Here is a 72,089-nt window from a genome sequence, read left to right on the forward strand (position 1 = left end):
GCCAGAAAATCATTGAGTTTTTCTTCTGAACCTAAGTTACAACAATGGGTTGACTTTGTGAATTATGATGAATTTGGTATTATATCCAACTCTAGTAAGTAAGTAATTAGATTGATATATATGAAATGTATTATATCATATCCAAATATGAAATGAATGTATGAGAATAAGTAAAAGTAGATGAGTGCAAGTTGAAGAAGGCTACAAGCATTATATGGTAAAGTAGAGACTTATCTATCATACTCAGGAGATCATTACAATCCAAGGAACCTCATTCAAAAAATCAAAGTTTTAGATAAGGGATTAACCATTGATTCATCCTAACAGGTGTATCAGTCTAATCCTATAACCGGGTGGACTTCACTATCTTTTTCCAAATCTCCTACCAAAGTGCATACTTCAGTATATGTTTGTAAATCCTTTAACAAGGTGGATCTAATAGTCCTTATTGTTCCAAATAGGGCATATCACCAGAAGTGGTCAATTGTAAGCCTTAACAAGCCAACTTTATACTATAGTACTAAAGCTTGTGGGTGTCATCCCCACCCCAATTTTACTTTCTAATTGGAAAATTTATGGCTCACCATATCTTGTGTCAATGTGTTATGAATATTTTATTGCTTTCATTCTTTCATGCATGCAATTAGATCAAATAATATATGAAGGATTAAATTGGTGAAGTAAGTTAAAGTTTTATTGATTCTTGATTCACCCTCCTCTCTCAGTAACCTAGACTACCTTATATTTCCAATAATTGGTATCAAAGCATTTGGTTCTCACATCAAAATATTAACATCTTGAGATAAGATCAAAGACAATTGAGGTATACAGGAAATAAATGGTTAGTAAGAATGAAATATTGGATCTAGAGTTAGCCATTGGACAACACAAGAAAGAAAAGCAGCAACTCTCTAAATCATTACAAAGAAGGAAAGATCTTGCAACACAAAATGATGACAATCTTTAGTTTGAAGAAAGAATTGAAGACTTATGCCCATAAAGAAATTCAAATGAAGTTGATGCATTAATCAAAGACCTAATTGAGAATAATTCCAATCTTTAAGAAGAAGTCAAAAAGTTGAAAAGAGAGCAAGAAATCCAATCAGTCAAAGTATGCGAAGTCATGAAACAAAAGGAAAAAGCCACATAAGAGATATAAGAAAAGGACAATGAAACTCAACAACTATCGCTTCAGCAAATAGATTTTATTGATCAACTTAATGATGCAAATCAAGAGCTTATGATCTAAGGACAGAGAATGAAAGACTACATAATGATCTCAGCATGGAAAAACAAACCAATGAGAGAATGATGAAATATCAAGAAAGCATGAATCAATTGAATGAGGAAACTCAATATAGACACAAAGGCAAAGTTGGATTAGGATATACAAAAGCAGGTGAATCATTTCAGCAAGGAACTCAAAATAACAAAAGACCTACTTGCAATCATTGTAGTAAGATAGGTCATACATCAAATAAGTGTTGGAGAAACGGTAAAGAAAAATTCAATGGAAAATGTTATAATTGTAATAAGCATGGTCATAGAGAAAGTGAATGCACAAATAAAACTAAGTTTGGAGGAAAGTGTCATAATTGGAACAAACAAGGACACAATTCTTCAGAGTGCAAAACCAAGAGGTGGAACCCATTAGAACAAATTGTGAAAGCAATAATTGGTTGGAATAACAACACATGGTGTAGATGTCACTACTATGGTGAGTTTGGGCACATTGGAGAAAATTGTGTAAAACATCACATGAGGAAAAGAGACACTACAAAGAGATGTTTTAGCTGTACAAAACTTGGACATCTTACTAAGAACTATATGAATAGAGGCATAATAGAAGATGGAAAGAAATCCAAAGCTGACAATATTAGAAAACAAATGAGGCAACAATGGGTACAAAAATTGCTAGAGAATGCAAGCGAAAGTCATGAAGTTGTTGACACCCAAGTCAATGAGTTGGGTGAATCAACCATTTCAATTTAGTTCCCTATGGAGATCACTAGAACTATGATTCAAAAGAAGTCATCTAACATTAGTTTCATCCAATAAGTAGAAAGATCTATTTTTGCATTTAAGATACACAAGGATCATCGAGTGATGATGGAAGTTCAAGACCATACTGAAAAAGGTCAATTGCAAGATCTTACTGAACAAGATTGGGTTGCAAATATTTTTTAGGATGTAGATACAAAGTTGGTGACTCTACCAAGTACCAAGTTTAGACTAAGTTGCAGTAATCTTACTAAGTTGGAAGTTGTCTTTAAGTTGGTAGTTCCTACCGAGTCAAGAGTGTTGGAAACAATTCATTAATTGTATATTGTCTTTGATATTACACAAAATGTGATATCATTTCCAATTAGTGTATGAAGAGCTCACTCGGGCATTAAAGATAGTTTCTTGAGTCTGTCAAGCATTCCAAAGTTTTCCCAATTCAGAAGATAGTGTCTATCAAGTTCACTCAGGCGACAAAGGAAAGCTTACAAAAGTTGAGTGTTAACCAATCTCACTTAGTTAGTGAAGGGAATGTTGGATGGAACCAGTGTTAACCAAGCTCACTCAGTTACCAAAGGAACTTTCTGAATATGTAGTGTTAACCAAGCTCACTTGGTTAACATAGGAAAACCATTTTGAGTTAGTATCTACCAAGTAGGGTTAGCTAATGACTTGAATTTTCTTGTTTTGGCATATTGAGTTCAATTGAATTGTCTGTTGGTTCTAGCCAATTGAGAAGATGAATATTAATTATTCTAAGATGTATTCAAGCCAACTTGACAATGTGTAAGATATAAATATAAGGTCAAGTTGAGGATTGAAAGTGTGGAACATATTTTGAAGATTTGATGATGCTTAGAGGAAGAAAATTAGTAGGATAAGCAGAGTATCCTTGTTGAGATGCAAAGATACATTCAATCAAGAAGGATCAAGTATACAAGCCAAGATCAAGATCTATAATAAGAAATTTAGTTGCATTAGGAATCAGGTCATCTGATTGTTACTATCTAACCATTGTAGTAGTGATCTAAATCTCTTAGCAGAGTTGGCTTAACAACTATTTGTAAATCCTCTAACAAGGTGGCATTTATATTGAATTTTCTAAAGACCTCTAACAAGGACACTCCTAACAGGGTGATTAAATCCTCTAATAGGGTTACACCTAACAGTGTGTTTCATAACCTTTAACAAGGTTGGCTCCTAATAGGGCTCAATTCAGAAGAGTCAAAATCAGTAACTAGTTGCAATTGGTGGTCTTTCCCAAATTGGGTTTCCGCATTAAAATCTTGGTGTCAATTGTGTTCATGCTATTTCCCTTATGTGTTTGCAACTAAGTTAATTACAAATAATATCTTAATTTTTTCATGATAAACATTTGTTGAGTTATTTCAATGTTTACCAAGATTCAACATTTGTTAGTGTAAATCAAGTGCCTATGTATTTGTTGAGTTACAACAGAGTTCTATTTTCATTGAGTTTTGATTTGTATTGACATCTAAGGGATTTGGAAATATTTTTGTGGCAACTAATTCACCCCTCCCCTCTCAATTACTCCTCTTATATTTTGAATAATTGGTATCAGAGCTTTTGGTGCTTGTAAGAAAGGTTTTAAGGACCAAAGCTAAAGATTGAAATGTCTTACAGAAGAGAGATTCCCAAGTTGAACTGAGACAACTTTGTAGCATGGAAAGGACTTATGAGGTTACATTTGGAAACTATCAATGATTCAGGTTGTAAATATCTTGATAATGAATACAAGACTCTCACTGGAACATTATTAGTTGAAGATATTACTGAAAAGAAAAATCATAACATCATGATGATTGACATTACTTCTGCTCTTAATTATGTTGAATTTGATGAATTCAAAAGTTGCACTACAACTTATTATATGTGGACCAAACTAAAAGCCATCTATGAAGGAGATGATAATATAAGAAGGGTTAAAGCCAAAAGTCTAAGAGGATAGTTTGATCAGATGAAGATGAGAGAAGATGAAAACATTACACAATATGTTGAGTGAATTAAAGCAAGTGTGAGCACAATCAAAGAATTTGAGGAGACATTGATGACAAAAAGAAAGGTACTCAGAACCCTTCTTCCTATCCATGCAATTAGATTATTTTCTATTCAAGAGATGAGATGTGATCCAAATAAAAATATAACTTTGGATGCTCTAGTTGGAAGATTGACAACTTTTGAGTTAGATAACTATGATGACTATGTCCTTAGTTCCAATGGCATTGAGTTTGCATTTGAAGCCAAGCTTTAATCACTCAAAGAAAAGGGTAAAAAGTTGAAAGCCAAACAATCAAAAAGTGAAGAAGAAGAAGAAAGCTTAGATAGTGATTTTGAAGTTGTTGAAGCCCTACTTCCAAGGAAATATTCCAAAGACAAAGGAAAGTATAAAGGTAAGATTCCTCTAATTTGTTTTTCTTGAGAAGAAGTTGGTCACATTGTTGCAAGGTGCCAAAACAAAGAAGACAATAATGAAAATAAAAATAATAAATGCAAAGGCAAGAAGGAATTCAAAAACTACAAGGACTACAAGGACAAAGGTAAGAAATTGTGTTTTATGGCTAAAGATTCTGATAACAATGAAGATGAAATGGTATATATTACTATAAAAGATGAATTTGATGATGAAGGAGATAAAATGACACTTGTCTCTCATGTTAGAAAAAATTATACATGGATTACTGATAGTGGCTACTCACATTATATGACTAGAGAGAAAAAAAGTTTGAGCACATGGAACATTATGATGGTGGTAGTGTGAGATTTGGAAACAATTAACCTTGTTGCATAAAGGCAAGAGGATGTATCTCATCAACCAATGAACTTAGATGTGACAATGCTTATTGGGTTGAAGACTAAAGCATAATCTACTGAGTGTGGCACAATTGAATAACATTGGATTTAGGGTAGAATTCATGAATGAGAAGGCGAAACTACTGGATGGAAAAGGAAATTTGGTTAGATCTGACAAACAAACAAAAGGTAATCTATTCTATCTAGATCTTAGTGAAAGTTCATGTTTTATTGCTCAAGTAGAAGAAAGTTGGTTATGACACAAAATATTAAATCATGTAAACTTTGATAACTTGGTCAAGATATGCAAAAACATAAAAGTAAGAGGTATTCCTAGCTTGAGAAAACTTGATATGGTTCTATGCAAAAATTGTCAAATTGGTAAGATGGTAAAAACTAGTTTCAAAAGAAAAAATTATCATTTTAAAGAACTCTTAGAGCTTGTACATACAAATTTATGTGGATCTATTGGAATAGAGAGTTACAATGGAGATAAGTTCTTCATTCTTTTTGTTGATGATTATTCTAGAATGATAATCATAATGTATTTAAAAGAAAAATCTAAAGCTTTTCAAAAATGTAAGTGGTATCTAGCAAGAGTAGAAAATAAAAACTAGAAAGAAGCTAAAATGTTTGAGACCAGACAGAGGTAGTGAATTCATTGAAGAAATAATTAAGTGACATTTATCAGCCCCTAGTACACCTCAGTAGAATGGTATAACTAAAAGAAGGAACAGATCCATCATCGATTGTGCAAGAACCTTGATGATAGAAAAGAATGTTGCAATCAAATACTAGAAGGAAGCAATCAGTATTGCAATGCATACCTTGAATAGAGTATAGTTGAAGAAAGACTCAAATAAAACTCCTTATGAACTATGGTATGGCTACAAACCTAATGTACTTTACTTGAAAGTATTTGGTAGAAAATGTTATATTTTGAAAGAATCTAGGAAAGGTAAGTTTGATGTCAAAGGTGATGAAGGTATATTCCTATGATACTCTTGCAGAAGTAAAGCATACAAATGTTTGAATCTATCTACTTATAAAATCATAGAAAGTGCACATGTGAGAATTGATGAGTTTGCAGAAAAGAGTGAAGAACAAAGCAACAAAGAACCTAAGGATTACATAAGATTTGTTTACTATGAACCTGCTACTTTTCCAATTCTATTTGAAAGATAAGAGGCCTCTCCTCTCGAGTCCCCAAAATCTCTAAAAATTATCGAGTGAGTTCAATTAATTATGCATTGAAGAAAGAATTAAGTGACATTTATTAGCCCCTAGTACACCTCAGTAGAATGGTATAACTAAAAGAAGGAACATATCCATCATGGATTGTGCAAGAACCTTGATGATAGAAAAGAATGTTGCAATCAAATACTAGAAGGAAGCGATCAGTATTGCAATGCATACCTTGAATAGAGTATAGTTGAAGAAAGACTCAAATAAAACTCCTTATGAACTATGGTATGGCTACAAACCTAATGTACTTTACTTGAAAGTATTTGGTAGAAAATGTTATATTTTGAAAGAATCTAGGAAAGGTAAGTTTGATGTCAAAGGTTATGAAGGTATATTTATATGATACTCTTGCAGAAGTAAAGCATACAAATGTTTGAATCTATCTACTTATAAAATCATAGAAAGTGCACATGTGAGAATTGATGAGTTTGCAGAAAAGAGTGAAGAAGAAAGAAACAAAGAATCTAAGGATTACATAAGATTTGTTTACTATGAACCTAATACTTTTCCAATTCTATTTGAAAGATAAGAGGCCTCTCCTCTCGAGTCCCCAAAATCTCTAAAAGAGTTGCAATTAGTTCAACTCAACTCATAGTTTGAAGGACCCAAGTCATAGTCTAAAGTACCTGAGTCATAGTCTAAAGGACCTGAGTTGCAGTCAGACACTACAAAGCTATTGTGATGCAGGAGAATCCTAAGTGTAAGAGAAATCTTGCATTACCCAAAAATAAATTTCTTTTTAGTCTTTTCTATTTTAATAAGGACTAGTAGAGAAGGTGGTTACTATATACGGGAACTTACTATTTTTAGTAAGTTTTTCATATGAGCTTGAAATGTTCTCATTTTTTATATGAAGGTTCATTTTAGAGTTATAAGCCTACCATAGAAATCTCATTGCTCCAACTTAAGTATCAGAGAAGTTATTGCGAATTTCCTGTGAAAATATTTGTAGAAAAATCTTTAGGCTCACTGTTGGAGGCCTTAGAGTGCCTAGATGAGGTTCAAAAACTCAATGGAAGGGCACTAGTGCCATTTTGATCCTATAGATTAAGAGCTAGCATTTTTGAAAAGTGGTTATAATAGCCAATTAGAGAAATGGTTCAAGAGTTATGGCCTTCTAAATTTGGGCTACTCAAAATATCTAAAATAATTGTCAAAGATGTATTTGGCCGACTCTATATGTATTGTTAGGGTTTGTCGGCCCTAGGTATTAAGTTTCAATGTCTAGAACCTTCCTAGGTGGCATAAAATTACCTATTTAAGAAAGGCTCAAACATTGTCTAGAACAAATCTGGGTGATAGTTCGCAGCTTGTCTTGCAGATGATTATTATGAAGGCGCCCATGTGGGTTAGCATATTGTACTTGTGAATTTTGCAACTTCACATTTGTGGCATAAATAATAAGTCCATATTTTGTTCTTTCATTTTTTGTTTCTATTATGTGCTTATGGTATTAAGGGGAGCACCCTTCATCATGTTGTTAGAACAAACCGTGTCTGATGGACCCGAGTCATAGACAATGGGATCCTGAGCTTGATATGGAAGATCATGAAGAAATCAATGAAAAAAACTCCAAATCCAAAGTACTTATGTTATCAAGAAATGTTAGAAGGCATCATGCAACTGATCAAATCATTGGAGACGAGTTTGATGGAACAATGACAAGAAACAAATTAAAAGGTACATATTTTCTTGCTTCCAAGTGAAATAGATTAGATTCATCTTGAGTCATGTTTATAACATGCAGTTATGGTTGGATCATCCTATTTTGATAACCAAGAGGATGACACATAGGATTACTAGATTTCCCATGTTGAACAAAGAAAAGACCACAAAAACCCTAGGTCAGATTGAATTGACAAAATCCTTGCTAAATGGGATGGAAGAGGGATGAAAATAAGTGGTGTAATTGATATGGAATTGAAGTTTGACACCCATGTGATAGCTCACAAAATCTACAACTCAAGCCAGTTGAACAACTTATCATGTGAAGCAGTTGACTTGGCATACAAGGTGGTAAAGAATAATTTATTTGTTAACCTTGCTAAACTACTATTAAATCAATTAAGAAAGAACATGGACAACATCTAAGTACCAAAGAACAATCCATGTAATTTTGGTTCTCTCTTGAAATATTTATGTTCAAAATTTTTTCCCTTCTAAAGGAGCTATAGTATGGAAGAAAGATACTCCAATATTGTATCAAATCAATGAGTTTATAGTAGAGATGGGAGAAAACTTTGATAGTTTATGGATAATTACTTTGAGAGATTCAAGGAGAAAATGCAAAGAAAATTTAGGATTCCAAGGAAAATAGTAGAATATTATGAGAAGGATATTTGTCTTATGGTTGACTGTGACAAGGTTTACATTCAAGTAGTCAAGCCTAGAGTGGAATGGCTTAAACCTCTGGAATATGAGGTAACATAGATGACACCAAAGATATTGTTGAAGATCTATTAAATGAGTCAATGGATCCTAAGGTAACATATTTTGGAACATATGGTGAGGCTAAGGCAATAATTGAGCTTCAGATTAAGTCACCCCAGGAAGTGATAAGAGGAAGAAAAAGGATAGAGAAAATAATGAAGAACACTAAGCAATCAAGCTCACTTCTCATGCTCACTGAAGGTAAAGGAGATGACCTAGTTCAAGAGGAAGATGAAGAGGAAAATGTAGAGGATGTAGAACCTAAGGAAGAGAAACCTCCCAAGAAGAAAGGGAAGGTTATAATAACCAAACCTGCCAAGTCTTCCCCTGACGTGTTCATAAGAAGATCTGCCAAATCCAAGAGGAAACTAAAGTTGGGTGAAGAGGATGAAGTAGAAAAAATTATATTTCAGAGGTCTACCCCTATCATTCAAGAAAAATTGAAGAAAATGGAATAGGGAACATGTATGACATGTTTTAAGTCTCTTAAGTATGAGATTAGGATCCAAGAGGAGAAAAAGAAAATTGAGGATGCCCTTGTGGAAAAATTGGGTAAGTGGAAGTACTCACCTAATGAATTAACACAGAAAGTTCCTAATGTACTTTTGAAACCAGTTAAACCTCAATGGGATAATGCAATAAAAGTTGCTAAAAATAGTAGTGAACAAACCTTGAGACAACTAATGTCGAGTCTTACTGAGAAAGAGGTGAAGGCATTATTGAAAATGAATGAAAAGAAGCTAACACCCAAATTCAATACATGTCTAATATTGCTAAAGGACATTGAATCTATGGTGAAGTCCATTACTAGCAAATGGAAAAATATCTATGGGTTGCATAAGCCTAGTACTTTATTGTGCAAGTAGATGATAAAGATGCAAAGAAGATGATGTAGAAGAAGAAGTAGAAATCCGAGATGATGAAATAGTCAATGTTGATATTGATGATGAGGAAGAAGAACAAGAAGCCACTAGAGGAAGTCTTCTAGAAATACAAAGTTTGAGGAATCTAAGGTAGAAAAGATTGTAGTAGAAGTTATGACTTCTTTTCCTCATTCTTTGAGCAAAGCCTTAGTGTAATCAGGCTCAAAGAAGGTTTATACTAAGTTGGTTATAGTTACAACTGAAGTACCCAGCACCCAACCAATCTCTGAAACTACTCTGTTGAATGTTTCAATGACTAAAGTGTCTAACACTTCATCTATCGTACAACAAGTCTTTCCAACACTAGGCTTAACTGAGCAACAACAAGGTATTCCTTTGTCAATGTTATTTCTATTGTTAGTACATTTGGTGCTATTCCTACTTTTTCAACTATTGTTTCCACCATGGTGAGTGCAATGGTAGTTGAGACTCAATTTCAATTGAGCATTGAAGTTCTGAATAAGAAAAAAGAAAATTTTCATTCTGCTATTTCAATAGAAAATGGTAAAGAGGAAGAAATTGATGTGGAAGAGGACATTGTTATTCCAAATTGGGATACTTCTAAGCTCACTCTTGATCAAATGGATACCTTGGAGAACTTTGGAAGAAGAGGGCTAAGTAACAAAAGCTTAGAGAAGAGAGGAAGAAGAAAAACCAAGTCCTTGAATATGTAAAGAGCATATGTGTTGATGCTTTGAACATCAAGGTTGATGAGAAATAACCTATTTTGGATCATTTAGTTGAAATTGTGCACAAATATAATGAAGAATTAAATGGACAACAAAAACTATTGCACATAATTGAGAGAAAATTTGGAAATAAAGTTTTGGAGCACATAGTACAGAAGATTGATATTGATCGAGTAGAGTTGTCTACTATTCTTACTACATTAGAAACATCTATCAATAACGTTGTTTATTTATTTATCAAATTGAGTGACACATCTATCTTTACAGAGGAAATCAAGGATAAATTATCCTAGATAGATGAGGATATGAAGTAAAGTACACATCAGTTGTCACTTGATCCCAGTTGTAGCTCTACACACTTTATAAAGATCAGACATTAAATAGATCTATAAGAAGAATTGTTAAGGGAAGAAGCTAGAATTAGGGCTAAACTTACAAAAATTTAGGGCATGATTCTTCCAAATATGGATGCATTGCAAAAGAACATTGCACATGCAAAGACACTCATTCATGATAATAACTTCTCCATAGCTGACCACATGATGGAAATTTTAGTAAAGGTATAGATAGCCTTGCATGCATCTAAGGTATTGCAAGAGAATTGGGAGAAGACCATGACAATAATTTTGGAGGTACATATTGATTTCTTGTCACATTTTGGTATTAACTTATAAATATTATGCACCTTTTCCATTTATGTCAAAAAGGGGAAGAAGATATATTATTGGTAAAGGGGGAGGAGAAGATTATTTTTATGAAGTAGATTATCATACTCTAGATATATGTATATAGGATGGATATATGTATGGGTGAGTAGTAATATGCAGCTATATGTATAGTTTGGCAAAAAATATGTTTACAAAAGCAATTTTGAAAAATTAGAAAAATAGAGTAATTTACTGAGCTACAATAGCAGTAAGCCAAAGCAGGAGATTGTTGACATTAAGGTCAATTTGTCTATTAGTGACTTAACACTTAGTTAGCTAGTTACATAGTTGTTACCGAGCTTATTATTCATCTAGTAGTTTTAAACAAGTGTTTCAATTGCTACTGAGCTAAATAGTCAGATTGCAGTTCATTCCAAGCTTCATAGTGTCTACTGGGCATCTGAGATAGTTTACTATATCACTTGAGCGTAGCAGAGTCTATTGAGCTCTCTAGTAGACATAATGAAATTCTTAGTGTTAATTGAGATCTATAGTGTTAACCAAGTTCTATAGTGTCTATCGAGCTCACGATGTTAATGGAGAGAATCTAGTGTTGACCAAATCATGCAATGTCAAATGAGTGATTTAGTATCTACCAAGTTTCTTAGTATTCATTGAGTCATACAGATTTGATCAATTTCCAACTACTTGATGTGATCTGTATGGACCAAGCTTCAACATCAACCAAGATCTAGAGTATGTTGAGTGTTGATAGTGTTTATCGAGTGTCAGAACATCATCGAGTTTGTCTTATGAACTCAAGTTACAACAATGGGCCGAATTTGTGAATTATGATAAATTTGGTGTTGTAGCTAACTCTAGTAAGTAATTAATTGGATTGATATATATGTAATATATTGTATCATATCCAAATATGAATATGAATGTATGAGAATAAGTAAAAGAAAATGAGTGCAAGTTGAAGAAGGCTACAAGTAGTATATGGTAAAGCAAAGACTTATCTATCATAGTCAGGTGATCATTGTAATCCAAGAAATCTCATTCAGAAAATCAAAGTTGCAAATCAAAGATCAATGACCGATTCATCCTAACAGGTGCATCAGTCTAATCCTTTAATTGAGTGGACTAAGAAATATTTTGCCAAATCCCCTAATAGTGTGCATACTTCACTATATGTTTATAAATTCTTTAACAAGGTGAACCTAACAGTCCTTATTGCTCCTAATAGGGTAGATCACCAGAAGTGGTCAATTGTAAGCCTTAACAGACCAACTTTATACTATAGTACTAAAGCTTGTGGGTATCATCCCCACCCTAGTCTTACTTCCTATTTGGAAGGTTTTTGGGTCACCATATTTTGTGTCAAAGTTTTATCAGTATTTTATTTCTTTCATTCTTTTATGCATGCAATTAGATCAGAATAATATATGAAGGATTAAATTGGTGAAGTGAGTTAAAGTTTTATTAGTTCCTAATACACCCCTCCTCTCTCAGTAACCTAGACTACCTTATATTTCCAACAACAACCTCATCCCTTAACTCCATGTAAAGGATAACCTTATTCGTTAGCATAGGGTAATTATGTGACGTGGGACCCTCAAGATCTCAAATATGTAGTTTTCAATAGGTTTTATTAGATAGACAAGCAATAAACAATAATTTGATGACAAAAATGAGGTTGGAATAAGAGAGGAGAGGAAGAACCATAGAGGTTAAAGATCCTACCTTGAGTTTGTGCTAGGAAGAAAAGAGAAATCAAGGAGAATGTGTTTGATCCTACCCAAATTCACCTAGGAAAGAGAGAGGAAAATTGACACAAGTGTGTGCAAAGTGCAAGTCTATAATGCAAACACACTAAAGATGAGCTAAAATATCAATAAATTGAAGTGCTTTTAATTTAGGGTAGGAAATTTATTCCCCACTTTAGTACAATATGACACTACATGCATATGCAAGCTAAAGTAAGAAAATGTAAAAAAGTTCATTACAGAAAGATCCTACAAGGAACTGTTAGTAATCACATCCTACAAAATAACAATTTATTGATAATCATAAATCACCTAGGAATTACTAAGGGATATTTTTAGACAACTACATGCCCCCTATTTTGGCTTACTAATTTAGAAAGGTGAAAAAGAGAATCATGTTTACCTCAACAAATTGTCATGCAAAATTATGAAAAATGACTTTTTGTAACATTGAAAATGACTTCAAAACATTTAAAAAGCTATAGGGAGAGATAGGTTACTGAATCACAATTCTAAGGATTTTGATTTTATGCAAATTAGAGTTCCTAAGCTTGAGTTATGATGAAATGAATGATCATGAGTATTTACACAAATGAATGAAAATTATCATCTATTAAAAAAGTAACCCAATTTCAAGTATATCAAGGAGATTTACCTTTTGAAAATCTCATTTAAAAACCTTTTACCTTTCGAATTAATGTTGACAAAGAGGGCGATACAAAGAATATGTTAAAGAGAGAGCCCCTACTATCGACCCAATTGGAGGTCCTATGGAATAGAGTAGGGGAGGGAGTGCCACTAAGAGAGGTATTTCTTGATCTTTGGGCCCATGTCCATACTTTCTCACCATTTATGTGATTTCATTTGTTGATGTTGGTGTGCATATTAAGAATCTTTATATACTGGGAACCTAGGAAGTCATCTTGTACTATCCATCTAGTTGACTTAGATCGGGGATGTTAACTTGGACCCGAGAAGTTGACCTGGAATAAGGATTTTGATCTAGACCCAAGAAGTCAATCTAGACCAAGGACCTGGAACGAGACATAGGAAGTTGATCTAGATTAGGGATCTCAACCTAGACCAAATTTTTGTGGAATGCTTGCTTTTTTATTTGATTGACCTTTTGGAGATTGATGAATGATGGAAAGCATATTTTATGTCTAATTGAAGGACCTACCAATGTTGCACTAGTAGTATTTGACAAAGACAATAAAATACATCTAAAAGCCACTAGATATTTAATTGATGAGAGACATAGGGTTTCATTATTTATAGCACCCACCACATCTAAGATTTCACATAGTGGTGTTGCTAGAATTGATGGAGAGATGAGATGAGGATAAATGGACATTTTGACTTCCATCAGGGGAGATGACATTGACACTGAAGAATATCTACAGGGTCTTGCAACTATCAATTCATTGATTAACCATGAGACCACATATAGGTAGGAGTATAGATGAGGTTGAGGAGGATCAAATATATTGCACTAGCTATAGAGGATGTGCCCATGCACATAGGGATCATATGGACCTCATAGTTGTTCTGCAAGGTGAGATTCCCCTTTAGGAAGATCATGCTATGTACAATTGCTAGTGTAGTGAGCCCATACATACAGGGCATAGTATATCCACACAACTAATACTTATAGTGTGGAGGATGGAGGTGTGGAAAATGATATACTCATGGAGTCAAAGCCTGCTAGCCCATGTATACCTAGAGCTAAGTAGGTATAGGAGATACCTGAGGTAGAGCTTGGTAGTGTCCATACTTTTGTAGGTGTGGATGTTTGAGAACATCACTTGCACAAGATTGGTAGGATATCTAGTTGAGACATATGTAGTGACATTGAGAGTGTATACCAATCCATTAGGAGAGATTTTTTTGGTAGTTTAGAGACACATTGTATTGGAGGATCACTCTCGATCATCTACTGAGCACCACCATGGTATGTGGTATGGTACATGTTTACTATGAGCTTAACTTTATGTTGAACTAATTTTATGTCTACTTGTATTGATTATGTGTTTATTTGGGACTAATATTTCTTATGTGAGTATTGCTGAAAAAATCCACTTTTTCATACTATTAAATTGTCGTGCTCATATTTTAATGTAGGGTATTGAGGGACATGTTACAAAAAAAACAAGAACAAAGACATCAACAACCTTCCCATTTCATGCTACTACTTCAACCACATTCTACTTGACTCAAACAATCATAAAGTGCATTACAAAAAACATATTTCACTCTTAATTGTAGAAGTAAATCCTTTGTGCTTATTTGCATCCTAACTCTTTCATTTAGATAGTGTAGTTACTATGCATATCACCACACATAAGTTACATAATTTGAAAACTCTTTTCATAACTACCTGTCAAATACTTCTATGAGTTCATAGGTGGTCTTCAAACTCTCACTAAGTGAAAAATCAAAAGGCCATTTCCTACAATCGCCTTGATTTCCATCCTCCCGTAAACTTCATTGCCTATATTTAAAATAAAAAAAATGCAAAGTTTGAAGAGAAATAATTTTGTAGACAACTTTGACAGGGTTATGAATGTTTGACTAGCAATAGAGCTATGCCTAGTGGACACCAATACGATATCCATGTTGGGGCTATAGATGTTAGACTGATTGCCAGGGTCTATTTGATTGACTATGGGAAATGGGCTGCCTATGTAGCTTAGTATGAAAATGAATTTCACCTCACACAATCTCAATAAATAAAATTATTAAATGCATTCACACAACACAATGAATGTAGCATTCACCTCATCTGATGGTACAACATATGCATGCCATATTAGTTTATGAGTTGGAATCCAAAAACATACGTTTTCAAACTTTTGCACTAAAATTAAGAATTTCATACATTCTCTTTACTCCTTCACCACCACTACTTCCCTCTACCATTCACATTCAATCTTCGCGTCAACTTGTTATTTCTTTTCCAAAAGTCCCTTCCTTCCTATCTACTTGTACCATTCTACACCTCATCATCTAGAACATCACAATATTCGAAATTACAAATGTCAAGACAAGTAGATAATTAACTTCATTACTCATTAAGTTAAGCAACCTATTGTAATTTATTTCCTTTAAAACAAACACTCTATGTACACCTTGTTTTAATGCTTATAGACAAACAAAGTACTTGAGAGACACAAAAAAAAGTTCCTTACATTATACTTTATTGGAGTCTCTAGTATGCACTAGATACACCTCTATGATTTCAAATTGTTACAAATTAATTGCCTTATATTTCCTCAATTACCTAAAGAGAATTTTTTTTCCCTATTCGCTATAATTTTAACTTTTGCCTTCTAAAATTATGACAAAGTTCAAATGAAATGTAAGAGACAAAAAATAAAAACAAAACAATAAAAAGGTGTTGTCTTTCCGACTGAACTTGGCTTCTCCCTTGCATCTTAGTTATTAGTTAGGGACGCAAATTTGTTAAGATGGTAGGAGCAAATGAAAGTTTGGTATTAAATATGGAGGAAATGGCAGTTGGGCCTGTACTGCTGCAGGCTACTCTATGATTTATTTGGTTTTATATTTTAAATACGGTGCAGTGTCTAGTCTAGTAGGAAAAATTAAACGTTTTCCTCAGTCACGTCGTTGTAGTATAGTGGTGAGTATTCCCGCCTGTCACGCGGGTGACCCGGGTTCGATCCCCGGCAACGGCGTCAACTATGGTGAATTTTATAACAAAACCCATATCGTTTTACCCCAACTCCATCTTCGGAAACCCCTTAACAATTCTACAATTCTTTACGGTGGTTACTTTGGAATTTATTCTTACCTCTATAATCGGATCTATTTTGTTTACCTCCAAGTTTATGTTAAAAGAGCTCTCAGTTTTGCCTAAGCATAAGAATTTGCACGAAGATTGCATAATCCTCTCTGCTTGTAAAACATGGCTGCTGTTCTCAGTTTACCATTGTTGAAGGAAGAAGAGCAAGACGAGCAAGACGGTGGCAACGGTAACCACGGTATATCTACCAGAGTATGTCAATATCCACTGTTAGTAATCACATCAGTTCAAGGCTCTGTTATAACTTACTGGAGGCCTAGCTTTTGGACTTTTGCCTGCCCTGTCTTTTCTTTTCTCTATCTTTGTCTTTTTTTTTATTGGTACTTTAGGCTAACTCAGTAGAATATTGCGTGTTTTAAATTTGTGTTGGGTCACAGTGTTGTTTTTGGATTGCATAATTTTTGAATCAAATTTAATATATATGAATTTGCATATACTAAGAATGAATGATCTATTTAACATTTAATTGTATCTGTGAAATTGAATCTCAATAACATTACAGTACACTTACAGGGCTTTTGAATTATGCTCTGTAGTTTAATTCTATTTAACATTTAATTGTATCTGTACAGTTGAATCTCAATAATAATACAGTACACTTACAGGGCATTTGGATTATGCTGTGTGTAGTTTAATTCTATTTAACCTTTAATTGTATGTGTACAATTGAATCTCAATAACAATACAGTACACTTACAGGGCTTTTGGATTATGCTGTGTGTAGTTTAATCGGAAGTGTTAGATGCAAATTAACCATACATCACTGAGGTTAATCTAAAATATTGATGTCAATAAACTACACACTGCATAATCTGGAAGCTCTGCACTATAATATTATGGACCATACAAAATCTTATGTCTCAAACTCAATAATGACAGTGTAATCTAATCTGCTGTAGAAAATACTTCCCACTTATATTAAATTTTTAAATTTAAACGAGTAAAGAAATAGAATAAAACAATAATGAAGAAGACAAAATACAATGACACAAAGTTTATCGTAGTTCACAACTGTGACTACACCCAGACTCTAGCAATGAATAATTATATTAATGAAATATCCAATACAATTTACATAGACTGCACAAGTTATTTATAGAAAGCTCATGACTTACGAAGAGACAAGAGGAAATGAACAGTCATCTGTCTATTGGACTTCATACCCCAACAAAATGTTTTATAATCATGATGTAAGAGGAACGAAAAATGTAAGAAAATTGAGATATTTCTATTGAAAACATAGAAGATAAATCAAACACAAAGCAATAAGCCTATTCTCAAAACAAAAGTTTTGAGTCTGGTTCAAATTTGATATAGACCTGCAACAAAATGAAAACACAACGACTACCACCCTAAACGTCTTTCTGCAGGCTTCCCCCGTCGACTCTCCAAATGCTCCTTTCAACCAGCACCTACCACTGACCAAGAAAGAATCCCCTGCCTAGCACACCACCATTAGTCTTTTTACATGGGATAAAATGAGTCCCTATGGAAAACCAATCTTGCACGACAAATATAAAATTATGAGCTCTGAATCCCAGGAAATTTAAAAAGTTTTCATTATAATCTCCTCCCATGGCGTCTCAGGTATAGATAGTGGTTGCCTAATACCCTTTTGCCACTTGACGTGTCCAACAACTTTGAACATATTTCCTCACATCTTGTTTCTATTGACGCCAATGATAATTTCCACCAAAAAGTGTTGCAGTTTTATCAAAATGAATGAATAAATTGATTACCTATGAATAACATATGATCCTAAATGAGATAATCTAACCACTTTGTCCTTTCAATAGTAATAGGTTCTACGCAAGCTTTCCATGCCTCTTCCAAATCAAGTTTTTTTTCATACAATTCCTTGATCTCATCAAAACCAACAACTTCAACCTGCATTTCAATCAATAAATTCTACCTCCTACTCAAATCAACCTGCATTTCAATCAATGAGTTCTACCTCCTACTCAAATCATCTACACCTTGTGAGAATTCTCATTTTAATGTTTCAAATAAATGTATAATTTTTTAAGTCCTATATCCATTTCATATGCCTTCAATTCAGTTTCCCTTGACCATTCAAATATTGATGTGGATGATGATTAGTAAACAAAACAAACTCCTTGGGCAAGAGATAATGTGTCCCTTTCTTAAGTGATTGAACAATGCAATGAAACTCTTGATCATAAACTGAATAATTTTTCTTAGCCATGGATTTGCCTTCTCGACTTAAAACAATCCAGATAGCATTACCATTTGTACCAATCAACTTGAAATACCTTGTTGAAAGTTGGGAGTGCTAACACATGTTTTTCTATCACTTCATGTTTTTCTATCACTTTGGTCTTCAATAAATCAAAACAATCCACTGCCCTTGTAGTCCACTTGAACTCTTTTATCTCCTCTTATAGTCTTAGTGGTGCACATATACTACTGAAAGTTCAACCTCTAATGAACTTTCTATGGAAAAAAATTCATGATCCATGATATGATCTCATCTCTATTACATGTGTATGTCTTGGTCATTCTAAGATAGCTTTCACCTTCTCTAGGTCTACCTTGATGCTATTTCTTGATACCACAAAGCCCAAATATACCAATTCCCTCTTTACAAAGCTGCACTTCTTGACATTAATAAGAAAATTCTCATTTCAAATCCTCTCAAAAGCAAATCTAGCATGCATCAGATGTTCTTTTAGTGTCCTAAAGATCAAAATAACATCAAAATAAATAATATCTGATGGTGCCCAAAAACTTTTTCAATATTCCATTCATCAATCTCATAGATGTACTAGGTGCATTAGTTAGTCTAAAACACATGAGTAACTATTAAAACAAAGCTTCCTTAGTCTTAAAAGTTGTCTTCCACTCATGCCCAACTCTAACTTGTAATTGGTGATGGTCCCTCTTCAAACAATTTGGTGAAATACTTTATTCCACTCAAACAATCCATGATATCATCCATCCTAGACAATGGAAAGTTGTATTTGATTATAATCTTGTATATGATTATAGAATCCTTGTACATTCTCCATTATTCTTTGGTGATAACACTCCAGGTGCTACAGAAGAAATCGAACTCTCTCCGATCAAACCTTTCTTCAACAAATCTGAATTTTGTCTATTCAACTCTTCATTCTCTACAAAAAAAAATATTCTATGGGCTTCCTTGTTTGGTGAGCTTGCTTTTGAAATCGAATCAGTCCAAAGTTTTTCCTTCTAATTAGTGGACTGCCTTCTGGCACATTGTCTAAAACAAGAATCTTAAACTCTTCCAACAAAAATCTCCATAGGAACATCTTCCACATTTTCACAAATAATCTTAGGAATCAAAGAAAAAAAGGATCTTTGTTATGCCTCATATCCTATGAGAAATTCGTTGCACCAACTTAAAAACTCTTTTTGAACCAAGTCTTCTTTCAAATGCTTTTCTCATACTTTATCCTTGGTTAATGTGCTTGCGTTAGCATAACCATCATGCATTGTCTTCCTATCATATTGCAAAAGCCTTCCGAACAAAATATGACATAAGATTTCGTCAAATGACCTTCTAGACCTTAAATACTACTAAGCATCGTTCAATGACCAAAGTTTTTTATCATCTTGTACACATACTATCCTGTATAGGTTTTGTTTTTTCCTCCTCTCAGCTTCAACTTTGTCACCAATTCTTCTTCTGTAAGGTTGTTTGTGCTCCGACTATCCTTGATGACATTACAAACCTTCCCTTTGCACTCGCATCTTGTCTTCAATAATCTCTTCCTTTGAGATGGTACATGGTCTCCATTCAATAGTGTTCTTGTCATCAAGACTTTACCTCCTCCGGCCTCTTCTGACTGAGATGAGTGTGCATCTTCTGCATTAATGTTTGCTGCTTTATTCCGATTTTCTGATCTCTTTCTTCATTATTCTTCCTCAGCTTTTCCCAACTTAAAATAGATTTCTTTAAAGGTTCTTCAAAAACTCTACTTGATCTTCCTCTACCTCTTGAATTTCAATCTCTAAGACCTTATAAATCACCACATATCTGATTTTCTCTGCTGCCTTGGTCTAGAGCCCCTATCCGAGGAGGGAAATTGAGGCTATTGCATATAACATCTTTAGAATCCTCCATTCCACTCACACTTAGTCAGAACTGTCTCACGAAAAGAAAGAATAATTTTCCAGCATAGATGCATAACTTGAATCTTAGAATTCTAAAATATCGTCTTATTCCTCTCCAACCAGATCTACCAAAGAATAAAGAAAGGACCAATAGTCCAAGAAATACTATATTTTCTATAACAATTTGTGATGGTTTATAAATAAATTAAATTGTTATATTTATAAATTTTTAAACTGTCAAATAAGGTCCAAAAGTAAATAAACAGTGAGTACACCATCTAATTCCAACCCTAATTAGACTGCACATCTTTCTTTTCCTTAAAACATATTTCAACTTTTACTCCCAAAACTATTTTGGTAAACTCCTTTCATGCTTTTTTGCAAATTGTCTCATCTAAAGGAGGGATATAGAGTTGCTAGCCATGTAATTAAATCGAAGACTTCTAATTTCGATTTTTTAAAGTCCTTTAATATAACTCTCACCAGTTTTCGTCTATGACCCTGTGGGAGGCAAGTAGGGACTTTGAAGGAGAAAATGAGCAACAGCACTGAAGCACTCCAAATATTTACACAAAGATATTGTATTGGAGCTTCTTTTAAAAAATTAATACATACTTTGGTACTCTTAGGACATAGAGTTTTCCCTACAAGAAAGAAGAATTTTCCATTTATATCTTATTTTCTGATTAAGTAAAACGGGATAGATATATATCCTATGTTATGATTTGCATCTGTTTAAAGATTATTCTCGCTTGATCTGTAAATTACTTATCTTATGCATGAATGCTCTGAAAATACAAAATAATTAAATACTTGAGCAGATCAGTACATAATGTTTATACAAAATTAGGTTGATGGTAGAGCTGGTTCACGAAAGATTTACTATATTTTATTTTACCGAAGCCAGAGGACAAAATGTAACATCAATCAGCCTCATAATTATCATCTACTTGAGCATGTCCCATGCCAATCTACCAAATTTGTAGCTGCAGTTTGAATGTTACAGAATTCTTTTTCCACAGCATCTTTTAGATAATATTTTTCCTTTGATTTGCCAAAATTTTCGTAGATGGTCTTCCAGATTTCTAAGCAATGTTCTCAAAATCATCTTCACCCTGCAAGTCAAAATTTAGTAGAGTGAGTAAGAAGGTGACAAAAGTTTAGTACACTTGAGTTGAACAGTTCCAAGTGTTTTTCAAGTAATCTATCTAACGGCTACCCTTAAACAATACAAACTAATGGAAAATTAAAGACTATTTAATACTTTTAGCCAAGACATCAAGCCATAGTGTGATGTTTAAGCTGTCCTCTGTTAAACATGCACTTACTCACATTCAATGATCCATTTATATAACACTCAGCTGATCCTCCCCATTCCCTGATAAGGTCCTCAGCTTGAGCAGCCTGCACTATAAAAATAAAAATAAATCATCACAGCAATAATGAGGTAATGGTCGCAACAGCCTCTAAAGATTAATGATACTTTTACCTCTCGATTCCAGTTAGTGAAATATGCGATCAACAATAAAATGGCAGTTTGGAGTGCTGTCCCACAAATCAAATCATGCCAGTCCAAATGCCCTGTTTAAACATACAAAGATTAAATGCAGAAAGGATACCAGCTATTAGCTTTTAGATCTGTATATGGTAACAGTAATATTGGACTAATCTGCACTTCTTAAAAGAGATACCTAATTGTACTACAAACGAAGTATACTTATCTTACCTTCTTATAAGTATTCAACTTATTGATAATATATAGACAACAATAGATAATAAAAATATTACATTCTTAATAAGAAGAATGTAAGTTCACCTTCACACCAAAGTTGAACTTATATCCCATAAGAAGTCCAAGGGGTAATCCAATCACATAGTAGCTCCCTATATGTACATAGGCTATCAGAGCTTGCCAACCTCCACCTACAGCCACACCTGAGTTGTTTGCACCAGAAAAAACAGAGGTTTCGGAAAATATAATACAATTGAGTGAACCCATAAAATAAGATTATCAGTTATGTAGTGTTTACTGCTCAGCTACCATAACTACAACCCTGTAAACTAAGAATTGTGAGTATTTACACTCTACCTGACAGCACTGGTTGTATGCTATTCAAAACCATTGTTACGCCAAGTAACATTAAGTAACATTGTCATATTGGACACTGTTTCCATGACCACTTTACTACTTATGAATAATACTGTAAAATCATTTTTAGTGGCAAGAATAATGGCCATAAATACAAATCTAATTGATAATGATGTTACAACCACGATGATGACAGAAAATTTTGCAGCTGTAGGGTGACCAGCCCCAAGTTCAATCGATACTCTCACACTGCATAAATCGAAAGAAAACCAAGTATCGCTTGTAAGTTTACTAAAGGCAATAATCGAGCCAACACTAAAAGCTAAAGAAATATTCTATTGTTTCCAAGTAATCCCTGTATACCTTGGAGATAAGGTCTAATATTGGGTTAAGAAGTTTCATTTCAAACATGGCATACTATAAGAAAAACTCATACCTAATGGCAGCATTGAAACCGATGAAGATCATGGCTTACCATCCATTCAAACTCATGCTGTAAAAGAACAGAGTAGGAGTAATTTAACTACTAATTAGGCCTAAACATCCGAAACCTGAAACCCTAAGCCTATGAAATGCTCAGGTCTGGGTGCTGTTGTGACCACCAGTCACACCACGCCCATGCCTGGGACCCCCACCGATTTGTTTGGATTTTGCCAGCTTTTTCCTTTTTCTGCAGAGCGCAAGTAAGAAGGAGCCAGGAAAAGGATAAATCCTTCATTCCATGAAAAGCCCGATCCCCCTAAATGTGGAGCGCAATTTTAAGATAGGGGAGGATTGTTGGAAAAGGACAAAATCCTTCATTCCATGAAAATCCCGACCCGCAAATCATGGAGCATGGAATGAAGGATAATCATGGAGCATAATCAAAAGCCCGCTTTGGACTATGGAATGCATAGGGAGGATGTGGCAGCCGGATTTTCTGCTGGAGAATTTATGGACCCACAGTCGGTGCTCAAAGGTGCTAGGCACATGGCAGCAGTAGAAATCAGTTGTGAGCCAGCTGTTAAGGAATATGCCCGTACTTTGTACATGAAGAGGCAGTTGTAACTACTAAGCCTACTGCTGATGGCAATAATGCTATAGGTCTGTTCCATCAGTATGCTAGGATAAAGTGGCTGAGTAACAAGCAAATAAGTTCGACGATGCACAGTGGCTTCTTATTCAGAAAGCTAGAGAAGAGAAACTTCTTCAGGGTACTATCAGTTTGTCTAAGATGACTTAGATGGCACTTTAATGAATGAATTTGAAGCTTTCTATCTTAGTGATGGAGTGAGCAGATTAGCGCAGCTTTGGAAGGAACAGCGTAAACTAATATTGAAGTATGCCATATGCAACTACATTTTGCCTAGTATGGAGAAGGAAGCTCGGATAGTGTTGTCTGTAAGGGCCAAAAACTGGTTGCTTCAGGGCTACGGAATGCAGCTGTGGCAGAGAAATATTATCATTGAAGCAACAAACATCCAGTAAAAACGAAAAAAGCAATGTTCCTTCAAAAAAAAGTATTTTTTGGTTTTACTATTAAAAAATTAAATATTAGTTTACTAATATTTAATTTAATTTTTTTGAATAATAATCCAAAAAATTAAAAGAATGAGATTAGAAAAAGTTGCAAATAAATTTGATTTTTTTTTAAATTTAAAAATGGAAGTTAATTAAAATTTGATTTTTTTAAATTGATATTTAATTAATAAAATTAAAAAAAAATCAAAATAGAAGAATACTTAGCTTTATCATGAAGCTAAGAGCATAAAAAATAGCAACTTTTTGAATCAAATAGCAAAAAAGTGACAAGTGGTGAAAAAATGGAAACCTTGATGGTTAAGTAAAGCAACTGCCTAATTTTAGTCTGCAGCTTTAAAGGCATCTTTTTGAAGAATGATTTATATAAGATACCCTCTCATTCATTCAGGCTCACACAGAAATTTGAAGAGCAAATTGAGAATAGGAGTAAGATTCGAAGAGTTCAAGGAAGCAGATTTTTTGAGAAATCTTCTGAAATTGTTGAGGAGCTTTTTGGGAATTCACGACAGAAGATTTTGAATCCTATCAGAAAGGAATTTTCTTTGCAGTGAGTTGTGAAATTTCATATTTCTCACGGAAGTGTTAAAAAGTGAATCTTGAAAGGAGTATGGAAATTTTGGCAAAAATCCAAAATCTTTGTCTTAGGGACAAGTCATATCTGTTGTTTTCAATACTTTCCTTGCATAGTCTTATGTATGTACGTTTTCTATTTTGCAGGAAAGGAAAATGGCAGAGTCCAAGGGAACAAGAGAAATGCGAGGACAATTGATAAAGAATGAAAGGAGAGGATTCTATCCTGAATCCAAAATTGTGTCAAAGTGGGTAGAAATTGGAGATACAAGTCTTGGCGGCCTTGATTTGAAAGATTTTAACCGGAGAATGCTCGGACATAATGACTATCACCCAACACACCTGACTACAAAAATTGTGAGAAGTGAAATTTTTGTTGCAGCTGGTTTCCTTCCTTCTTTTCAACATCTAGAGTTAATCATGGAATGTACCAAGCACTACAGTCCTAGAGACAGAACCATCCCGGATTCTGAACGAAACATTCTTGCATGTTTTTCTTCGGAATCCATTTCTGAAGCATTTGGAATTCCTTCAAATCCAAGGATGGTCACAAAAACACAAGAGCAAGCATTGAGAATTTATACATCTGGAATCAATTTTTGTGAAGAAATAATCAACAAAAGATGGTTGAAAAAGAATAGACATCATCATTCCAAGATTCCTAAAGAAATAGTATGGCTTGACTTGCAAAGGGAATATAGTGATATGGTCATGATGTTGAGTCGCATATTTGGCATGCCTTTTTCTTATAGGTTTGAATCTTGGATGTGGTATTTTGTTGAGTAGGTGATGGAGGAAGACGACATAATCGATTGGGCTGGGCTCATAAGTGATAATCTAAATGAACAGTTGATGAATCTAGAGCATACAAGGAAATTTTACATGAGCTCCTATGTCATCTACATGCTAGCATGGAGGACAAATTATGATGGACTATGATGCAAAGGACCAATTGGAAGCGAGAGCCAACACCTCAAAGTTCATGAATGTTACCCACAGTTACATTTGTATTCAAACAATGATTACATGAGGATTAATGATATATTTTCCATGCGCATAGTAAGAACACTACAAAAGAGGCCACATATAAGAATGTCAATGGGTGCAATGAAGTTGGTTGAAGAATATGGTGCCTGGTTCATTTAGTTTCCTACCTTTTCATACATCCGAGTTCAAGGATTCTCCACGGAGCCATACAAACTCCCCAGGTATCCAACGGATAAGATGGTCTTGTTAGAGCTTACTCGACAACTTACTGCCTATGACAAGATTCAGAAAGGGAAGAAGAAGTTGGGATTGTAGTTTCCAATTTCCATAGGAGAAGGGAAAATTGAGGTATGCCCATGTCTAAAAGCTGCAAAGAAATCATCAGATGAGCTCCACTTCTTCCGCCTTCCACTTTATCCAAAGAGGAATGATTTTGATCCTTACAACAAGATCTCATCAGCAAGAGGATCAAAGTACCAACACAAAGTTCACCTTGAAGACTTTTGGGCAAATGCAGCAGACGAGAATGAGATTAGAGAAAGATTGCATTCAAGACTACCATTGAACATTATTAGAACATACAACATATTCAAGGTTCCTGATCAAATGGAGGAGGACCCAAGCGTGATGCGAAAAGGATTCAATCTAGAAATGACAGCTCAACCATTTGATTGGAAGAAGAAAGAAATTACAGATCTTGAAGCCCTTTCAAAACTAGTCTTAGATTTTACAAAGTGGTGGATCGAGCATAAGCTTGAAAAATTAGTTGCACCAGCTAATGGATTCACATATAGGTTGCTTGGCCATAGACCACTTAGGGATGAAAGATCAAGACAAATATCTGAAGGGACTATTGAGGAAAGAGGAACTCCATCCGAAGATGTAGGAACAAAGAAAGAAAAGGAGGTACCTCGAGAAAAGCATCCTAGGATTGAGGAAGTTATCTAGGAATCTTAAAATAAAAAGCATAAACATGGAGATGCTCCCTCTTCTCTGAGTCGAATTCCAAGTGTCCAAGAGATAGAAACTTTTGAAAGGCAAGATGTAGGGACAAGTATAAGGAGATTTGAGCAAGAAGAGAATTTGGATAGGCCAATTCATGATAGGTTGAGTATAAATGCTTATGAAAAGTCCATGCAAGAAAGAGGGAGAGATCAAGATATGGCTATAGAGGAAAGTCTCGCTATGATCTTAGAGCGAGAAATGATTAATGATGGAGATGGTCCACTAGAGGAAGAAACTCTAGGAGTAGAAATACATCTTTCAAGTGCTGAAGCCGTAGTTCCTGAGGTTACAATGGATAGTCCAGGAGGTGAAGAGGAGATTGACATTCGAGTTGTCCAAAGGAAAGAACAATTGGTAATTCTAGGGGACCAAAGTATATCCATTTTGGAATGGTTGAGGCAATGAATTCAATTGCGTCAACAAAGGGAGGTTGAACCAGCAATTGAATTACAAATTTTTTTGGACCGATCAAACCAATAAGAAGAACAAGAGAAAGAAAAAAGATATACTAAATTCATCAGAGGAGAATTAGGATCCAGAATCTTGCAGATTGTGACTCCCACAGTTGACAAAGGGAAAAATCAGATTGCTCCAGATGAATATCATGTTACAGAAGTAAATCTTGGTCGGGCCTCCCGAGAGCAAATATTGGAAGAATTTGATGACTCCACACAGGCTTTGAAGGATAGGCTGAAGAAAGTAGATGAAGGGTATGAAAAGAAAAAAAGAGAAATTTGGGCCTTATGTCAGTACATCAATAACTTGCATCATCTAGTAAGAGAGGAAGGTCCATCATTTGTCCGTCCAACAGGTGTTTCTAATGAAGTGGTAGGTGATATTGATAGAATCAAGCAGATTGCTCAAGGTGCAAAAATTTGGATTGAAGGAACTCAGGAGGTAGCCTTCAAACATGTAGAAGAATTAGTGCAAGTGCACAATAGGGCATTGGCTGCAATCTCTAGGATCCAGTGCATGGAGGAATCATGGGTGGATGAGCATATTTACCAAGAAGAGGTGATTGCCGACATTTAGAATCTGATGGATACCCCAAAGCAAGAATTGATTGATGGTCGAGTTATCAGCAAGGGGGATGTCTATGATTTTATTCGATGGTATAGTGTAGTGATCATGGCTAAGGAAATGTTTGAGAGCTTTACTAGGGAATCTAGTCGATGGAAAAAAATTGTTGATAACATCAAGCAAGGAATATCAAATGCAGTTGCATCCTTGTTATCACAAAGATTCGGGGAAGAAGAAATGACAACTGATAATTTGAAAGTCAAGTTAGAGGAATTCTTTCAGCTAAATGTATATGGAAGAGATGATTTTGAGAACTTCTCCATCTTCTCAAATACAATGCACACTACTAAGCACTTACTACCAGATTTGGATGAAAGCTTGGGAAAAGCAGAAAGAGCAATTGCAATTCTAGAATTCAAGCAAGAATCTACACCAAGCATCAGTACAGAAGAGTTGGAAACAGTGTTAGATCGATTTTGATCTTTCAGGCGAAGAAATCAAGGATAGATGCATTAAATTGCATAGTGGGTGTGCATAGGGATCATTTATTACACCCCACTCCTTAAATGAGCATACATAGTGGGCATTTATTACCCACTACAGTAGTGGATTCCTTATGGCATTAATGTAGATTCCTTTCCATTGCCCTAACCCTAATTAGGGTTGATGTGGCATGATCTTGGCCATCAGTTATTGTGATCATTCGAGCCACTCGTTGTAATTGAAGACCTATATAAAGGCCTCATTTCTCATTTGTAAGGGGAGATTTTTTATGAGATTGTTACTATGAGCTGCTGAGATAATAAAGTTTTCATTAGAGTTTGGTGAATACTTGACGTGTCTTAATACTTGCTTTTTCTCCTAAATTTCTTCAATTAGATTAAGTTTAGCATAGTCAATGTGTGGTGATTGCAATGAAGAATATGATGGTGTATTGATGAATTCCTTTGGTTCATACTTTTGATGTTTTAGTGATTCTAACTCATCGTGCAAAGTTAGCCTGAACCCCTTTCATGCATATGCTTAACTTCTATCATTCGTATACATTGTTCTTTATGATGGTGTATGCGGTGATATGAAAATCTTTGGCATAACCCTTGAAGATTGCACCAGTTCATGCTTAGTTGTAGTATAACTTGGCGAAGCAAAATTCGATAAATTAAGGAATTTGTCCACTAGAGTACTATTTTTTGTTATCACTACCCTTAGGATTAGAATAGAATTCCTAAACCCTATCTTATTGAATTACTGCATATTTTTTGAAAACTCCAAAAAGTACTTCATTGCAAAACCTTAAGATAGCTCCCACATCCAGTATGGCTTGAAATGAATTTGTATAAACATGTAAGGTCCCTTGTGATCATCAGCAAATCACATCAACCACCGATCTTATCCATAGTCAAGACTTGGCATTAAAGGAACCTTGAAGTCATTGTATGATCTTCTAGCAATCTTAGCATACACAAGACTTTATTCAAGAGAGGATAAGATATTTTGGTATTTTGTTCTATTGTTTGGTGAGTCATAAAACACACATCAACAGGTGCATAGGTACAAGACAAGTTCCATTTAAGACAAAAGTTGGAATTTTGAAATAAACATGTGGAGGTCTTCCTTACCAGATAGATAGAACATCGTTTGCATTTTTTAAATTATTCGTCGTCACAATGAGTGACATCATATATCATATCTCTAAACTAAAAATGGAAAAATCAAGAAATGATTCTGAGTAATACAGATTGTTTCATTTTGTTAGAGACACAGTTAAGTGTATTGTTATAAAGATTCAATCATTTTGAGTCATATTCATTGATCTATATTTCATAAGTTTCATAAGTAAAAAACAACAATCATTATGCTACTAACCATAACATAACACTTGAAGCCATAGAGAGTCGAACAAAAGTCCAGATATCACGAAAGACAAGCCAGGAGAATCTTTCCAAGCCTCTGGGCAAAAGTAAACAATATACAAAAACTCACTAGTATCGAAAATATACCATGATAGGTTTGTTGTAATAGCTGGTCCAACCCACCCCAAACCCACTTTGAAGACTAATGACCAACTTAGAAAAGCATGGAATATCAATGCAGCCAAGGCTATCCAAGCCATGGGCATGACTTTTCTCTGTGCCAGAAGAAACTTTTGCATTGGGAAATTTAATGCATAGGTGAAAAGTTGTGGTCGCATCCAAAGAGTATATTCTCTCAATAGGTTAGCTACATCATCTTCCTATCCCATAAGCTTAAGGACTGGGATTGCAAAGATATAAATAGAACTCAAGGGCACTGCTGTACCCATCAATATTAACCATGAATGCTGCAAATAAACTCCAAGCATTTCAAGTTTTCCTACTCCAACGGCCTGACCACAGAGGGTTTCCAATGCACTGCCCATTCCCAGTTGTATACAAACCAGTTAAGATTTTGGCATGGTAGATTCAGTTAAAAGGAAAATGATTTTGAGCATTGCTGCAAACTCACTCTGTTGTCTTGAAGTAAGTAGAAACTTCATATCAAAATATTGATATATGAGTGGATTGGATTTGCTATTTGAAAAGTCAACAAAAGCAGAGTGATCAATTCTATAAGTTTTCAAGGTTATGTTTATAAGATAGGTTCTGGTTATTTACTTTATATGACTGCAAATAAATAATCTATATAATACAATATGTTTTTACGTAATTTTTGTTATTTTACAATATTGTGGAAGTAGACTATGAAGATTAGATTAGGGAAAATTGTATGAAAATCCATTTAAATATGCAAAATTTAGTTTTCAAAAACACATGTAGCTATATTTGATTAAGAAAAGTGAAGATGACAATACAATGTATGGGCTACACATTTGAAATGTTTTAGATATTATCATCAAATGGCTTCATGCCCCATAATGGATCTATTGAAAGTGAGTGAAACATGGATAAGCTCCTAACCTCACATAGATTGAGTTTGTCCTAGAAATTCTTTACTCAAGTAAGCAAGTGCTACTCTCAGAGTTCACAATATATATAATAATAAGAAGTGAGGTGAAAACTTGCTACTCTCAGAGTATACAATATATATAATAATAATACAGAATAAGGTGAAAACTACTATAGTCTACTAAGATGTTAATGCTTGTATTTACTGTCTAAAATAGATTGATAGAAAACATCAATAGTGAATAGCTTTGTATTGACTAAATTCATCTCCTTCCTAACATATTTTTCTTTTGCTTTCTATCATTCATTTTGATGATGAATCATAGAGCATGATCTGAAATGTTGATGCAAAAATAGTGATACAATTGAATCCAAGAACATTAAAAAATTATCTATAAATTGTGAAAATTTAACTTCTCTTATATTTCTCTTTTACTTTAGCTTCTTGTAACATTTACAACTACTGCTGCCAATATTCTTTACCAATTAAATCTACTTCTTTTAATCTCATATCAATAACAATAAAACACCCATCATAGATTCAAGACATCTAGAATGAATGTTGCATTAGATTTTTAGAGACAGAAGGTAAGGAAAGATTGTACTGACCAAGACTCCAAAAGCCAGGCCTCCAATAACAGAGCCTTGAATTGACACAACTACCAACTCAACATTGCCTAAGTGGCCTGCACATTTTGTTGTGATTAACATCATTGAATATTGACATAATCTGATGAAAATGGAAGGCCCTACAATTTTCCACAAATTTTTTTTTGACTCCCTTAATCTTTCTTTCATCAGCTGTTGAAGACTAACAATACTATCCATGTCTGTTAAACTGATAATCTCTCTGCTACTAACTTCATGATTTGTAATATCATTATTTTGCTCATCTTCCTTCAACAATGGTGAAGTAAAACCATCAACCATTTTTACAAGCAGAGAGAACTATGCAGCTTCTTGCATGTTCTTATGTTTCAACAGAACTAAGATTGCATTTAAGAATATTTATTTTCTAAGGTCTTTGGTCTGAATGGCAAATGGACGTTGATCTAGATCTACATGAGAATTGAATTGGCCAAGTCTAATATTAAACTTTATCACAGTTATAATTCAACAAAAAATCCACTATTTCCATCAGACTTTAACATCCTTGAATATAACTCATTTGTCTTTTATATGTGGTGTTGGAGTCTCTTAGTAGTTGATCATATTTTTTTTAAACTAAAAGAGGGGTAAAATTTTTATTGAATACCAAAGAGAGCAGAACAACACAAGAAACAAAGAGAACTACAAAGCTTTATCCCGGTCCACAAGTTGACCCAACATTTGAGATAAATCAAGGGGAAGCATCCTATAATCAATAATGTTCCAATTTGGCCCATGCTCAAAGGCCCATTTAGCCAGACAGTCAACCGCACCATTCCACTCATGAGGGATATGCATAAAAGACACAGAATCGAGAGAATTGCATAACTGAATGATCTACTGAATAACCAGAGCCAAATGCCAATCCACATGCACAAGGTTCTTGCTATTCAATAAATTCACAACCACCTGTGAGTCAGTCTCACATATAATTCTTTTCCAGCCATGTTGATAGCACTGTACCATTGCAACCAGGATAGCTAGGGCTTCCATGAGGTTACTAGTATGGTAACCCTTGTATATAGAAAAAAGAAATTGAATATCACCAGAACTATCATGCCCAACTCCCCCAATACCAGCCAAACTAAGATTTCCCCAAGAAGAACCATCAGTGTTGATTTTAAGAATGCCCACCTCAGGAGGAGACCAATGCCCCTCATGATTAATACGTTGAGAGTGTTGCCTAGCTCTACTCCCAAAACAGTTGTGGGGGACTGAGGGAGTGCTACCTTGAAGAGGAAAGAAAAGGTGTGTGTAAATACTAGCATCACTAGGATCCAAACCTACACCAATATCACATTTAGCTAGGATAGTTTCATGAAGAGAATTAACAATTTTCCCCCACAGGTGCCTGATCTCAAACTGCACATCATGAAAGTTCCTCCTATTCCTCTCAAGCTAAACATGCCATAAGATAAGGGAAGGGCCAATAGTCAAAGAAACTTAAAGAAAAGAAGTCTTGGAAGGGGGATGACCCAAACGGTCCCAGAATTCAAACAAAGAGGAGACATGCTAGCACGCGCATCCCCACATACTCCACTAGAAGTGCCAAATTTGTTTTGCAAAGGGGCACTGGAAAAAAAGGTGAGAGACAGTCTCTTCAATTTTGTGGCATAAAACATAGATGGAAGGCCCCTGGAAGCCTTGCTTGTAGAGGTTTTCCCAAGTAAAATGATTGTAAACCAAAATCCATAGGAAAAAGTTACACTTAGGCCATGAAAAACTATTCCAAACTTTCTTCCACCAAGAGACCTCCACCTCACCAAAAACTTTCTTTGTCAACACAAGGTATCCTGAAGAAATAGAATACTTTCTAGAAGAAGCACCTCCCCAAGCCAAAACATTAGGTTCTTACAGAGAGCTACACTCCCTAGAAGCCAATATTTGAGAAAGTTCCAAACGATCCCCCAGAGAGCCCCCAAGCAACCAATTAGAAGAATTCTTCCATCTGTAACCCATAGAAAGGCCCAGGTTATAAGCCTCTTTATAATAAGCCACCTTATTCCATCCAGCAAAAAGGAAAAAATTACAAAGAGATTGCAAGTGCAGATGAGAAGATAAGAGAGGAGGATGCCTATTTCAAGAATCACTCCAAAATAGAGCCTCAGTTCCTCTGTTATAGATCCAAAATAAACTTCTCTTCACCAGGTGAGCACCAATTTTGAGGGTATTCCACACCATAGAGCCTCTTCCCTCAAGAGAAAACTTGGAAATATCTGAAAGTTCAACACTAGGTAAATACTTGTGTGACAGGATAGTGATGCTGGTATTTACACACGCCTTTCCTTTCCTCTTTAGGGAAACACTCCCTCGGTCCCCCACAACCACTTTGGGAGTAGAGCTAGGCAACACTCTTAGCATGTTAATCATGAGGGGCATTGGTCTTCTCCTGAGATGGGCATTCTTAAAATCAACATTGATGGTTCTTCTCAGGGAAATCATGGTCCAACTAGTATTGGGGGAGTTGGGCATGATAGTTCTGGTGATATTCAATTTTTGTTTTTATATACAAGGGTTACCATACTAATAACCTCATGGAGGCCCTGACCCTATCTTAGTTGCAGTGGTACATTGCTCTCAACATGGGTGGAAAAAAATTATATGTGAGACTGACTCGTAGGTGGTTGTGAATTTATTGAATAGCAAGAACCTTGTGAATGTGGATTGGCATTTGGATCTAGTTATTTATTAGATCATTTAGTTATGCAATTCTCTCAATTTTATGTCTTTTATGCATATCCCTCATGAGTGGAATGGTGTTCCTGACTGTCTAGCTAAATGGGCCTCTGAGCATGGGCCAAATTGGAACATTATTGATCATAGAATGCTTCCCCTTGATTTATCTTAGATGTTGGGTCAACTTGTGGACCAAGATAAAGCTTTGTAGTTCTCTTTGTTTCTTGTATTGCTCTCTCTCTTTGGTATTGAATAATTTTTTTAATATTACCAGTTGAGTATGTTTTAAAAGTTGGGACAATATTTGCCACAAATTGATTATATATATAGTTAAAAAAATAAAATGTGAACAAACATTTATTCTTATATTGATAAGTGTTATGTATTAAAATTAAATTTTTTCTTTATGTATAGTGTAGATACACAAAAATCTACTAATCAATATCAAAAGGAAAAGCACATTTCTAATTCATACGATACATTTCATATGAAACAAATAAAATTCCTACATACACAATCTTACAAATAATTTATTATAAATTGATTCTTAATAGAATATATATGAACAATTGAAATGTGTCAAAAGGGTTTTAAGTTATTGTAACAACCACTTTTCCTAGGTCTTAACTAATAACTTACATATCAAAGAAATACAATTATTACTTCATATTCATAGGAAGACAATTATATCAGTTATGTTTATGTGAATGAGATTAATGATTATAATCACTTAAATAGAAATCTCATAACTAACAATTGAAGATACCATCAATGAATTTACTAAGGAATTTAAAATCTACATATTGTAGAATTCAAAACTGAAAATCGTCTAGGGATGCTTCTACAAAATTTAGGTTAGTCCACAAAATACCTCTTAAGAAACAAATAGGTATACTACTTTATCGTAATGACAAATACCAATATATCATCTAGGACATCAAATACTACTATATCAATTAGGGCATCAATTACCATTGGATCATTTAGGGCATCACAAACCACTATATCAATTAGGGCATCTATTACCATTGGGTCTTTTAGGGCATCACATACCACTGTATCAATTAGGGAAATTCCATATAGTTAGTAAAATACACTCATATTCATTATTCAAATAAATAGAAAACTAAAATATCAATCCATCAAATAAACCTATCTCCTGCATATAGATATATTCCATATCCAGTTGGAAGATCAACCGATCTAACTAGTTGCCAATTACATTGACAATAAGAGTTTCTTTCATTTAAAGGAATACCTAAAAATGATGATATAACTCAATCCATCTTATCTTCTACTTGAATAAACATCATAAAAGTAAAATACCTATTATCAATAAATGTTTGAATGCTTAACTTATCTTTGTTTGATGTACATCCCAACATCTTGTGGAGAGGGGAAACATTGTTAGGGACTTAACCACACAAACACTGACCTTAAACTTATCTCCACACTTTCTCTAACTTGAAAGGCCCTCCCTACCCAGAATAGACATGAAACACCTTGTTAGCCACTTAGCATCTTGGTACTTAATCCCACCACTCAACTTTGACAATAGGATAAATTAAGTGGACATGCATGAGCTATTTAATGATTCTTTTAAAAGTAATAAATTCATAAAATCACTTCTTATTCTAGTTTCATGTTCTTGCAGATTTTCTCTGACCTCTTCACCCCCTTTCTTGGCTATCTAGCAAGGTGAGTCCTAGGTGTTAAATATCAGAGTAATTCAACTCCTTCACTAAACTTTAGCTGGTGAAAAAAAATAATAATCTCATTATTGTCATAATACAATTCCTATGACTCGAGAACTTCTTCTTAAGAATTTACAAGAAAGTAGATTGAATATGAAGTCTGACTGGAAACAAGAGGCATCTTGGCATAACAAAATATATTTGATTTAGACTTAATCATGGAGAAAATGAACTCATCAAGTATTTTATTTGATACATAGTCAAACAATGAGATATCAAATTAATTCTTACATCTATAATTTTGAGTGTGTCAACATAAAACAATATGAAATGGGAGAGTTGACCACATAACTTGATCACTAGAATATGAGGTTCAGCTTGATTTTATGTACAATTGGCTCTTCTAATTTATGTATCCAAATGAAAAGCTTTGATTAGATAAAAGGCTATGACTCAGAATAGTCCTTAAAACATACACAACAAATAAAAAGATGAATAAAAGAGGGAGCAGAGCTAAAAGTGTAGAATTTTGATTTTTGGTTCTTCCTGACTTATAAATAAAAGAAGGCATTCAAAAAATAGAAAGGCTTCCAAGAAGCCATGACTCTTTGAGTAGTTATAAAAAGGAAGAAGAATCAACTTCTTTAATCATCGATAAAAGATGCCAAGTGTACATTTTTGTCTCTTATAAAGATAAATTATTATGAGGAAGAATTTGAAGGTTACTAACTCAAAAAGAATAATTATTAAATTATACCTATATATATTTGCGCGCGCACACACACACATTAGTTTGAATGGTAACATTATATTATTATCATTTGTTTAAGGTCATACCTACTAAGGTATGAATATCCAAATATGCGTATTAGTTGGAAGATTATTTTATCTTCGTATCTTCTCAAGGTAAACATATATTTAGGTATATGTATTTTAATATATATGAGCTTGCATAAATTAATACTATGATGGCATCATACTTTTATACCTATGTGCACATACCTATATATGTATTAATTGAAGTGATGAGAATGTCAAAATAAATCATTAAATTTTTAATATTTTATTGATTGTCCAAATAGCTCATGCATGTCCAATGTGTGTATCCTGTTATGCAGTCCCTATGTCCTCAACCATGGTGATTCAAGATTCATACCCATTTGCCCAGTGATGGTGATGCTCCTATGCCCAATTCTTTTCTGACAATTCTTCCACCCCTTTGACGTGCTCCCTACTAGGAAATTCTCCAAATTTAAATCATATTACCATAACAAGTTATTAATTTTAATTGATCATAATGGCTAACCATTTTTTCAATTCCCATGAATTCATGATAAATAACCATTTATCTGCAATATCATTATAATGGTTAACTAGCATTTCATCTTTATATGAAATTATAACAATTAATCATTTTACCATTTCAAATGATTATAACAAATTTCAACTATCAACTGACTTCACGTGAAACCTCAATGACTATATGAACATTTTAAATTGGGTCAACAATTGGGATGTAACAGTAATCTAAGTGACTCCACTAGTAGCTTTCCAAATACAATACTTCTTCCACCACATACAATGAACAAATTAAAATAACTTAAATGAAAATACTAAACATACATTCAATTATCTATGTTCAAGTTAAATTTGAGAGAATATTCTATAAACATGAGTAATATACACATGCACAAAAAATGAAAATAATTTATAATATAAAAAAAATAACATGTCATAGATATGTCATTTATACACATCTTTCTATAAAAAGTATGTCCATAAACAATTATGGCTCATATGCCATCTCAAACAAAATTACAAAATGTGGCACATTTCATCAATTTTTTTTTGCAATATCAAAGTTTCTAGATACAACATGACATGTATTCCATCTAAAAAAGTGCCATGAGGCATCTCAAAATTATTATATAACATCCTATGCTACTGGTGGATCATCAAAATGTAGCCTCTTTGATGTGATCACATATGTCCTCACTAATGGTTGAGCATCGCCAACTCCAATCTATATATTTTTGTACAAGTTTGTGAGATTGATCTAAGACTTATCATATAAAATTATTACTAATAGCATAATAAATTTATAACAAAATAAAAAATTCACATTAAACTTGTGGTGATGTTTTCTCTAGAATCATTGGCTGCATCAGTAAAGATACAAAACTCTGATGTCCTCTCTCTATTGCAATAGGTGTTTCTTATGGGAGTCAAGGGCATAATTGTTAAGAATCATGACCATTGGTTTTGTATAATTTTTTGAAAAAAATAAAAAATAAAGAAATGATAAACATACATATAACAATGCTCTAATCGTGAATTAAAATGCCTGAGGGTTTGCGGTGCCAAATTTGCATGGAGTCATCATTAGTGGCTAGGCCATGTACAATAAATAATGTAATAATTTTTTTCAGTACACACAAGCTAAAAGTATGCATCTATATTTAATATCTTAAAAAGACCTCATTACCTTCCCCTTGTCAATGTGACTTGCTTCAACCCCCTCACTTTTCCCCTAGAAGCAGATGAAACTTGCAAGACAAAAAAAAGACGAGAAACCATTTAGAATTCAATATAAATTAGGAAATTAATAAAATTATTTAAAACAATTTATACTATGTATGTCTTGATGAGGCAAAATGAAATGGACGAGAGCATGGACTCGTTCACCTATTTCATCTCCTCCTCTGTCATCAATTGAACATTTCAATCACATAAACATGTATAATGTGTTAGTGCATAGTTGTTAAAATTAGTCTAATAAAAAAATATTTTAAATTAACTATGTTGTGAAATCAAATGTATATACTTATTGTGTCATGAGGAGACCATGGCTTGGCTTGCCCCTCCCCACCTCTCACATGAGACATCTCATCATACAATGTTCCAACATCTATATCCAAGTCTACTGCATCCTCCTTACCAAATACATACTAATATACATACTAATATACATTAGAATTAATTAGGAGACCTAGATATAAGTCCTTGCATGTAATGCAAGTGTGGGACACACAAACATGTGAACTACTAGTTAATGAACATGTGCTAGCATCATCAATATAAGGAAGAACCACTGGCCTAGGATGAGAAACCAATAAAGAACTCAATGAATCAGGAACAAATAAAACTTCATCTTTAATTCACTAATTAATCCTTCATAAACTATTTTGATCTAATTGCATGTATGAAAGATTGAAAGAAATTAAAACATTCACAACACTTGACACAATATTTGGTAACCTAGAAACATTCCAAATAGAAAGTAAAACTAGGGTGTGGATGATACCCAAAAGCTTTATTAATGTAGTATAAAGTTGGCCTGTTAAGGCTTATAGTTGACCACTTCTAGTGATCTGCTCTATTAGGAGCAATAAGGATTGTTAGGTCCACCTTGTGAAAGGATTTATAGAATACAATAAAATATGTTCTCAGTTAGGAGATTTTGCACAAGACTGTTAAGTCCACCTTGTTAGAGGATTTGACTGATGCACCTATTAGGATGAACCAATAGCTGATCTCTACTCTACAACTCAGTTTGCTGATTGAGATTACTTTAATGTAGAAATGATCACCTTAATGTGATGGATGAGCCTCTACTTTTCCTTTTATACTGCTTATAGCCTTTAGCTAATCTTCATACACTTTCACATATTCCTTACTTGCTTTTGGATTTGACAAGATATCTTTCATATATGCCAATCCAAATAATTACCTTATGAAGTTGGCTACAACATCATATTCAACAATTTTCACCAAGTAGGCTCACTGCTAATGCTTAGGTTCTGAAGACCACTTGGGTGATATACTGACACTTGACAACATAGTTAATATAGAAAGATTTGGCACTTAGTTGACACTGGTGCATGATCCACATTGATCACTCGAGAGTAGGCTCAAACTTGGTTAACATTGATCACTCAACAAACACTGTAGATCTTGGTTAACACTACAGCTCGGTCAACACTACTTTCCTTTTACTTGGTTAACCTGGCTAGCTTAGTTTACATTGTGAAGCTCAATTTACACTATAACAACTCAGCTTATGCTATGAATCTTGGTAACAATGTAACAACTTAGTTTACACTATGAAGTTTGGTAACAATGTAATAACTCAGTTTACAAGTTATGAAGCTTGACAACAATGTACAACCAGTCACATGATCAAGTGTTTTGGCAGTAATTGGCAAATATTTTGACCATAAGGTCAACAACCTCCCATTTTGACATTAGTGACAAAAATACTTATAATACCAAAAATTTGAATACTCAAAAATGATAAGTCAAAACTCCCCCTCTCAATATACTTGGACTTGTAACTCAATTTTGACTATTGTGTTGATTACTCGGTAGATACTGACTCTGTTTTATTTTTTCAAAATTGTTTTTTTAGCCCTGTTGTACATAGATTCCCGCCAAATAACTATATTTCCCCCTTGGATGATGTATAGTTCCTTATATACATATGCATATGCAATATTCTACATTCCCCCTTGTTTTTGACACAAATACCAAAAATGCATATTTACAAGTTAACACCAAAATGTAAAAGGAAATCACTATGTACTTTCAAAATTAGAAATATTTTTTTGTCACAATTATCTTGAAAAACTTTAAAAATATGCAAAGCTATCTGTACTTCAGCTGACAACTCCGTTATATGATCAACAATAGAGAAGTTGTTGTCATGAATTAAATTCTTTGCATGAACAATGTGTATGAACAATGTGTTTAGATGCATTACATCCATGTTAGGAATTAACATACTCTAAATTTCTGCCAATGTAGCCCTTTTCTTGCTTCTTCTCTTAATAATTTTTCCTGCAAGTCTATTAGATATCCAATCTTTCCAAAATGTGTTGAGCTAGTACTCAGGTCAAGTGAAAACTAGTCTGCACTTGCCTTTTAGATCAGTACCAATCTTTGACAACTTGTCCATGACTTCCTTGGTAAAATTTATAGTATCACTTAACTTTACAAACAAGGAAACAACATTATTAACAATACTCTCAAAAGTAACAAGAATAGTGGACAGGTCCACAAGGAAACATATGTCTTGTTCATATTCATCAACTAGTTTCTTTGGAATTCTAAACCTACTCTACATCCTTTCCTTGAAGGTTTCAAAATATGCATCCATGATTCCCTCAAAATTGTCTCCCATTTCAGCTATAATTTCATTGATATGATATACAATAAGTTTGTTCTTGTTCCCTACTAAACTACCCTTGGAAGGAAAAAATTTATGAACATAAAAGAATAATCATGCCAAAAGTGAACCAAACTTACACAAATTTGTCTTGGATGCTCAGATGCTCTCCATGTTCTTTCTTAACTAGTTTAGTTCCAACTTGACAAGGTCAAAAGAAAGATTATTCTTTACTAGTTTGTACACCAAGTCTATAGCTTCACATGAGACACTGTTAAGTTGACTAGAAGTGTATATTTTGTGTTTAATCACATGAATTATGAACTTAATCTCTATGTCAGTAATACCATTAAACTTCATTCCTCTTCTACCCCACTCAGCAAGAGTCTTCTTCGCTAGCTCAACCTAACCTAGGGCTTTAGTTGTCTTTGATTTTTCTAGCATGGGAAACTCAGTAAGCCTACAGATCATTTGCTTCATATTTATGATGGGTTGATCAAGCCAAAATTGCATGTCATCAACACAACATAGGATAAACCTAGTCTGCTTGATTTGGAAATCCCTTAGCATATGTATAATGTTGGTTAAGCCCTTCACTTCTAGGTGTTTATGCTCAGGTTTCAGGTTTCCATCCATACATAATGAATCATATGCTTGATTCATTTCTAAAGTTCCCCATTCTTGAATTGAATAGTGATAAAATGATCTAATGTCATGAATCAAGAGTACCTTCGATATAATATGAGAGTTCACACTGATTGAGTCTAGTTCTTTTGTAATCATAGGACAGAGTTTGAATGCTAGAATTTCATGCTCAACATCTCATACCAACATCTTAGATCCCTTCTTAACTTTTCTACTCGATGAGGACACCATAATTCTTGGTGGTAGAAGGATAATCTTCGATAAATCCACTCTAAATTGCCTAGGGGATTAGGATTCCTCTACTCTTTTTGCTCTAAAATTTATAGTGAAAAATGAAAAACCTTTGATTCTTCATTTTAATCAAGATTTTTCTTTAAGTTTCCATAAATGCATCATATGACTAACAACTTGGAGAAAAACTATTTAACTCGGCAAGCATGAGATGCTCGATTAAGTATTCAAATTATTAAGCACATGCTGAGTTATGTCTTCAAACTCTGTATACACCTTCTATAGTTAGTTACAACTTCGAACTTGATAAGTTCATGCAACCTAACCTTTCTGGGTAAGGTCATGCAACCCGACCTTTCTTAGTAAGGTTATGCAACCCAACCTTTCTTGGTAAGGTCTAAGACACTGATTCAAACTGGCATCCAACTTGATGGTCCCAATGCATCTAAAATGCTGATTTGTATCTTCTAACTTGTTGAATGGAATAGATATAAGATGTTTCTTTTGACTCATAGTTCTAGTGATCTCCATGGATAATTAGTTTGAAATGGTTGAGTCACCCAATTCATTGACTTGGGTTTTAATGCTTTCATGACTTTTACTTGCATTCTCTAGAGATTTCTTTACCCATTGTGGCTTCATTTGACTTCTAATATTGTTGACCTTTTCTTTCTTTTCATCTTCAACTATAGCTTAGTTCATACAATTCTTGGCTAGATGACCAAGTTCTTTGCATACAAAACATCTCCTTGTAGGTTCTCCTTTCCTCATATGTGTTCTTATGCAATTTTCTCCAATGTGTCCATGCTCACCACACAAGTAACATCTGTACCATGTGTTATAATCCCAACCAAAGATAGCTTTCACAATCTGTTCTGTTGGATTCCATTTCTTGATTTTGCATTTTAAACATTTGTGTCTTTGTTTGCTGTAATTGAAACATTTTCCTTCAAACTTGGTTTTCTCTAAGAATTCACTTGCTCTGTGACCTTTGTTGTTACAACTATAACATTTTCCACTAAATTTTGATTTACCATTGTGTTGGTTAGCAATTTGTCTTCCTTGCTATTTTGGTTTATACCTTGACTCTTTCATTGCCTAATAACTTATGGAAAACAAAGAAGTTAACAATAGAATGGGTCAAAGTAGTAATCTCTCAAAGACCCCTAAATTGAAAGGTACAAATCCCTTACGAGTTTAAGATATGTAATGAATTTGTCTTTTAGGTTTTGGGGGTATGCTCTTAACCAGAGAGAAAAAGAGGCAAAACCAAGTTTCTCAACACTTTAAACAACCTACACAAAGAATGGGGGTTATCTCATGAAATGTAATCTATTAAAACCTAGATGCAAGAAATGGAAACATGCAAAACTAACTATGACAATAGGAAGAAAGGAAACAATACTGAAATAAGTAATTCTTGAATTATGTAGTTAGCCAATGTTTTGACAATACCTAGATTGTCTATCCCTCAACTACTCCACACACCAGTTTCTAGCTTCCTTATGCAAAAAACTAAATGAAACACACAAAGCATGATGAATAATAAAGAGAATAAAAGACATGCTTATGCTAAAGAAAGTAAGACAGACATTCCATCGAATGAAGGAAACAAAACCAAGTTCATTCACATTCATTCAACTTTCAAAATTAGCACATTCATTCCAAAAACTATATTCTAACTAAAATGAACAACAAAACTTAAAATGAACTTAGAGTCTCACAGAATAGTCTCAGCTATAGGGGTTTTCCCAAAGTAAATTTTGCCAATTTTATTAACTTCATCAAAGATTACTTTTATAGGCCTTCTCAAAACAGGTAGTTAGATTGGATGATTGCCTCACAGAGCATCTCTAAACATAATAATTGAAAAATAGGACAAGCATGAATCATTGTCTATTATAGAGACTAACAAAACACCATAAATGGTGACAAAAGAAAGAGGAGGGGAAGAATGACAACTTTCTAGAAAAGCATTAGAACATCATGTCTTCTTTGACATCTGGAATGATGATATTGTCCACTCAGACCATCCAATAGTCATGTATTTATGCCAATTCATCAATTTTGGCCACCCTTGACTGGAATTTCTCCACTTCCCTCTTTATGATTGCATTTACTGCTGATAGTTCCTAGATCTTGGACACTTGGAAGTTGAGCAGGTCAATGACTTCGTTTAAAAATGCCAAGAAATTTGATTTCATTCTTTTGATGTCCACAAGATTTTCATTAGTAGACATGAAGGACTCTTGTGCTAGATAATCAAATACCAAAACAACTTTTCAATGATCTTTTGCACCAGGTCATGCACATCCTTGAGTTCATTTACAGATCTCATGGAGCTTTCTATGATAAACTCCAAGGATTGCTTCTAGTGCAATAGTGACTCCTTGCTATTCTTCAGAATCTTGTGAGCAATGACCATATTTGTCTTCATGTCTATCAGTTCCTATAAAAGGGCCAATTGCTCTGTTAGCTTGTTTTCTGCCTTCTATATGGTTGTTTGATGATTTGAAGTCACTTCCCTGAGCTTGTGAGCATCCAATACTAGTCTTCCCAAGTTTTCAACCAGTGTGGAACCTTGAGCCTTCATCTGATCTACCCATACTCAACCTACCTGCCTAAATTATCTTTCTTGTTGTGGCTTTAGGAGTAAGTTCTTGTTCTCCTTTGCATTTAGGTCAAATTGACTCAAAGACATGCTTCCAAGTCTAGACCTTATGTATTCCACTAACTCCTTATTTGAGGCTTTTAGTATTTCCTTCTCTACTCTAAGCTCTTCTGGCTTATCCTCAATTTTCTCATTAATTGACTTCCACATGTTTACCATGGAGTCATGAACTAGGATTCCAAGATCAATTGTACTAATCTAGAAATCATCCTTTGAGAGCTCATGAAATCTATCCTCCTTCTACGGTTCAACAATCTCAACTAGCATGTGGCCAGTTGTTGAATCTGTAGCCAGTGCAACACTTGTCTTCTTGGATGGCTGAGATGAGGTGACTTGTGTGATCAATTCCTTTGATGGGGTTGCATTCTTGTATCTCCTCTTCTTCCTATCAATAGTCTCTTCAAGCCAAGACTCTATAAAGAGCATATTGATAGTGGATTTTAGTGCAGTAGGGTCAAATAGCTTCCTCGGGATTAATGGAGCTGGCTTGCTCTAGGAAGCAATAGGGAAGGAAGTGACCTTGGTTACCAAAAGGGCTAACGTATCCCCTTGTTGAGATGCTTCCTATTCTTGGCCATCCATGGGGTTAGTATCACCATCCAAATTTATGACTTGAAAAGGGGAAGATGGCTTGGCCACTAATTTTTCTTGTCCCTTCCCCCTATCTTTGCCATCATCCTTCTCCCTAGTCTTCCTAATGTTTGGAAGAGGGCCAACTCTATAGGTAGGGGTAAGTGACACATTCTTTTTTGGAGGTTGGTCTCCACCTTGGCCAATAGACTATAATAGCCCTATAGATGTTGATGTAGTGGCTGTAGTGGTTGTTGCTATGACTGATTGGGTGGCTCCAACTACTACTCCACCCATAGAACCAATACTCCTCATCCTCTTTTTCCTCACTCAGGTCCATTCTACCCATTTGTCCATTCTCTTGATTATTTCTTGCATGAGAACCTCCATAGTGTCAATGACTAGATGTGCAAGTGGGGTGGAAAAAATTGGTGTACCCTTGATCTTCTCATAAGATGTGGGGTGCATGTAGGCTCCATCATCTGCAAGGTCATAAACATCAACATAATTGTTATATAACTTAATTTCATCAATGGTTAGTCGTGACCAAAATCTCTCCCAAGTTTGGTACTCATTGAGACACCTAGACCGGGAGTCTTCACTATCAGGGACATGCCTGTAGGCATATCCCAACTTTGGATGATCCCTTATAAAGTTAAATAGATCATATTGGGGCTTGAGTATGTCATAGTCTAACAACTTAATCTTTCTCTCAAATCTCTTCACCAAATTCTAAGAATTTGATCTAGAAGCACATGAATATAGGCATACTAGTACAGGGAATGGAATGCCAACAATCTTATTCACATTGGAACATAGGGTGTTCACCTCAACTGTCTATCAACACAACACAACTAGAACCACCTTGTCCTCTAGAGACCTTGGCAACCTCTTAGGAAATCCATCATAGGCTCCTATTAATAAATAGAAGAAACTCAAAATCTGGATGAATGAGCATTTGAACTAGCTTATGGCCAAAATTGCCTCTAGTGAGAATCTCCTTTCAAGGCTTCCTTGCGATTCCCAACATAGCCTCATTGTAAAAGCATCATTAAAAACTACATACTCCTCATAACTTCTTTGTAGTTGTAGATGCAGGTAGAATTCATAGATTTTGGTGTACTCATCATAATTTGAGATGCTAGGGAGACCAGGCCACAAGTGGTGAGTAGCCAAACCATAGATAAAATAAGAGGACATCTAGAATTGCTTGAATCCTCTAGCCAAACTTTAACCATGAGGCAAGCTCATCATAGATGATCTGTACCCAATTGATTTGCATATCCTTAGCATAGGTTTCTTGTACTAGGAAGAAGTGGTGCTCGATGAACTCCAAAATATCCTCTTTTCCTTTTAGTCTAAGGAGTTTGAGGATATCCATAATCTCTTGTTTTAGATTTGTGCCAAAGAAAGTCTTAGACATTTTTCTCTCATTTGAGTGGATAGTCTAGAACTAGGTCCTCTGCATGTCCTTGCATTTGAGGGTCTGCTTCTTATTGAACATGGATGTGAAGGACCCAAAATTGGTATCACAATATTGCTCCTTCACGGGGATTCCAAATGCGGACTATATTAGTGCCTTGTTAATTGATCTGAGAATGGACTAGTCAAGAAAAAAAATCTGCTTTGTTTCTACGTTATACCTCTCTATGTATTCCTTCACTAACTTAGGTGCATGAACTACCATTGGAAAACCGTCTGCTTCTACCAATCCACTCTCTTTAAGTTTTTGAGTGATTGGGTGAATGGGTTGAGAATTAAGTCTCCTATGAAGATACCCAAGTCATAGAATTTGAAGGATGTGCCTATAAACTCTTTTAGCTCACTCTCCAGGCCAATTAATTTATCATAACTAGTAGCTTTGATTTCCAGTCACTATGATTGCACAAGATACAGTTCTCGATAAATAGCCATTTAAATATACTTGAAGAAACCAATTGCATGCTATTTCGATGAAATAACTTTAGGAATTAGAACATTGGTACCACACAAACAAAATTATGTTTGGCCAATGATTATAATGACATAATTTGCATTTAATTCAATGAGTAACAACTATTTAAACTTTCCATTCATTTGCACATAAAATACCAAGTTCCCGAAAGCACTCTTACTTAAAGTAAAGTAATATGACTAAGAATCACATAATAGTACAAATACTTTACCTTTACAAGAAGTGTCTTACTTTGCTTCAAAATTTGGAATGCAGATATACTTACTAATGTTAACATATACATGAGAGAGAGAAACACTTAGCTTTTCTCCAAACCCATTTTCATTTTATTTAGAATCACAACACAAGGACTAATCCTTTGGCTAGCTTGCACACTCTACTCTTTCACTTTCCACTTAAAGATTTGAACATTGTATTTCCTTTATATTGGGCTCACATTTCCACCACTAACTTCTCCAAAAGTATCTTTTGAGCATCTTTGAAGGATATTCATATCTTAGGATAACTTGACTTTCTATTCTCAAAGCCTCTAGGGAAGTGACCTTTTTCATTGCCTTGGGATGGAAAACCCCTCTTTGAACAATATTTCCCAAACTAAAGTAGATCAAACAATATTCAACCTTTTACTTCAATTTGATGACCTAGAAGCTAGATCTTGAGCATGCCTTATTGGTTATGAACCTTTAAATGGTTCTTTCAATATTGTGCTTACACTATTTGATCATTGGGCTTGAAATTTGGCCTAAGTTCATACAAATTTGAAAACAAAACCAAACAAATTCATTTCCATGAATATGTAGTAGAAAAAACCATAGACCCATATTTCCTTGTAGTACTTGATCTTATCTCCACAAATTTGAATGGGACTCACTCTAGCTTCTATTCACATCTTTGTAGTCCTTTGGGCATTGACAAAATCATATTCATAGCCTATTGATCACTACCACAACTTCATCCTTTGAATTCACACTTAATGTAGTTCGCTCAAGGGGAATTTTAACTTGACAACTTAGAATCCATGGGACATGGAATGCTAGGGAAAGACAACATATAGTGAGGTGTATGGAAAGACAAAGACTTACTTCTCATTGGGAGGACACCTTAACATATCCCAACCATGCCTAAATCACCTAAACCTCATGCACATTAGAAAAATACAAAACCCACTTAGGAAGATTAGGTAAAGGTAATGCAAAGGGAGACCTAAAAAATAAAGAAAGCATAGTACTTTGGGAAAGATGATAAGAAAGTCACCTAAAACATAATTAGATACATCTCTCTTGGAAACACACTCATCTCTACCAATGACTTCAAGCTTTAAAAGGGTAAGATTAAAACTTGGCAACACATCACTCCAACATTTGTTTGATGTATGTCCTATCTTTCTACAATGATTACAAGTAAGTCTTTTGTTCTTCTAAGCTCCTTTCTGAGATGATTCACCTGCATCTATATAGCCTAATCCAGCTTTTCCTTTATGTCTGATTTGAGTTTGCTTATCCAATCGATTCATGCTTTCTTGAGATTTCATCATCCTATCATTGGTTTTCCTTTCTATGCTAAGATCATTCTGCAATCTTGCATTTTCTGTCCTCAAGTTGATAAGTTCTTGATTTGCACAATTGAGTCGACTTATCAAATCTACTTGTTGAAGAGATAGGTGTTGAATTTCATTGTCTTTTTCTTCTATCCTTTTGGTTAGCAATATTTTCTCTTATTTTATTTTGTCCTTTTGTTCCATGTCTTTACACATTTTTATTGATTGAATTTCTTTTTCTCTTTTCAATTTTTTGACTCCTTCACAAAGTGTGAGATTCTTTTCAAGTAGATCTTTGATTGCTGCATCAACTTCATTTGAACTTTTGTCTTGGTAAGTGTCTTTAACTATTTCTTCTATGTGGAGATTATCATTCATTTGTGTTGCTAGATCTTTCCTTCTTTTCAAGGATTGAGAGAGGTGCTCCTTCATTCTCTTGAATTGTTCCATGGCCATCTACAACTCCAACTTTTTATTTTTAATGACTTTCTCTAGTTTGTACACTTCCATTGCCTCTAGTCTTTTCTCAAGCTGCTAAAATTCTGATGTGAGAACCCAAAGTTCTGATACCAGTTGTTGGAAATACATAGTAGGTAAGGTGACTGAGAGGGGGGTGAATCAAGAACCAATAAAACTTTAACTTTAATTCACCAATTAATCCTTCATAAACTATTCTGATCTAATTGCATGCGTGAAAGACTGAAAGCAATTAAAACATTCACAACACTTGACACAATATTTGGTAACCCAAAAAACTTCCAAATAGAAAGTAAAACTAGGGTGGGGATGATACCCACAAGATTTATTGTTGTAGTATAAAGTTGGCTTGTTAAGGCTTACAATTGACCACTTTTAGTGATCTACCCTATTAGGAGCAATAAGGACTGTTAGGTCCACTTTGTGAGAGGATTTATACAATACAATGAAGTATGTACTTAGTTAGGAGATTCTTCCCAAGACTGTTAAGTCCACCTTGTTGGAGGATTTGACTAATGCACCTGTTAGGATGAACCAATAGCTGATCTCTACTTTGCAACTTAGTTTGCTTATTGAGATTCCTTTGATGTAGAAATGATCACCTTAATGTGATGGATGAGGCTCTACTTTTCCTTTTATACTACTTGTAGAATTTAGCAAATCTTCATACACTTTTGCATATTTCTTACTTACTTTTGGATTTGACAAGACACTTTTCATATATACCAATCCAAATAATTACCTTCTGAAGTTAGCCACAACAACATATTAAACAATCTTCACTAAGTCGGGTCACTGCTAATACTTGGGTTTTGAAGACCACTCAAGTGATATATTGACACTTGGAAACATAGTGAACATGAAAATCTTAGGAACTTGGTTGACACTAGTGTAGGGTCCACATTGATCACTCAGGAGTAGGCTTGAACTTGGTAAACACTGACAAATTGACAAATACTGTAGAGATCAGTTGGAACTACAGATTGGTCAACACTACTTTCCTTTTGCTTGGTTAACATGGCTAGCTTGGTTTACATTTTGTATCTCAATTTACACTATAAAAACTTGATTTACACTATGAATCTTGGTAGCAATGTAACAACTTAGTTTACATTGTGAAGCTTGGTAACAATGTAACAACTCAATTTACACTGTGAAGCTCGATAATAATGTAACCAATCACATGATCAAGTGTTTTGGTACTATTTGACAATTTTTTTGACCATAAGGTCAATAGGGATGTTGCACTAGAGGGGGGAGACATTAGTTTAGGGAGGACATAGGTTAGTTCTTTCTTCCTCTTTGCAAAGAATTTATCCTGGCGTGCTCTGAATCCTATGCCCTGGTTGGGCCTCATGCTCCAATAGTTCAATTTTTTCCCCAGCACAAAATTGAAATAGAATTTTCTCAAAAAATAGAAAAGGGCACTTCCAAATTTCTATTTAGTGGTTTTTCAAAAACCATCCACCAATGATCTTAAAAGTGGGCACACATTGTCTCATTTGTGCACCATTTCTTTGACAATTTTGGTTTGGTGCTTTTGACTTTAATGCTAGTTTTCATATTCACAAATAGGTTTCTCAAGTCATCTTTACTAATGTTTAGGGTTCCAACCTCATCATAATCCATCCCATCATCAAACAATACATGCATCTCATTGTGCTAATGAAGAGCAACATTATGTTGCTCAGTAAGTATCTCAATGCTTTGTACAATGGAGTTCAAACTAGATAGCATGGGAGACAACACATGGATTTTTTTATATGTAGTTTGAAACCTCTGTAGGTTGTTTAGATTCAAGATAATCAAATCTTCCAAAAAAAGAGGGTTTTGAGGGGGGAGTGGAAAATTTAGGTGTGGTTGTGGTTCAGGTGGAGGTGGTTGTGGTTCATTTTGAGGCTCATTGTTTTGTTGATGGGGTTTTGAGGGTAATTTTTATTAGCCATCCCTTTTTAGATTGGAAACACAATTCAAATTATAAATTTATTCAATCAAAAGCCAAATAAACCCTATTTTTTTATAAAATAATTGAGTTTGGTTGAAAATAATAATAAAATACAAAAAATGGAAAACAAATTACTTACTTGGATTTCAAATATGGTGTGCCCAATCTAGTATGCAATATTATTTCAAATACCTAAAACTTAAAAGATAAAAATACAACCCAAACTAGCATAAACTAGTGAAAAAAAAGGCCGTAAGTGGATATATTTTACCACAAGTATTGAATACTCGATAAATATCGGGTATCCAGTTTTGAAAGGATACTTAAATTTTCTATGGTGATAGTCTTGGAAGGAAAATTTTACAGTAGATTTTGAATCATTTTTGGATGTTCCAAAAGTTCTTTTTTTGTTTTTTTTCACATAGCCACTTTTTGGACCCCTATGATCTTGCACATACCCATAAATGTTGAGTTGGTTCATAGAGAACCCATCTCTAAAACCATCACTAGCCCATCAAAGCCACTACTTGATGGCTTCCTAGACTTTCCAAATGCTTTTAACAACAATGGTGCTATGGATTTGTACTGGGTCAAGAGTGATGAGAATAGTTTTAAAACCAATCCCAATCTAAGTTGGTCTATTGACTGGGATACCAAAAGAAATGTAATGCCCAAGAAGAACTTTCTAGGCTTCATCTCTAGTGAGAGCATGGATAACCAATTTGGAACATAAGGAAATACCCCACTTCTGAGTGGAAAGAATGTCAAGGCCTCCAAACCCCTTATGAAGACAACAATACTCCTAGGTGTGTATGAAATCCATGATTATTAGATCTAGAAGCCTAAAGAAAGTCCCTAAAACATTTCTATAGCTTCATATAAGAGGCCTTGGAGGGAGCCCAATAGGAGGAATAGTAAACATGGGTGGTAGCCAAAACCTTGGAACAAATGTGGAGCTTACTAGCTAAAGAAAGCAGCTTGGTAATCCATTGGTCAAGATTCTTTACAATCTTGGCAAGAACAACATTCCAAAGCCCCATAGGTAAAGCTTGGAACAACATTCAATTTTGTGCTCTTGAATAAATAAACCTAAGGCTAGGAAAATAGTGTCAATGCATTGCAAAGTATTAGAAACATTTTCCCTATCCTCGATGAGAGTGAGGAAGGAGTCATCAATGTAGTGCCCATTGACAAGTTTTTTAGGTGACTTACGCATGGAATACCTTTGTCATGACCAAAAGAGATGACATTAGCAAGTAGTACCCAAATCCTTTTATTGTGAGAACATAGAGAGATGGAGCCAAATGAAATCCTTGGTGGATGGACCTAAAGAGGACAACAGACTTAGATTTCCTAGAATTGATGGGGATGCAAGAAGCATCACCCAAAGAGCATTTGAATTGATTGGATAAAAAAAGGACAAAACCCAAAGGCATGAAGCATGACTAGAGTGAAAGGCCATTCAATGGAGTCATAAGCCTTGGAAAAGTCAATATTAAGAAAAAGATCTTTTTGCTTAGACTTGAGAGTCCACTTCATGCCTTCCCAAACTAAAATAATATTATCTAGAATATATCAGATTTTATAAAACTAGTCTTCTCAGGGTGCATAATTGGTGCATCTTGAGAGCCAAAGCCTTAGCAATGCTCTTATAGGAGACATTTAGCAAGGTGATAGGACTACAATTGCATATATCCTCTAGATCACTAGCTCTAAGTATGAACTTAATGTTCCCTTTTTTGATAATGCTACCTAGAGACATAGTGTGAAAAGCTTCAAGGTAAAATTTATGCAAGTTAGGACCAATGGAATCCCACATAGTTTTGTAATATTCATATGTGAAACCATCACACCCAGGAGCTTTCTAATCCACCATGGAAAAAAACAACTTCTTTGAGGTCACTGCTGGTGAGTATTTTGTCATAGAAAGCATGCTACTCAACTACAAGCTAGTTTGGAGTGAAAATAATTCTTTTCTTCAAAACTCGGTCCCTAGAAACTGAGTTTTCCTATGGTGTGAATGCCTTCTCATAGTGTCGTATAAAATCTTGAAGAATGTTAGGAAGTTCAAAGAAAATTTGCTAACATTATTTAATTCTTTGGATCCCCATAGAGGTATGGAGAGATGAAAGAGGTTGAAAAAATTCCTTGGAAGCTTAGTTGCCAATCTCAAGCCAGTAGAGGTGAGCCTTGATATGGGCTTCCCTAGTGGCATAATTGTTAGCAATTTGCTTCTAATGGTGGAGATTAGCAAGCTGAAGTTGTAGGTTTGAATCAAATGGATTCATGGACAAGGCCTTAGAAGCCACACAAAGATCTTTGATAGTTGTGTCATAGGAATGTTGATGGTACATGAAAAGTTCTCTACCATAAATGTAGAGAAATATCACCATATTAGAGATGACATCATTGCACCACTAGATCTAACCAAAGTGCTTGTGGGGCTGAGGATCAAAATTCAACACATGTGCAAGATATGATATGTAGTGGGTTCATGACCAAGAAGTGATGTGTTGAGAAATTTTTTATTTTGGAAGGACATTATTGAGTTATTTTCCAGATAATAGTAAAAAAATGAGACAATGGTCTAACAAAGCCACATTAGGTAGAGGAATGAAAGGTGACTCTCTTTCCTTAGAAAAAAATCATTGAGATTTTTTCATAGCACACTTCAGCTTCTTAAAAATCATACTAGATCCATCAATGAAATTGGACCAAGTAGGCCAAGCCTCACCATGTGGGTGGCAGTGAGCATTGGGATAAAAGAGATCAATTTCTTGCGCATGTCATAGCAAGTCTCTCATTCTTCAGTTGTCCATCTAAAAGGAAAAACTCCATATTTTTTAGAAGCTAGCTCAACCCTATTGAAATCCCCACACATGGCCCAAGTAGATGGTGATAGATGATCCACCATCCAATGCCACAAATGTGATCTTTCAATAGTATCATTGGGAGCATAGACACTAACTATACCAAAACAATGATTATCGAAAGATAGCAAAATCCATATAATTCACTGCATAGGATCAAAGCCATGTGAAATAAACTAGAAGAAATTAAACAAGGGGAAAGAAGAGTAACAACACCACCTCAACTAGCTTCACGTTGTGTAGAAAAGCTAGTGTTGTTTGGACAAACAACATGACAAGGAACATTGAGAAAAAAATCATAAATTTCAACTTGCCAGAGACAAAGAATATTTAGGGAACCAAGCCTACATTTTGTATCATGAACATAATACTTACAAGGGAGGTCTATAAGACTTTGCACATTCCATGAGAGAAAATTCATGATAAAAAATCTTGCATGTCATCCTCCTCCCCAAGAGAGTAGAAACTATTGTGTAAGAAAATTGAGCTAGTTCTAAAGCTAGGAGAAGAATCTCCACCATAGATGATGCTTTGCTTCTCACAGATACCATTTGGGTGTTCTCCATGACCATATGAGTTGTGTACCTTCACAAAGGTTGAGAAAAAATAACGGAATCTTCCTATGTAGTGTGGACCTAGCAAGGATGAGATGCACTCATAGATGTCATCGTCCCCAGAACAATAGGGTTTAAAATAGGTGGTAATGGGTGAGGCACCATTGACTTAATTGATGATATAATAGGAGCCACCAGAATGAGCTCCATCAAGGGCTGGGCTGAAGTAGAAGCTAATTGCTTAGGTTTCATGGAGGTTTTACCCTTGTGCACCATAATTGTCCATTCATCCTATTTTCTAGGATTGATAGGCTTAGCCAACACCTCCTTAGGATGAGTCTTGTTGCAAGGCATGACCAATGACAAATCCTTGATTTTATGCTCAATAGATTGAAACTGATAATAGGTTTTCTATAGGTTCAAATAAAGTACCTTCTAGGTGAAGGTTTGAACCCCAACTTGGATATTGATAGTTTCTTTAAGGCCACTTATAAGGCTGGCCTCAACACACACCCTCCTTTGAGGATGAGCTCACCACCTTACCAAGGGTTTGTGCAATGGATTGAACAAATAATCAACAAAGCAAGGGGAGACCTAGGAATTTGACCTAGATAGGGACTTTCAATTTTTTAACTTTGAGATAGTTAAGTCTTGAGACCACCACTAGAAAACAAGCAATGGAGTCCTAACTATCCAGGCTCCACAATTAAAAATTGCATAATCTTAGGAGAGGTTTCCAAACCTAAATAAAACATCCCTTGGTGAGGCTTTGAATGCCCTCGAGCTAAACCCCATGAGAGGTCCAGGCCTTGGCTACCCATTCTTTGAGCATGCTTTCAAGTGGAGTTCTACCCAAAACATATCCTATCAAAGTATGTTTCTCTAGCCATCCACATGAATTATCAACATCCTAAATATCAAGAACAACATTAAAGGGGGACTTACCTCATGAAACACTTTTAGAGAAAACTTGTGTGGACATTTGTTCGAAGGAGGTGCTATGAGCATCCATCTCAGCAAATCCAACACCAAAATCAACTACTAGGTTAAAGTTGGATAGAGCCATGATAAAACTCCTTAAGCTCCCACAATAAATGTAGAATGACATGTGCAAAACATAGAGATGGGTTTAGAATGAGTATCGTACCACGTGCAAAATCCTAGCAAAGTGATTTCATATTCTCGCTCTTTTTTGTAACTTCTGAATATTATTTTTAATATTATTTGATATTAATTAGTTATGATTCAGACTATTAATAACACATATTGATTTAGTAGTCTAAATAATATATTAGTTAATTAATCTTATTATGTTAATTTAATGATCAACATGATTAATGGGTTATAATGGTTACTATTATGTTAGAAAATAACAAACTTATATATTTAGAACTAAAGCAATATGTAAACATAGTGTACATGTTTATGAATATATTTGTATTGAATCCACTCATTAGAACTCATGAGATTAGGTCATTTTACATTTTTTTTATTAAGTTGTATTTTTAAATTTGAATGAATATTATATTTGTAACCTATATATATATATATATATATAGACACACACATGTTTTTGTTTTGTAAGGATTGTTTATTTTTCTTTCTCAAGTTTCAAGTTTTGATATTATAGAATTGTATGAATTGAGCTTAACATATAGTCTCTAATAATTTTATTGGTTTAGTATATTTTTTATTGCATCTTTCTAATTTGTGATTGGGTGATCAATATTTTAGCTAATAGTTTAATTGATTTCTAGTTCAATAATTTTGATTATTTATGATTAGTTGTTTAGATAGTTTTCATTAATTTGAAAAAAAATTCTTTAATTTTTTTTCCTAATTTTCATTAAAAATATCTAACTAAAATGAATCTTAATATTTCAAAATCATTGTACTATAAAAGTGTTTGTATTTAGCTAAAGTGTTTTAACCTATAACAAGACAATAGGTGGACACAGTAGATACATTCTTCTTCAACTTTTTATTAATTAATTTTCTTATTTTGTAATAATAACTGATATTACATATTATTTTGATTAATTTATTTTATTCACAAAATTTAATAATATAATTTTTTTTATAATTAACTATTTTTGAAAATAATAATTTTTGACACTTGTTTGTAAGGTGCAATTTTGAAGATGATTAATTTGGTCAATGGCAACACTTTTAAACACTTCACATAAAGTGATTTGACAATCTCACTATTATTAGCGATATAAGAACTATGATCTATGAAATTATAAAAAGACAAAACCTTATGAAAAATAAGAATTCTTATGTTATCTTTTAACAATCATTTTGTCTTTTATTAAAGTTGCATATCCAAGTTTGTTAGAAAAATCATTATTTTAATTCTAGGACACATTGAAGCATACTTAGGTATAGACTACTTGGCTTATTGATTATGCTGTATTGGAAAACATTTATGGTTTCCTTTACTATCTTTGTCTATAAACTGAAGCTTAGAGGAGGAAAAATATGTTTTCAAAATTGTAAAAGTAATGAAGCACATTAAACATTAAAGAAAAAAGTTGTATTGATATTATTCTTTTATGCTCTTTGTTAGTGGGAATCAAACTGGAATTGGTAAGAACAAATTCTAAAAAAAAAAAAATCTTTAGTTTGGACGAATATGAGTTTACAATTCTATTTTGGTTCAAAATGAAGACTTGTAAATTCCCATTTTGATCCAAAATCAGAATTTGTAAATTCCATCTCAAAAGTGAAATTGGAATTAGAACTAAATCAAATCTAAAATTTCATTTCCACCATCTGACAAATTCAAAGTATAAGATAAATGTAGAAGCCAAACCAGTCCTAATAAATGCTATAGTTTTTTTTGAAGGTGTAGATTTTTTTTTTATATCTTTTAAATCTCTTTAAATATTGTCTATACTATATCTGTATGCATATGAATGCTTTGGAATTACAAAATAATTAAGTACTTGAATTTGCAGAAAATATTCTAGGTGTTAGATAATGACAACAATTGAAGAAAAGCAGAAAACCCAAGATTGTGAAAACAATCTTTTTTTTTCTATTTTAGAAAAAGAAAAGTTTTATCTTCAAAAGGAAACTTTAATTTTTTTGAGGAATAAATCAAGTTTTATTTTAATATGTTGAGAAGTTTTTTCTCTTATCTTTAGGAGGTTATATCTTTCTTGTCTATGAAGGCATACAATCAATGTTTGAATAGAAATATTGCAACAACAACTGTGAAGTTGGAGATGTAATGAGTTTCTTGTGAGAAATAAGAATACCAATACTTTCCCTATGGATGTTTCCTTCACACATTGTCAAGGTTTTACCACGTATATCTGTGTATCACCATTTCTCTTGTTATTGCTATTTACTTCTCTTATTATTTCTTTGTATCTAACTTGTACTGTAAGTATATTGTTTCTGGTTAATGCTTCCACTTCCATAACAAGTGGTATTAGAGCAATTCCTTTTTATAGTAGCTATGTTAGAATTTTGTGTTGATTTTTTTGCAGCATTAAATGGAAAAGGTTTTGAATGCAAGATTTGAGGTGGAGAAATTTAATGGAAAAAATGACTTTGAGCTATGGAAGCTCAAGACACGTGATTTGTTAGTGCAATAGGGATTGCATAAGGAATTAGCTAGGAAGTCAAACAAATTGATAGCTAAGATAGACTATGATAAGGAAGATTTGCATGTGAGAGGTCTGAACACAATCCGATTGTGTTTGGTAGATGAGATTCTTTTAAATATTTTTGAAGAAGATATAGCTGTAGGTTTATGGTGTAGAATGGAGACTCTTTATATGACAAAATCCTTGACAAATTGAATCTACTTGAAGAGACAACTGTATAGCTTGCAAATTAAGGAAGGTATAAAAATTGCGATCATTTAAATTATTTCAATACTCTAATTTGTCAATTGGGTAGTATGGATGTAAAATTCAAAGACGAAGACAAAGTAGTTAGACTGTTATGTTCTTTGGCCAAATCCTGGAATCACTTAATTACTTCTATTAGTTTTAGTGCAATCGACTCCGTTGAATTTGAATCTATTATGGGAGCTTTGTTCTTTGAAGAGGCATGAAGGAAGTCTAATATGGAAACCTCCACATCTGAAGCAATGGTGGCTAGAGGGTGTTCTATAGAAAAAGGGAAAGGTTCGAGAGATAAATCTAGATCCAAATCAAGAGGAAAAATGAGTAAGGGAAAATGTCAGTATTGCAATAAAGTAGGGCATCTCAAAAAATATTATTGGAAAAGAAAAGAAGAGAATGATGAATCCAAAAAGGAAGTGAGTCTAGCTGAGGCAAATTCAGGTACAGTTGGTGAAGTGTTATCTATTTGTAATATCTTACAAAATCAAGATGAATGGATTTTAGATTTTGGTGCTTCTGATCGCATGTGTCCACATAGAAGTTGGTTTTCTTCTTACCAACCTATTGATGGAGGTGCTATTTTATGGGAAATAATGCTTCTTGTAGGACTATTGGGATTGGGACTATTAGAATTAAGATGTTTGACGATATTGTAAAGACGCTAATAGGGTTAAGACATGTACCAAAACTAAAAAATAATTTAATTTCCTTGGGTGTTTTGGATTTTGGTGGTTACAAATTCTCTTGTCAAGGTGGAGTTCTTAAAGTGTCTAAGGGAATTTTAGTGGTGATGAAGACTACAAAAGCTAGAAAGCTTTATAGGTTGGAAGGAAGTATAGATGTAATCATGCGATAGTGGTATCTAAGGAAAGCAATGAATCTACTAATTTATGACATCAACAATTAGGTCATATGAGTGAGAAAGGGATAAAGGTACTAGTAAATTGTAAGTTGCTTCCAAAATTCAAATCTTTGAATTTGAATTTTTGGAAGCATTGTGTCTTTGGAAAGCAATGTAGACACAAGTTTAAATATTGTGGCCATACAAGAAAAGATATTCTAGACTATATCCATTCAGATGTTTGGGGTTCATCCCCTATAGTTTCTTTTGGAGGAGCGTCGTATTTTGTGACATATATAGATGAATAATCAAGAAAAGTATGGGTCTTTTTTTATTAAAAGTAAAGTTAATGTGTTTGGTGTATTCAAACAATTTAGAGTTTTCGTTGAAAAGAGTACATGTAGATCAATCAAGTATTTGAGAATAGATAATGGAGGTGAGTTCACATCTTTAGAGTTCGAGAACTATTGCAAAGAATTTGGGATTGTAAGGCATAAAACCATAGTTTACACTCCTCAATGAACTGGTATTGCTAAACACATAAATAGGACTCTTCTAGACATAGCAAGAAGTATGCTCAGTAATGCCAAATTGCAACAAGAGTTGTGGGTAGAAGCAATTAATGCAACATGCTATCTAGTAAATCAATCACCATCAATTGCAATAGATTGTAAGATTCCTGAAGAGGTATGGATAGGCCATTCATGTGATTTTTCAAATATGAAAATATTTGGTTGTTATGCTCATGTTCTTGTTTCTAAAAATCAATGTTCTAAGTTAGACCCCAAATCTAAGAAATACTCCTTTGTTGGCTATGGTGATAGAGTTAAGAAGTATAGATTGTGGGATCCTACTACTCATGAAATCATCATTAGCAAAGATGTATTTGATGAATCCTCTCTAAAAAAATTAGATTTTGTAGAAAATAATTTGGAACGGGAAGAAGTATCACAATATCAAAAAGTTTAGTTAGAAACTGATACTTTTATAGAAGAAAAAGAACAAGAAGATCTCTTTAAAGAAGGTGTAGATTTATAAAATGTATAGGAAATTATGGAAATACCAAAATCATCTCTTAGAATATTTGCACGAGTTAAGAATCCTCCTAAAAGTTATGATGATTTCATTTCATCAGTTACTTTGATTTCTAATGATGGGGAACCAAGTTGTTATCAGGAAGAAATGAATAATGCTAAATGGAAAATAGCAATGAAAGAAGAAATGTATGCCTTAGAGAAGAATAGGACATGGGACTTGGTAGAACTTCCAAATGGTAGAAAGGTTGTTGGTTGCAAGTGGATCTACAAACTAAAGAAGGGTGTTGATGATCAAATTTTAAGGTACAAGGAAAGGATGGTAGTAAAAGGATATTCCTAAAAAGAAGGTATTGATTTTCATGAGGTTTTTTCACTAGTTGTTAATCTTGTTTCTATTTGGATTGTATTAGCATTATTCGCATTACTTAATCTTGAGTTAGAGCAACTAGATGCTAAAACAACATTTCTACATGGAGATTTGGATAAGGACATATATATGGAACAAAAAGAAAGGTTTGTTCAAGATCGCAATAGAAAATTTGTTTGCAAACTCAAGAAATCATTGTATGGCTTGCATTAGTCACCCATACAATGGTATAAGAAGTTTGATTCCTTCATGGTGAGCCAAAACTTTGTAAGAAGAAACCATGACCATTGTGTTTACTTTAAAAGTTTAGAAAATAGCTTATCCATTATCTTGGTATTATATGTCGATGATATGCTTGTAGAAAGTAAGAGCATGTATGAAATTAATAAGTTGAAGGCTTAGTTGGTTGGGACGTTTGATATGAAGGATCTAGGAGCAATAATTTTTTTTGGGTATAGAGATGCATAGAGACAGGGAACATAGTAACCTTCGGTTATCACAGAAGAAATATGTGGAGAAGATTCTCATCAGATTCATTATGTTTTGGCTTCCCATTTTAAGCTTTCTTCAATTTTATGTCCTAGTACTAAGGAAGAAAAGGATTATATGTTTCATGTAACTTATGCAAATGAAGTAGGAAGTTTAATGTATGCGATGGTATGTACAAGACCAAATATTTCACATGTAGTGGGTGTTGTAAGTAGATATATGGAAAATCTACGTAAAGAGCATTGGGCTATAGTGAAATGGGTGCTTCAATATCTTAGAGGCACAAGTAATTATTGTATCACCTATAATAGTTGTAGCGATTTAGTCTATGGTTATGTTAATGTTGATTTTGTAGGTGATTTGGACAAAAGGAGATCTACATCAGGTTATGTCTTTACTCTTGCAGGTGGAGAAATTAGTTGGATCTCAAAACTCCAAGTGACTGTTGCTCAATCTACAACTGAGGCAAAATATATGGCTCTCTCACATGCATGTAAAGAGGCAATTAGTTTGGAAAAGTGTTGGATAATGTAATTATATTTTGTGATAGTCAAAGTGCTATCCATTTGGCTAAAAATCTAGCTTATCATAGTAAAACTAAGCATATTGAGATTAAGTACCATTTTGTAAGATATGTTATTGAAGAAGGTGGAGTATCTCTTGAAAAGGTCCATAAACCTAAAAATTGTGTAGATATGTTTACTAAATGAATGCTAGTAGAGAAGCTAAAGTGGAGTATAATTTCTCTTGGTTTGCAAAAAGGGTGATACATGGGCTTGGGAAAGTATTAGGTAAATTGTTTTCAAGGTGGAGATTGTTAGATAATGACAAAAAATGAAGGGAAAAATAAAATAAAATTGTGAAAACAATTTTTTTTCTATTTAAAAAAAAGAGTAGTTTTTATTTTGAAAAGGAAACTTCAAATTTTTTGAGGAATAGATCAAGTTTTATTTTATGTTGAGAAGTTTTTTCTCTTATCTTCAAGAGGTTGTATCTTTCTTGTCTCTTAAGGCATAAAATTAATGTCTGAATAGAAATATTGCAGCAGCAACTGTGAAGTTGGAGATGTAATGAGTTTTTTGTGAGCAATAAGAATACCGATACTTGTTCCATGGATGTTTCCTTGACATATTGTCAAGGTTTTACTACGTATATTTGTGTATTGTTGTTTCTATTGTTATTACTATTTATTTTTCTTATTATTTATTTGTATCTAACTTATGCTGTAAGTATATTAGTTCTGGTTAATGCTTCCATTTCCATAACACTATGTATCAGTTATATAATGGTACTACCAAATTAGGTTGATGGTACAACTGGTTCACCGAAGATTTCCAATATTTCATATTAGTGAAGCCAAACGATAAAATATACCATCAATCATTTTCTTGACCATGTCCGAATTAGTAGTTGTAGTTCGAATATTGCAGAATTCTCTTCTTTACAGAAGATCTTCTAGATAATGTCTCCGGACGAAATATTTTCAGAGATACTTGTTAGAGAGTTTTCGTAGATTGGAGTGGCAAAGATGTAGATATTAACCATGAACGCTGCAAAAACACTCCAAGCATTTCAAGATTTCCTGCTCCAGCTGCGTGACCATGGAGGGTTTCCAATGCACTGCCCATTCTCAACTGTATACAAAACAGTTGAGATTTTTTCATGATGAATTTAGTTAAAAAGATATGGTTTTGAGCATTGAAACAAACTCATAGATGCACTCTACCGTATTCAACTAAGAAGAAATTTTAATTAAGAAAATAATATATGTTGGAATAGAGTCACTATTTGAAAAGTCTATATCTGACTTAAAAGATAAAACAAGAGTGATCTAATGTATACATTTCTAACGTTTAACTGAAAAGGGAAGTTCTCATTATTCTTCACACGAAATAGTGTAACTGTAAAATCATTATGCTGTTCCTCATCCTTCAACAATGGTGAAGTAAGACAATGAGCCATGTTTACAAGCGGAGAGAATTGTGCAACTTCTTTCATGTTCTTACGTTCCAATCAAAACTAAGATTTGATTTAAGATATATACATTTTGTGTACGGTCTTCGCTTTGAATGACAGATGAACGTTAACTATAGATATATGTGAAAGTTGAGTTGGCAAGTATAATATAGAACATTATCATAGTTATAATTCCACATGAAATCAACTTTTAGCAAAAGACTTCTAACATCCATAATTATAAATATATATATTTTAATATGGAGTAGAGCTTCAATGTTTTGATATTAGTACTTAAGCATATTTTAATAGTTGTGAGAGTACTTATCATATATTTATCTTTCAATAACATAATCTAATTTAAACAAAAATAATATCAAAACATTCAATTTGATCAAATATTTATTCTTGAGTTAAGGGCCAGTCTCATTGGACACATTCTAAACTTTGACTACTTTTAAGAGTGGACCTCTTAATTCAGCCTTCCTTGTGGGTCCTTTTTAATATGTATTGTCTTCTTACATTTGGTTTATTTTTTGATGCTACACATGATTTCCTTTATATATATATATATATACATATACATATATATATATATATATACATATACATATACATATATATATATATATACATATACATATACATATACATATATATATATATGTATATATGTATATATATATATATATATATATATATATATATATATATGTATATATGTATATATGTATATATATATATATATATATATGTATATATATATATATATATATATATATGTATATATGTATATATATATATATATATATATATACATATATACATATATATATACATATATACATATATATATATATGTATATGTATATGTATATGTATATATATATATATATATATATATATATTCCCATTCTATAGGAAGTACCACTGCATTTCATTCCTTCTTTACCCATAATTTCAAATATTGATCTCTATGTATTTATTCATCCATGAAGTGATAAGAAGGCTAATATCGGATGCATGGACAGTTGAAAGGGATAACATATATATACAAGTAATAAATGAGCATGGAGTTCATCAACATTGCATTCAAGTCACAAAAAATACAACTAGACATTAAAAAGTAGATATTGGCACTGTGTCATGGCCATTGGAAGTCAAATCAAGTTGTGGGAAAAATATTGTTGAGGTGGAAAATATGACATGTTAACCTACCCCACACACATGTGAGAAACAATATCACATTGAAATTAGACCCAAGCCACTAGTTTAAATGTGAGTCATCAAGGAAGGTTCTGATCATAATGGGTGGTCAAGATGCAGTGTCAAAACTCCTCAATGCATGATTAAAACACAAACACAAAGGAAAAATTCCTTAATTGGGCAATTAGCATACTTACGCTATTGAGAAGGATGGAAGAAACCACAAAATGGTGGAATTTTTTTATTTCACAAGGTTTCATTTTACCCCTTGTGAAACCACAAAATGGGGATAAAACAACATGCTAACCCACTCATGCATTGACCCATTGAATTTTTCTATTTTGCAAGGTAAAATATTTCCCCTCATGAAATTGTGAAATGGGGATAACATGACGCGTTAACCCACCTTGAAGCATTGACCTATTGACTACCATTTTGCAAGGTGCCATTTAGCACCTTTCAAAACCATGAAATGGGGATAACAAGACATGCCTACCCACTCTAAAGCATTCACCTATTGAATAGCACCATTTTATAAGGTGCAATTTTTTCCCTTACAAAACTATGAAATGGGGATAATGTGATAAGTTAACTCACTCTAAAGCATTGATTGCTTGACTTTTGCCATTTCATAAGGTGTTATTTTTCCCTTGCAATACTCTAAAATCTAGATTTCAAAATGTATTAACCTACTCTAAAGCATTGACCTCTTTATTTTTTTCATTTGTAAGGTGCCATTTGGCCCCTTGCAAAATCACAAAATAGAGACAACATAGTGTATTATCCCACCAAAGAATATAAAATGATAGGTTAATCAACTATTAAGTTTTAGCCCATGATGAAGATGTTTCAAATTAGTTATTTGTGATGGGCTAATATGGTGGCAAAAATATTAAGGATTTCCAACAACTTAGAGGGGATTCACACCTAGTAAGCATAAGATCAATGACCTTGAGAAATTCATTGAACATGGAGTCACCTATGCTGGAACGACATGTAGGCCCATATATAATTTCATAAAAATATGCAACCTTTATAACTTGAACAAAATAAAAGAACTTGTCATCTCTAGAGGGACATAAATATCTTTGAGCTTTCAAGATCCTCCTGATTTGGTCCTTGCTTGACAAACTCTTTTGGTTTCAAAATCTCATTAGTTTGTAGGGTTTTGGTGTAGCAAAAATTAAACTAAAAACTATTAAAAAATTAATTCAATTAGATGACAATCAACAATACCCTCAAAACCAATAGTTTTAACTTTGAAAAAAAAACTAAAATAAATTCTTGATTATGAGCAACTGTTTATGTACCAAACTATGAATGATATCTTTCCCTTATTGGCAATGATTGGCAGGTGCCATGCACTTATGGGTCACTCATGACCTATTGGTGTTTTATCATTTTTTTGAGTTGATTTGTCTTTTGTTACTATGAAAATAATTAATAAGGTTCATAGGACCATTTCCTATTATTTCAAATCAATTCGATCACTTTATAAGACTATGCAAGTCATTATGTCCATAGTGACCCTTGATATCTTGAGTAGATCAAAGGTTGTAAACTTGCCGAATATGGGATGAAAGGATGTTATCTAATTATTAAAGTCATTATTCAAATTTTTGGTGGGTTTTAGAAGAGATTTAAGTTAATTGGTCAAGTTTTACACAAGTTATAACAAAAAATTGCTAGACTCCAATAAACATTGTCAAGAAAAGTTTATTCCAAATTAATTTTTTATGGAGATCAAGCATATATAATGAGATATTAGACACTTATATTGTGTGAGGGTGTATATAAGAATCCATTTTCATAATAAAAGGTTCATATGTCAACTTTTAGTAAAGAAGTTAAAAGTTGCAATTTTGACAAAGTGTTGTCAAATGCAAAATAACAAAGTTTAAACAAATGTTGTCACAAAATGGTTGCAAGATATTTTTGGTCATTTTTAACCAACTAAAAAAGTCTATATAAAAGTATTAAGCATATTCCATTAGATAGAAAAATAAGGAGTGGAGTTTGAAAGTTTGGAAGTGGACAAATCAATAAATACAATATAAATTGTGCTTATGCATTTCTCATTTTTATCACTTTTTTGTTGTTGCATAAATGAATTAATTTAAGATTGAAACCAATTTCATCTAATTTTATGATAAGTCTATTATCTTGAAAATTAATTTGAGGGATTTCTATGAAGTTTGAAGGAAGATATAACATTTTTTTGAAAAGTTGTCCATATGTTAGGCAATAAATTTTTCTTTGAGATCAAAAAGTTGTATGCATCAAATTAGAGTATGATTAGACAATAAAATGGATGTGATAGTCCAAATTTGAGATTACTATTAAATTAGTAAATGCTCCCTTTGTATCACGTTCTGCAAGATAATGTGATGTCATTGGGTCTTGGGGTTACCAATGAGTTACAATGACCAACATAAGATAATTGAAGACCTTGAGGATTTTGGATTTTATTAGTTACTAGATTTGTAATAAAAAATTATTATCTTCTATTTTTTACAACCAAGTTTTATCATAGGGAGGCTCTTGATTCAAGAGAAATTATTCAAAAGGTGTAAGAAAGATATGTTGGATACTTGAGATCTCTTGAAGTTTAGTAAAACTTGTAAGCATGCAAAGTTACATTAGTACATTCTAATGTGGATGGATTATGAATACAAGTACCTCTTCATCACTTTCCTCATTTTCACTCTTGTAAAATGAGCACATTTTCCTAAATTTGACATTAGCACATGAAAAACCAAATTCCACAACCTTTGTTACCATCCTTCACACCTTTTGTATTTTGGAGCATGGCATGGAAATATATCAAAGCATAAACATTAAACAAATTGTGCTAGGTTTTGTAGTTACAAGTTGGCAAGTTGCTTGGTGTGAGAGAGTTATGTGATATAGTGAAAATGAATACATTTAAATAGGGAATTTCAATTGTCAAGATGTGTTAGATATACTGGTGCAAGGAGCCTAATGATGATAGAGGTTGTCTCAAGATGTCCATGAATGTAATAAGGCTCAATAGTGACCATTGTTTTCATTGGGTTACTGTAGTAAGTCCAATAGAGCCATTTGTTTATTTCTAAGTTTAGAGGTCCTACATGCTCAAATATGGTTAAATACCACCCTAGGCATGTAATAGAGATCTTGATATTTTCTAAGGTATTAATTGATCATTTTTAATGCATTGGGATGGTTCCTACACTTGGGAAAAGAATGAATAATTATTCTAAAATTTGCAAAGTTGACAACATTGTGAATGTTGTCAACATTACTTAAACTTGTTCTTTGGCCTCCCAAAAAGTCCTTAATTTGAAAATTGGTTCAAAAAAGTTGTGAAAGTCAGATGTAAAAAATATATTTAATAAGTAATTTGTGGTTGATGGAAAATGTAATGAAGATTGTGAAGGAGAAACAAGAATATCTTATTGTAGGATATTGGTGTTTTTAGGCATATATTATATGTTCACTATCTTCATTTATATTTTATGCAAATTGGTGACATAGATAAAATCATATGGATGCTTTTTTATTTTAAATTATCTTTCTAATGTATTTGGTTTGATGACTTGAAGTTCTAATACAAGACAGATCCAATCAAACTACCAAAACTAGGGTAATTTTGGTGGTGACTTAAATTCTCTTATTAGAAAATTTCACACATCAAAAAATTGGGATTGGGAAAACAAATTGTACATATGGGACATGAAATATTTCTTAAACTTTATAAAAATTGAGTACAATGTCTAGACCTATTGCCGAATGATTTATGCAATGTTTTCCATTTTTGGTGTGATACGACCAATCAAAGGTTTTTTTGGACATGATAAGTTGATAACATTCTCCTAAAATTTGCAAAGGGAAATTTTGGATGGCCTAAATTCTCTCATAGTTTTAGAAGGATTTATTGAGAGGAGGGACATAATTCACTTGTCATTTTGTAGACATGTGTTACAAACAAATACCATTTTATCCAATTCTATTATTCATGGGAATACATTGGATGAGCAATAATCACCACAAAAATTACATAAGGCATGCTATTATTATGTATGTTTCACCAAATATCTGTATAAGCTATAAGACTCCTACCAAGTTCACCAAAAATATTGATATAAATGGATTCATAGAACATTGTTATTTTACAAAATCTAAGTTAGTTGGCTCTCTCAATTCTGATCAATAGTGAAGTCTGAAATTGTTGAGAGCATTAGTGAGTGGTGGTTGTAATTAATGAAAAGGAAAGTGGTAATTTTTGAAGTGTACTCAAACATCTATATATCTTTAATTTTAAGTTCATTCTTATTTAGTGGGTGCAAGTTAGTAGCTAGTGGTCACCTGGGAGACTCATGACATTAAACATGATGAAATGTACATATTTTATATTATAGGTTGTATGAACAATGAGTCATATTTAGATAAATAAATGAAATAGTCTATTGTAACTTCTTTAACAACTTAATATTTTAATATTGTAACTCTACAACTCTACAACTCCCACTTACAATCTCCACTTATAACTCTTGTACATGACTCTCCCCTCTTCGTGGGGCTTGCACCCTCCCCCCTTGCTAGATCTAGAGAAAATTTGTTTGAACCTTCTTCAGGTTCTTTCTCCAAAATCTCTTAACCTCCATATGGAGTTTTGTTTAGATCTTGTACCCAACCCTACTGGGTCAATTGGTGTTCTTGATGACCTAGTCTATATGGGCCCCCTCCCTCCCAGGGGCCCCACAAAGGTTGTGGGTTCCAAGGGAGATGCAATCCTAAAGTTAGACTGGAAAGGGGCTGTCTTGGGTTGAGAGATAACTATAGTTTTTGGGGAACAACCTAAGGTGGTTTTAGGATTAGTAGGGTCTGAGATCTCATCACCGGACTGGGTGGTTGACTCAATATCCTCTAGGATCTCCTTGAGCCTAGTTAGGAAATTTTTTTCTTTCCAACCTAATGTGGACATGGTCTAGAAATGGTGTTTAGCTAGATGGAGACTAGTTGGATCTATACTATCTCTGCAATGGTGGGCTCTCTTGATAAGTGAATAAATTAGATTAGATTTTGGATTCAAGTTTTAAACGTAGTTAGCATGCATTAAATAGTTAATGAAAGGGTCTAGCCAATTAGATCATCTTTAGGGTTAGTGGTATATTACTCATAATTAAATTGTATGATTAAAACAATTGATAGATTTTGACTTTATTAATGGATTAGTCGTCCAATTTTATTAACAGATTTACTAAGAGACTTTTAGTTCACTCAAATAATCTCTTTGATGAAGTGGTCAAACTGAGTCATAACCCTGTTAAATATCAATGGTGATCTTGCATGCAACTTCATTGTACCTTTGGCTATCTGATTCTTAAACCCCTCTATCAATTTACTCTATTGTAGTTAAACATCTAACCCTTTTCCGATCATATTATATTAAATAATCATTAATTGAAAAAAATTGTGTGCATTTTTGGCCTTATATTTTGCGTATGACATCTCTTTCTATTTAGCTTCAAAATTGAAGCTGACAAAAATATGGTTTTGGTGGGCTTTTGGCATTATTGTAAACACCTTTGAGTGCTCACCAAATAGAAATCATGTTTATGCCCCAATCTTGATCTGAATAGGCTTGTGCCTATTTGGGTTAGATTGTTGAGGCTCCCTTTGGAATTATGGGATGAGATGGGTTTTAGGTGGATTGGAGACTCTTTCAAACACTTCATTAAAGATGACATAAAGGTAAGTGCAAGAAGTTGGGTCGCAATTCCGTAGAAGTGAATTCCATGGAATGAGACCTCTTTAGAAATAGGTACTTGATTTTTTAAAATCAAGTACCCAATATGGTTTGGGTGCTCGATCTGTATTCAAAAATTGGGTACCAATTTTTGAATACACATCGAGAACCCGAACCATAATTTAAAAATTGGGTACTTGATTTGTAAAAAACATAAAACTCTTTTTTTTATGGGATTTTTTTATCATTTTCACTTTTACTGCTCATTGTTGAATAGAAGCCCAGTTTGTGCTTTGAAACAGGAGCTGTATTGTGCTTTCTGCTGACCCTCGACTATTTTTTTTTCACTCTATTAGGTATTTTAATTTGTTTCTTATTATTTTATTTCATTGTTTTCAATTTTTTGCTTTATAATTTCATCAATTTATTGCTTTTTTTTTCACGCTTAATAGTTTTGTCTATGTAAAATTCTAGATTTCCATTGTTAATAGTTAAATATATTTAGATTATTACTAATTTAAAATCTCCACAAATTAAAATCATCCTTTTTTTGATAGTTAGATGTTCATTTAATTTTTTGTTTTATAGATGTTCATTTAAAAATTATTATTATAGATGTTTCAATGTATTTAATTTATGACACATAAATAAAGTTAAAGTGATGGATGATTAGATAGATGCATTAGATGTTTAGATTGTTTAAACATGTATTTACATTGATGTTTTAGATTTATTTCAACTAAATAGTAATTGCAAACTAGTTTTTTGTACATATTAAATATTAACCAAACTTTATGGTTAGGATTTGTATAAACCCTATACTTGAACCTACACTTTACACTTAAACACATGTTTGTGAAATATTTATCTAACTCTAATATATTAACTTATTACCCTATTTGTATTCCTAATTCAACTATATAATCCAAATCTTAGGTAATTATAATCCATAGAATTGAACTATAATCCTAATTCAACTCTAACCATAATCTTGAACCATAACTATTTAATTCAATTTTAAACCTTAAATAAAACTAGTTCATATTTCACTTTACTTGAACCATAACCCTAATAGATATCCTTACGTCTAGAAAAGATTATGCTTCAACCATAACAATAATTGAAACTTATATAACTCTATCCTAATTTGAATGCTAACCATGTAATCCAATCCTAAGTAACTAGAGCCATAGTAACACTAACCTTAATTTATGTACATCCTAACTAAACTCTATGTAATGCACATAATCAAAAACCCTTACTTCAATCCTACATCTAACTCTAAACCTTAAATGCCTAGCTCTAGATAATAAGTTAAGTTTCAAACCTTATATTCCTAACCCTACCATATAGATACTGAATTCTAAACGTAAATTTAAACCATGATGTTAACTATGCATATCCATACCCTAAAACTAAACCTAACCAAGTTTTATGATTTTAGGACTATGTCGCAATGAGTGTTGCTAGGACTATAGGAATAAACTAGATGGAGGCAGATACATCATCCTTTCAGGTCAGTATTGTGATTTATAGATAGTTCATTATGATTTTTATCAATTTTTAAAAATTTATGTATTCTATTACAGGACCTCACCACTACCACATTTGGTAGCTTTGATAGTGCACCTCCTTCTATTATAGAGGGACACCTATCTTACGTGGTATTAAATTTTAAATAAGTACTAAATATTTAAATTTATTTGCAAGCTAGATTTTGAGACCCATGTCAATTAAGCATGTACATATTGTCTTCTTAGGATGTGATACACGATGCCCCACAGGATGTCCCACATGATGAGACACATCATGCTACACAGGATGATCCATCTAAGTCCTCTTCGCATGGAGTAAAGAGGATTGCAGATCAAATAAAATAGGTCTTTTGGCACCTTTAGATTGTATTTTTATGACATGTATATTGTTTATTATGATACACTTTGTACTAGGAAAGTTAACTAACTAACTAACTAACTAACTAACTAACTAACTAACTAACTATATATATATATATATATATATATAATGACATCATAGATCATGTTATGACATGTTAGACCATGTTATATATTTTTATGACTTCTTATCATGCTAGTGTATCATGTATAGATTATTATGTTATCATGTCTCAATAATTTTAATTAAATATAACAACATTAATTTAAGCTTGTTTGGATGTAAAAGTAATGAAAAAATATAGGAGGTCATTACTTGAATTGACAAAGAATTTAATAGAAAGTGCACATCTTTAACTTTCAAATAGAAGTGAAATCCCATCTTTTACACAATTGAAAGTTCATATATTATTAAAGAAAGTGAAGCCATATCAATTTAAAAAAAGTGCAGTCATATATATGTAACACTAGGTGAAGGACATAAATAGAAGTGAACTCCTATTTTTAAATGTTTACAAC

The 72,089-nt window shown here is 33.5% G+C and overlaps 1 non-coding gene and 1 pseudogene across 2 annotated transcripts; one reads left to right on the forward strand and one right to left on the reverse strand.

The window, feature by feature from the left end:
- Positions 1 to 16,138: 16,138 nt before the first annotated feature.
- TRNAD-GUC (transfer RNA aspartic acid (anticodon GUC)) lies at positions 16,139 to 16,210 on the forward strand. Its single transcript has one exon. It is a non-coding gene; the product is annotated as a tRNA-Asp (tRNA).
- Positions 16,211 to 21,220: 5,010 nt separating this feature from the next.
- LOC149544185 (protein DETOXIFICATION 33-like) lies at positions 21,221 to 31,482 on the reverse strand (annotated as a pseudogene). The gene is made up of 9 exons (XR_016355754.1): positions 31,163 to 31,482; positions 29,495 to 30,033; positions 29,248 to 29,325; positions 22,962 to 23,018; positions 22,526 to 22,774; positions 22,253 to 22,371; positions 21,926 to 22,017; positions 21,769 to 21,840; positions 21,221 to 21,551 (listed from the first exon to the last, which is right to left on the reverse strand). The product of XR_016355754.1 is annotated as a protein DETOXIFICATION 33-like (transcript).
- Positions 31,483 to 72,089: the final 40,607 nt, after the last annotated feature.

This window comes from Cupressus sempervirens, chromosome 8 (assembly GCF_028749045.1).
Source record: "Cupressus sempervirens isolate cs-2001-9-10 chromosome 8, ASM2874904v1, whole genome shotgun sequence".
Lineage (NCBI taxonomy): Eukaryota > Viridiplantae > Streptophyta > Pinopsida > Cupressales > Cupressaceae > Cupressus > Cupressus sempervirens.